The 72089-nt window shown below is 42.4% G+C and overlaps 2 protein-coding genes across 2 annotated transcripts in view; both read left to right on the top strand.

Moving 5' to 3' along the window:
• Positions 1–18825: 18825 nt before the first annotated feature.
• LOC115006071 (carnitine O-acetyltransferase-like) lies at positions 18826–43766 on the top strand. The gene is made up of 14 exons (XM_029428106.1): positions 18826–18852; positions 19122–19394; positions 22776–22894; positions 25669–25722; positions 26577–26727; positions 31474–31648; positions 31816–31994; positions 35568–35668; positions 36914–37033; positions 37816–37938; positions 38169–38304; positions 38700–38762; positions 40248–40385; positions 43542–43766. Exons 1-14 carry the CDS (start codon positions 18826–18828, stop codon positions 43764–43766), a joined length of 1884 nt encoding a protein of 627 aa, XP_029283966.1.
• A 24212-nt stretch (positions 43767–67978) lies between these two features.
• Positions 67979–72089, top strand: part of LOC115006070 (carnitine O-acetyltransferase-like) — a 24252-nt gene continuing 20141 nt past the window's right edge. The window contains exons 1-3 of the mRNA XM_029428105.1: positions 67979–68005; positions 68275–68547; positions 71924–72042. Coding sequence (XP_029283965.1) covers positions 67979–68005; positions 68275–68547; positions 71924–72042 — 419 coding nt within the window. The remainder of the gene's footprint in view (positions 68006–68274; positions 68548–71923; positions 72043–72089) is intronic.

Raw genomic sequence — 72089 nt, 5'->3', positions numbered from 1 at the left:
GCTGGAGGATGTGGCCCGGAGAAGGGAAGATTGGGGTTCACTACTGAAGCTGCTGCCCCCGCGACCCGATCCCGGATAAGCGGTAGACGATGGATGGATGGAACAAAATGAGGAAATAATAAAGAAAGAAATGACTTAAATAATACAAGATAGAAAAGAAAAAAAACAAAAACAAATGAAAAAGAAAACATCAGATTTGTGTTAATTTACAAGAAAAGGCACAAAAATATTCAGAGATTTCTCAAAGGAATAATTCTCGTCTTCCACAGAGAATAAATAACTCTGAGGAAGCTAAGAGCCAAAATAAACATCTTGAAAGTTCAGCGAGAGTTGAAATCAAAAGTCAAACCTCTTCACTGCCGAGAGGAAATCCAGCGACACACTCGGATTTAATAAAGTGGGAAATGTGCAAAAGTTTGTCGACGTAAACGTTAATGTGACGGTGCTAAATAAAGAGGACAAAAGTTGTCATGGAGACTCTATTCAGTCTGCGGCTGCTGCAATGGCTGCTGGGAAATTCAGGCTAATGGGCTCTGTAATTAAAAGAGAATCAAAACAATACGTCACACACACATACACACACACATACACACACACACACACACACACACACACACACACACACACACACACACACACATACAGAAACACACACACACACAGTTCTTTTTACTTTCATTTTAATTATATTTTAATATCATATAATAAAATATCACATGTGACAGTAAAGAAGACGAAGGAGCCGTTTGTCCAGCAAACATTTGGCATCTGTTTTAAAGCTTTATAAAGTAAACATGTCATATTGATGAAGACATACTTTCACTCTGCAGAAGATGAAATATGAGAGCTGCACTCAGCGGTCTTTGTCCCGGCCCTGCTCCTCCGGCTGGATAAATGGTGACAGTGATGATCGCAGCGGTTACCTATCGGCGAGCAGAAAGACTCCTCGTCACGCAAGCCTCGGGATAAGCTACTGATTCCCACATGAGGCGAACACCAGGGTGAAGGTCCGGCACTTGTTGGACCCATCGCGACCTCCTCGCTGCTTTCATTACAATCATATTTGTGATACGTCGAAAATAAAGAAGAACGCGTCAGGGGAGAGGGAGGAACACATCAGGAGAGAGGGAGGAACACATCAGGGGAGAGGGAGGAACACATCAGGAGAGAGAGAGAGGAACACATCAGGAGAGAGAGAGGAACATATCAGGAGAGAGAGAGGAACGCAACAGGAGAGAGAGAGGAACACATCAGGAAAGAGAGAGGAACACATCAGGAGAGAGAGAGAGGAACACATCAGCAGAGAGGAAGGAACACATCAGGAGAGAGAGAGGAACACATCAGCAGAGAGGAAGGAACACATCAGGAGAGAGAGAGGAACACATCAGGAGAGAGAGAGGAACACATCAGGAGAGAGAGAGGAACACATCAGCAGAGAGGAAGGAACACATCAGGAGAGAGGGAGGAACACATCAGGAGAGAGAGAGGAACACATCAGGAGAGAGAGAGGAACACATCAGGAAAGAGAGAGGAACACATCAGGAGAGAGAGAGGAACACATCAGGAGAGAGAGAGGAACACATCAGCAGAGAGGAAGGAACACATCAGGAGAGAGAGAGGAACACATCAGGAGAGAGAGAGGAACACATCAGCAGAGAGGAAGGAACACATCAGGAGAGAGAGAGGAACACATCGGGAGAGAGAGAGGAACACATCAGGAGAGAGAGAGGAACACATCAGGAGAGAGAGAGGAACACATCAGGAAAGAGAGAGGAACACATCAGGAGAAAGAGAGGAACACATCAGGAGAGAGAGAGGAACGCATCAGGAGAGAGAGAGGAACGCATCAGGAAAGAGAGAGGAACACATCAGGAGAGAGAGAGAGGAACACATCAGCAGAGAGGAAGGAACACATCAGGAGAGAGAGAAGAACACATCAGGAGAGAGAGAGGAACACATCAGCAGAGAGGGAGGAACACATCAGGAGAGAGAGAGGAACACATCAGGAGAGAGAGAGGAACACATCAGCAGAGAGGAAGGAACACATCAGGAGAGAGAGAGAGAGGAACACATCAGCAGAGAGGGAGGAACACATCAGGAGAGAGAGAGGAACACATCAGGAGAGAGAGAGGAACACATCAGGAGAGAGAGAGGAACACATCAGGAGAGAGAGAGAGGAACACATCAGGAGAGAGAGAGGAACACATCAGGAGAGAGAGAGGAACACATCAGGAGAGAGAGAGAAACACATCAGGAGAGAGAGAGAGAGGAACACATCAGGAGAGAGAGAGAGAGAGGAACACATCAGGAGAGAGAGAGGAACACATCAGGAGAGAGAGAGAGAGGAACACATCAGGAGAGAGAGAGGAACACATCAGGAGAGAGGGAGGAACACATCAGGAGAGAGGGAGGAACACATCAGGAGAGAGAGAGAGAGAGGAACACATCAGGAGAGAGAGAGGAACACATCAGGAGAGAGAGAGGAACACATCAGGAGAGAGGGAGGAACACATCAGGAGAGAGAGAGAGAGGAACACATCAGGAGAGAGAGAGGAACACATCAGGAGAGAGAGAGGAACACATCAGAAGAGAGGGAGGAACACATCAGGAGAGAGGGAGGAACACATCAGGAGAGAGAGAGGAACACATCAGGAGAGAGAGAGAGGAACACATCAGGAGAGAGAGAGGAACACATCAGGAGAGAGAGAGGAACACATCAGGAGAGAGAGAGAAACACATCAGGAGAGAGAGAGAGAGGAACACATCAGGAGAGAGAGAGGAACACATCAGCAGAGAGAGAGGAACACATTTGGAGAGAGAGAGAGAGGAACACATCAGGAGAGAGGGAGGAACACATCAGGAGAGAGAGAGGAACACATCAGGAGAGAGAGAGGAACACATCAGGAGAGAGAGAGGAACACATCAGGAGAGAGAGAGAGAGAGGAACACATCAGGAGAGAGAGAGGAACACATCAGGAGAGAGAGAGAGGAACACATCAGGAGAGAGAGAGGAACACATCAGGAGAGAGAGAGAGAAACACATCAGGAGAGAGAGAGAGAGGAACACATCAGGAGAGAGAGAGGAACACATCAGCAGAGAGAGAGGAACACATTTGGAGAGAGAGAGAGAGGAACACATCAGGAGAGAGGGAGGAACACATCAGGAGAGAGAGGAACACATCAGGAGAGAGAGAGGAACACATCAGGAGAGAGAGAGGAACAGATCAGGAGAGAGAGAGGAACACATCAGGAGAGAGAGAGAGAGGAACACATCAGGAGAGAGAGAGGAACACATCAGGTGAGAGAGAGAAACACATCAGGAGAGAGAGAGAGAGGAACACATCAGGAGAGAGAGAGGAACACATCAGCAGAGAGAGAGGAACACATTTGGAGAGAGAGAGAGAGAGGAACACATCAGGAGAGAGGGAGGAACACATCAGGAGAGAGAGAGAGAGGAACACATCAGGAGAGAGAGAGAGAGGAACACATCAGGAGAGAGAGAGGAACACATCAGGAGAGAGAGAGGAACACATCAGGAGAGAGAGAGAGAGGAACACATCAGGAGAGAGAGAGGAACACATCAGGAGAGAGAGAGGAACACATCAGGAGAGAGGGAGGAACACATCAGGAGAGAGAGAGGAACACATCAGGAGAGAGAGAGGAACACATCAGGAGAGAGAGAGGAACACATCAGGAGAGAGGGAGGAACACATCAGGAGAGAGAGGAACACATCAGGAGAGAGAGAGGAACACATCAGGAGAGAGGGAGGAACACATCAGCAGAGAGAGAGAGGAACACATCAGGAGAGAGAGAGGAACACATCAGGAGAGAGAGAGGAACACATCAGCAGAGAGAGAGAGAGAGAGAGGAACACATCAGCAGAGAGAGAGAGAGGAACACATCAGGAGAGAGAGAGAGGAACACATCAGGAGAGAGAGAGGAACACATCAGGAGAGAGAGAGGAACACATCAGGAGAGAGGGAGCACTGCATGTTGTATGAACTGATGCATATTAAACTGTGTCGTTCCTCTAAAACCAAAACTCGTTGGCAAAAGCAGAAATCAATCCTTTGTGCGGCGTGTCGGTGTTCAGAATCATTTCCTCCTCCCTGCTCACTGTTACTGACGACTAATCAGTGTGTGCTGCTGCACAAACAAAGCGTGTCAGAACCAAGACGCATCCTTGTGATGATACAAGATTACAAATCTCACCATATGGATAAATAGCGATCTACTATGGCACTTTGGGATCTTGTAATCTGCTGTAAAGGTTATAATAAGACTCAACCTGTGTGTTCGTGAGAGCCCCGCGCTGCTGCACCGCGCTCAGCATCACCCCCTGTGGGCAGAGAGCAGAAGCACTCCCTGCGCGTTGGCTCAGCGAGAGTCGTGCTGAAGGTGTGTTTCATGTCTTACTGTATATTCTGTGTTTCCTGTAATTACTGTCAGACAGGTGACACAGCACAGGCTCTGCTGGAGAGCTCATTTCCTTTTGTTGTCCACCGTATATGACGTGCTGATGAGGCAGCAGCACAGAGCCGTCAGCTGCTGCATATTGAATGTGCTGCACACAGAGAAAAGAGACAACAGGAGTCAATCTCTCCCTCGTTTCAGTGTTTTCTCTGCACACCACGTGTCCACTCCCAGCTGCTGTTTGTGTCTCTGCTGGTGTAGCTGTATTACTGTCTGTTAGTTTCACCTGCAGCCGCCCGCTCTCTGTGTTCTGCTTCCTCCGCCTGTGTTCTGACAAATGTACCTCAAACTAGAACGGGACTCCAGGAGCTCAGAGCTCCACGAGGACCAACGGTGCATTCAGGTGCTCCTCAGATAATCCCCTTTCCCGAGTTGGGAAGTCGTTCTTCTGACTTCAGTGTGTTCATGAGCTTTAAGTCGTAGTGTGGAAACAACATGGACGCCACAAAGAAGACGTGTTTGTTCCGAGACATCCACCCAACATTTAATATCTTCCGCAGTGTTTCTTTCACAATTTGTGTACCAAAGTTTACAGCAACTTTTGGAGTTTTTGTTCCAAGATGTATCAGTAAATATATATCAGTGTGTATCTGGTGAAAGAGGTGAACTGACAGCTTGGCTAAAACAAAAAGAATAATGAAGCCAAAGAACAAAGCTGTTTTTCTTGGCTTTTGCATCGAGAAAAGCAAGAAACTTTCAGCGGCCAAATCCTCCTCAGACAGTGTGCTGCAGAATGAGCAGCGTGATATAAATCAGGCTTGGCTTTCTTTTCGGGACACGTCTGTAAAGTTACACAAGAATTAACAATCTGAGGAGAGAGATAAAATACGATGCCTTCGCGGGGAAATGTAGCTTTTCGGCAAAAGAAGATTAAGATCCAGATAAAACTACAGCAGAAGAGAAGAAGTACAACATGTGGGATGTTTTAAAAAGAGATTAAATCAAAGCCAGCGGAGCAAGTGGAGGACATCAGGAGATAAAACAGGATGAAGATACACGTGATTATGAATGTATAATAGATTTGCTTATAAATGTGTAATACACGTGCACATATAAATGTGTAATACACGTGCGCTTATAAATGTGTAATACATGTGCACATATAAATGTGTAATACACGTGCTTATAAATGTGTAATACATGTGCGCTTATAAATGTGTAATACACGTGCGCTTATAAATGTGTAATACACGTGTGCTTATAAATGTGTAATACATGTGCGCATATAAATGTGTAATACACGTGCTTATAAATGTGTAATACACGTGCGCATATAAATGTGTAATACACGTGCACATATAAATGTGTAATACACGTGCTTATAAATGTGTAATACACGTGCGCATATAAATGTGTAATACACGTGCTTATAAATGTGTAATACACGTGCGCATATAAATGTGTAATACACGTGCGCATATAAATGTGTAATACACGTGCATATATAAATGTGTAATACACGTGCTTATAAATGTGTAATACACGTGCGCATATAAATGTGTAATACACGTGCACATATAAATGTGTAATACACGTGCTTACTTTCAGAGTAATGGTAAACCCTTCAAACTGTTGCAGTCTCTGAATAATCCGCCGTTGTAATAAATGGCTACATGCCTCGCATACCAAGCCACAATAATATCTTCACTAAAATGTTGGTGATGGTCAAGATTAGACCCTGAATCCATCTCACTTTGTCGAGCGTAGGTCAGAGAGGATCTGAACCAGATGACAATTAACAACCCCGAACTACCAAGCAGCTCATTTACAATCAGGCTGCACAATAACATTTCTTTTTACAATTAACACTTGAAATGATGAAGGCACTTGCAAATAACAAGGTAGTACAAAATGTAAACCATACTTTGGTGTTTTAAATGTGTAGTTTAAGAAATAAAGTAATGATGAAAGTTTAAATCAGGCTCTGTTTAAAATAAATAGGAGTCAATTCTTAATCAACATAAACTAATTTAATATGTAGTTAATATCAAGAGTACTCAATTATAATGGTGTATGACAACAGCATGTGTAAGGAGGGACATGGCATTTAAGAAACTGTAATTTAAGGAAATATTTGTAGTTTTTGAGATGTAATGTCTGTATGATCACTGGTAGTTATTTTCCAAACACACAACATAATCGCTGCATCTGTTTCAAAAAAGCAATATTATATTGTTGCGTTTTTAGTTTGATTGAAAACTTCTCTCCAACCAAAGGCTCATTACAAGGCACAAACACATATGAAGGGTAACAATAACTACAGATGGCTTTGTCCTTAGATCGAATAATAATAATAATAATAATAATAATAATAATAATACATTTTATTTATAAGTGCACTTTTCATTTGCGTAAACAAAACTCAAAGTGCTACAGAGTAAAAACAATGAGCAAAATATACATTTAAAAAATAAAATAAAAACATTTGATAGACAAGACAACACTTTAAATGGTTAAAGTCGAGCAACATGCTGTTAAAAAGATGCGTTTTAGGCCCGTTTTAAAAGCATCCACAGTCTGTGGCGTCCTCAGATGTTCAGGGAGAGCATTCCACAGTCTGGGAGCGGCAGAGCAGAAGGTGCGATCTCCCATGGTTTTGAGCTTGGTCCTGGGGGAAGGAGGAGGTTAGCCTTTACAGAACGGAGGTTTCTTGTGGAGGTTTGTGGGGTGAGCAGTTCTCTGAGGTAGGATGGAGCATTTCCCTGAATACACTGATGGGTGTAAAGGGAGATTTTATAATCAATCCTGAGTGAGACCAGGAGCCAGTGCAGTGTTTTGAGGATGGGTGTGATGTGTTCGTACTTTCGCACTCTCATCAGGATCCTAGCAGCGCTGTTCTGGATGTATTGCAGCTTCTGGATGTTTTTGCTAGAAATCCCGATGAGCAGTGAGTTGCAGTAGTCAAGTCTGGAGGAGACAAAGGCATGGACAAGCTTTTCAGCGTCTGACAGAGAGAGTGTGGGGCGGAGTTTAGCAATATTTCTGAGGTGGTAGAAGGAGTTCTTGCATGTTTGTTTGATGTGGGTCTCAAAGGTCAGATGAGGGTCCATTTTTACACCCAGATTGGTGACTGTTGATGAGAGTGGAATGTTCTGACCAGAGAAGGTGATGCAGGTTATGGAGGAGGACTGGACCTGATGTGGGGTGCCAACTAGAAGGGCTTCGGTTTTAGTGTTGTTTAATTGGAGGAAATTGTGCTTCATCCACGCCTCTATCTCCTCCAGGCAGGTGGTTCATGTGGATGATGGCAGAGGTGCAGAGGGGGTTGGGTTAGTTATGATGTAGAGTTGTGTGTCATCAGCATAGCAATGGAACGATGTTCCATGCCGGTTGATGACACGACCAAGGGGGGACATGTAAATGGTGAAAAGAGTAGCATTTATTTGGACAAAAACAGAACAAACAGACCAAGGGACATCAGAGGTAAGGTGAAATATTTGACATTGTGTAAAATAGGAAATGTTAAAAGAAAAACAAAAGGCAGGGTTACATTGCAATATTAAAACAAAATAAATGTATACTGAATTTATTGAAAAATTGACCTTACATAAAGACTGTGTAATATATGTTTTAACTCTCCTGTAATGGGAACAGCGTTGCACTCAGTGGGAACAGTGATGCTGCGCTTTGGACTGAAGGACGCTAAAGGTCATGAGTAAGTTTGGTGTTTGAGATACCAAGACATCGCAGAGATGCTGTCGCTCATTTTGGTTCTCAATCTGCTTTTGTTCAGAGAAAATGTTTGCTCACATATATGAGCCGAACAGACTCATCATTCTATGTGTGGCGTCTCATCAGAGGAAACTTTTCCAAGCTCCGGTAGAAGTTGGGGAGCTGATGTTGATTCTTCAGGGAATTATCGTATATAATTATTATTATGATATAAGTTCTAGTTGCAGACTAGAGCACTGCCAAAATCTTGGCAGTGCTGACTGAATTCTGTGATGAGAGACGTGATCACAGACACATGTTTCCCCTCGTTATCAGAAAGCTTGGACTTTGGAAAAGCACATTTGATTTCGGACAGCGTGGGGAAGTGCGCAACATTGAACGTCTCAAAGAGTCGGAGCTTCACACAGAATGCTTTCATGTGCGCAGTCGGCTCTTGTTCAGTGTTGCGATGACCAGTAAGATCAACTAACCAGGTCTGCCAAACATGGAGGGTCTCTCAGCTCATGAAGAGGTCGCTCCTTCTCTTTCAAAAACAGATCAATTTCTGATCTCAGGGAATAAAACCGCTGCAGCACGGAGCCGCGACTCAGCCAGCGCACATCAGAACGGTGGAGTGCGTCCACATTCAGCATCGACATCAGACAGGAAAGCTTTAAATTCTCTGTGGTAAAGTCCTCGTGCTCGAATTATGTTGTGCCCTTTAGACTCCTAAGACCAAGCAGCTCTTCCGTAACGCAAAAGTTATCGTCAACTCCCCGCAAAAACAACTATCAGCTGTGCGGTGTCTGTCGCATCTGTGCTCTCATCACATGCAATCAGTAAACATCTAAAGCACAAGCTTTATCTGACACGTGATGTTTTAAGTTAGCTGACAAGTCAAAACTGTGACTTGTTAAGTTACAGTCACGCTTGTCTAGTGTCGTCTTGCACTTTCTGTTTTGTTTTGAAACTCACCTTTCCCTCTCGTTCCAGGTCACTTAACTTCCTGCCTTGTGTGTTTTCCCGCTTCTGTGATCGTCTGCTCCGCCCCTGATTGTTGTCACCTGTGTCCCCTTACCTCATGTATAAATAGTCCTGTCTCCCCTTGTCTTGAGCCAGTTCGTCTGGTCAGGTCTTGCAAAGTTAATCAAGTGTATGTTCCTTGTTAATGGGATTTTGGATTAAAAGATATTTTTGTTTGAATCGCTTGTTTGAGTCGTGTATTTTGTATCCTATGTTTTTTTCATTCCGTTGTTCGTGAAAGACAGCCTAATAATGACAGCTTTATGTGATTGCGCGTTCACACATTAAATCAACAATACAAATACAACTACAGATTCTACAAGCATTTTGTTCATATGCGATTTAACTCCAGATAAGAAGACCATCGGTCTCTCCAGCAAACCACCATGTTGTGTAAACAAAAAAGAGGGACTGACCTGAACTACTTCCTGACTTTTGAATTTAGTGTAAATACCGCAGCAGAGGATACACTCCTCTGAGCAGCACACGGCAATCTTACAAGCTTACGTGTGAGAGTTTGTACATCTTTTTTTATGTATAACTCTGCTCCTTCTTGCAAGAATATTGATTAAAACTCTTATTTGATTTTGATCCTGACTTTGTGGGTTTATTTAAGTATATTTTGCAAACAACGGTAACTGCTGATAGATTGAGCACATCAAATGAAACGTAGACTACATTTATTACTTAGTTTATTGCTGAGTGTCAGAGTGAACTTACCCTCAGCAAGATACACAAGATGCATCACATTTAGTACGACACAAACTTCTGCTGTGGATTTTCAAAAATAAAATAAACACTTTTGGTGGCAGGTCCAAGTTTAACATGAATTTAACAATAAACACAAGTTAATTATTAAATGAAGCATAAATGTACCGTACAAAACACAGCAGATTTGCCTCATTCCCGATATCAGTCGACTCGTCCAGTTGCAGTGTGAAAAACTGGCTTTGGCGTAAACGTGTGATCAGCTGATCTTTCACATGTTCAGCCATGGCTGTCATTCGCCGTGGACAGTGTCATTGGAGAGGGGGACCCTGTTAATTTCGCCTCTTTCTTTCTCCCCAAACAATAAATTAGTCATGATCTTGGCAGCTGGTTTGACTAAATTCTCACCGAATGAGGTTTACCTGTTTTTGCAATGAGAAGGGATACCCTGTATGATGCCTCTGTAGCCTTCGCATTTTCCCCCGGTGAAAAAAACTGTGATGGCGATTTCGTCATTTGTTTCTTGAGTTCATCACATTTTCTCTCAAAAACACTTAAAGGTTTCCAAATGTAATCTTTGTGTTTGCTCTCAAAATGTCGCTTGAGATTGACTGGTTTCATGGCCTCGTTCACCAACGACACAAAACACAAAACACAGTGTGGATTGGGATCCTCTTCATCTCCAGTCCAAAAAAATCCAAATCTTATGTAGTCGCTGTGATCTTTTCTTTTCACTTTAGCGCTGGACTTTCCACGTTCAAGCCGAATTTCACAGCGTTGTGGTTACACGGCGAACCGCTCTCCTGGGACTCAGTAACGCACACAAAATGACTTGTTGCTGCGGCTGAAGCACTTGAAGCTGCTGAATCACCTGCATCAGGACAATGCACCTTGCCTGTCGCGTCAGATTGTTAATTTAATTTTCTTTTAACTGACCCTGTCTTTAGCCATCGATCCATCTTGTCAGTTAACAAAATTAACCTACGCAGCTGCGTAGGTTAATTTTACGATCTAAGATCTACACATAGCTGCGTAACTAGGCTACATCTATGCTACACTCTATACTAGTCATTTTTAAACAGTTTGAGAAACACTTTGAACTTATAATAAATTAATTTCAAACGTGACATTTTACCAATATACTCAGGACCACTCTTTGAGGAAGACTGGTGTAGAGGAGGATCTAGTGGTTCACTGTGTCAAACGCAGCAGAAAGGTCAAGAAGGATGACGACTCAAGTGTTTATGAGGAGAGGCTGCTCTAGCAGCATTAAGTTCCTCAGTGACAGCGAGGAGGGCAGTCTCAGTTGAGTGGCCTGCCTTGAAACCAGATTGGTGCGGATCGAGAAGGTAGTTTGGGTGAAGGTAAGACCAGAGGTGATTAAAGACTGCATGCTCAAGTGTTTTGGAAAGAAATGAAAGAAGAGTCAGGTCTGTAGTTAATAATAATAATAATAAATTGTATTTATAAAGCGCCTTTCAAAGCTGAAAGCAATCTCAAGGTGCTAAAAGTTCACTTTAGAGGGGTCAAGTGAGGGTTTCTTTAAAGAGTCTACGAAATGATATTTCGTCAGTGTTATTGGGCTTGGTATATGATAGAGGTTGCATTTCTATTGTGAAATGTGTATATATTTTTTTATTATTGATGTATTCTTAAAACCTCTTAGAGTGTGCGGGCCCAGCAGGTGTTTTATTGCGCCTGTACATGGACATTTTTTTATTCTGATTTTTTTTTTTTTTTTGGAAAGCTTAGAATCTCGTCTATTTTAATATAGAGATGAAAATCACAACAGCGGTACAATCAGCTCCTCAAACTAGCAAGTACACTCAAAATCAAAATCATAACTTTGAGCCAACTTACCTATAAAGCCTCATAGATATCCTCTTTTCAGCAATATTTTGATCCTAAGGCTTTGCCAGAGGTCCACACGTTCATTTCTGTGAACATGTCACATCGATAAAAGTCCATGAACAGCTGTTGCAATCTGTGAAATCAGCTGATGTGGTTGATTCCTGGCCTGTCACCTCACTATGGCTTCTTTGTTCATTTTCTCTTGTATACTAATGGCATGGCTATATAATTACATTTCAGATGGTGTATTATAGAATACTATGCAATATATATTCAACTTTAGAGGGACTTTATTGCCGTAACTAATTTCGGTTCACATTGTATGTTGTTGACACCTGTGATCATGTTGATTAATGCAATGCATTTTCTCGTCTTCCAGGTGCAGACAACTTTCCATTCAACAATCCTATAGTCATTACAAGATGTCCAAGAAAGTTAAGCTGCCTTGTGCTTCCACGGCAGACACACAAATCACAAATTGGTCACTATGGTTCTTTGTCAACAGTCATCAACGGCCCATCTGACAGACCCATGCAATTCCACCACCAAAGATCGACAAACCCCAAAGGGCTATAAATCTTTAGCAGACAACTTAGAGGAACTTCACTGCCTCAATACCCTTCCACTCCAAATAAAGCTGTCAAGGTTGAACGATGGATCTGGAATTGAACAAACTTTCGTGAAGAATAGTGCCAAGTGGCACAAACCATGTTGGCTTCTTTGCAACAAGACTCAGGTAGATCGAGCCCGGAAACGAAAAGAGACACTAAATCCAACTGCTACCCCCAGTACAGTCAAATCTCGGCTGAGGTCCAGCTTCTCCCATCCAAAGGTAGAGGACAAGAACGAGCAAGTCTGTTTCTTTTGTGAAGAAGCAGTAGACGATGAAGGTCATAGAGCTGCTAAACCAAACTTTAATAAACATGTACGAGAAATGGCAACAGAGCTCAGAGATACGAGACTTCTTGCCAAGATGTCCTGCGGGGATTTGACGGCACTGTATGCTGTGTACCACAAGAACTGTTTGACATCTCTGTACACACGTCACAGATTGCTCTCCAGGAAGATAGACATTGGTATATGCGATGACATGAAACCAGAGTCAATAGCTCTTGCAGAATTGATGTCATACATGGAAGAATGTCACAAAGCTGACCATCCTTTCGGCAGTATCTTCAAGCTATCAGACTTGGTGAAGCTCTACACTCAACGTCTGAAACAACTTGGTGTTGACGTATCACACAGAGTAAATCCAACCAGACTGAAAGAAAGAAATATGTCCCAAATGCCCCACCTAGAAGCCAACAAAAGCAACTACGAAGTAGTACTCACATTCAAGAAAGACATAGGCGATGCTTTATTACTAGCCACCAAACATGACCCAGATAGTGACGCAATAGTGCTAATGCGAGCAGCACAGATAGTACGTACTCAAATCTTTCAGATGAACTACACTTTCACTCAACGACGCTCAACGACACTCAACGACGACCCGTATGAAACACTACCTCAGTCACTAGTGGCATTGGTGCAAATGATACTTGGTGGTACCAACATCCATAATCAGCATGATAATTGGGTGATATCAAAGGGGCTGTCTCATTGTTGACCCAACTGCTTGTCTTCAATTCCATCAAACGAAGCAGAAAAGGAACGACAGGAATGCGTCACTATTCTGATCGCGAAACAGAATAGTTCTCTACTTGGGGCTTTTGCTTCACACTAAAACAAAAAAGCAATACCTTGTGGATGAACTCTCTATATCGTACGACCGTATCATGCAGCTCTCGACGGATCTTGGGAATGACGCCATACTGTCGTTTGAAAAAGAGGGCTTCATGTGTCCAACATCGTCAACATTCGTCGTGGTTTGTTCACAACCGGGAACCTTGATAACATTGACCACGATCCCTCTTCAACATCAGCCAGGACGTCATTCCATGGCACAGCAATGTCACTGACGCAGCATTGTTCAAGTCAAATGGCGGAATTCTTCGTACCAATGAACACGTGACTTATGATGCACCAAGAGCCAAAACAATCAAACCACTACCTGAGAGATACACAGTGGTAAATCCTGGCTGCATGTCATCATTTTGCGGGATTGTCAAGAAGACCGCATGGGAGGTTTGGAGGGCATCAGATGTCTTCAAGTCTCTTTTCAGCAGACTTTCCCGGTCACCAAGCCAACTAAGTGGGGATGATATAAAGGTACTGGAGAGGTTTGTAGTACTCTTATACAAATGCACGTCGTCATTGCAAAAAGTCAATGAAGAACAAAAACGGCTGTTTGCATTCGGAAATCATCAACTGGAAAACATTCCGCCAACTAGCGCTGCATTGCTACAACATGTCAAGCGTGCAGCATTCCAAGCCGGCCACATGTGGGGTCAGTCACTGGTCCCAAATGCAAGTACACCATCTCCAGAAGACTGTGGCTGGGAGAGAGATGGTGACACATGGTCCCCAACATGGAGCAGCTTGGCAGAAGCATCCAAGTCTTGCCGCAAACTTGTAAAATGTACCTGCAAAATTAATTGCACTGGTAGCTGCAAATGTTACAAAGCCAACTTACCTTGCACAGAGCTGTGTGCATGTGGTGGACAGTGTGTATACCAAATATACGGTTTCACCGATATTTTGTTTAACAATTAATGGTGATAATTATTTTAAGATTGTCCATTTAAAGGTGAATATCTATCACATGGTTATGGTGAACACCATCTGAAAGGTAATTATAAGCCCATTCCAAAAATATACAAGATGAAAAAAACAAAGAACATGGCCAAAACACCCCCTCCCCCAAAAACTTATTTTTTAGCAGGTTACATTGTGCGTATCCAATGTCTCCAGATCTATTTCGATTCAGCATACATTAAACCCCTTATGTACCAATTGCCATGCTTTCTGCCAGAGGTGAACATCTTTTTCACATATCTGCCCCACTATTACAGTGACAGCATGAAATTCAAAAGATGAGTGGGTGAAGGGGGGCAATGGATAAGAGAAAGACTGTATGTATGCATGCGGTATACCTGATATAAGCTCTGAGGGCTCACACCGGGCACAAGACGGGCACAAGACTTTCTTCCACGTCTCTTATGGGGGGTCAAACTGTGCAAACTGAATAGGCCAATTCAGATGTGAGCATGCCAACACCTTAGGAAGGAATGTTGTATTTGGCCACAGCGTGACACCGGAGCCATCAGAATTCCACCTTAAACATGAATTGTTCACAGACAAGGCTTGTAGCTACCCTACACAATTTGCTTTAATGATGGCAAGGAGAAAAGCAGTTTTGGCTGCCCATTCCAAGGGTTCAAAGGGAAGCAAGCATAGGGCGTCCAAAACCAGGGGCAGGTCCCATGTAGGAGCAACCTCAGAGCTCCCTTTTAGAAGAGGGATACCAGCCTGTGGCTCCCCACTGTGTTGTTGTCAACTTTAGTATGTTGGGAGGAAATAGCAGCCACAAACACCCTGATGGTAGCAGGAGACCGGCCACCGTCTAGGAGAGACTGCAGAAACTCAAGGATAGTAGGCACAGAGCAATGTACTGGGTCCCTTTTTCGATCTGTACACCAGCCGGAAAACAGCTTCCACCTATTCTTGTACTGCCGACGAGTAGACAGTGCTCTAGCATTCAGAATAGTCATTTTAACAGGCTCTATGCACTTATTCAGCAACGGTTTGGGCCCAGCGGCCAAACCCACAGCTGAAGGCGGCAGGGATCGGGATGCCAAATCCGACCCTCCAGCTGTGACAACAAGTCCTGGTGCCGGGGAGATGCCTGGAACCAGGCCAGGGAGCAGTATATGCAGTGAGAGGGGAGGAGAGCGCTTGATATCTTCACACATATACACACCCTAAATGCACTTTTAAAAAGTATAAACTATTTTGATATCAATATCTTTAATCAATATTTTGAACTATTTATTCCCCCGTATGATTGCTTATCTTGTCTGTCCTACTGCCGTGTTTTTAATGTTATGTATGTCTTTGTATTTTTTGCACACTGGGACAGAGTGGCACTCTCTCGTTGTACTTTTTGTATAATGACAATAAAAGGCTTTAACTTAACTTTACTGATGCTGTTGGTAGGTTAGCGTGAGCTAGAGTACACTGCTAATTACAGAAAACCAGCGTAGGAGATTCTGTATGCCCACAGTTTAAATGACGACAAGCTCCTGCTAGCGGTCCAGTTAGATTTGAGCGAGAGCACTCCAGAAACTGAAATGAAAAAACAGCGGCCACAGTAATGTACACCATATATATTAACAGCTAGGTCTACTAGCGTTAGCCAACACCGAGCTCGTTGCAAAACTTAACAATCTCACCACCGATGAACTTGACCGGAGTCCACCAGTACGAAGGTCCAAAATCAGTGACACACAGTTCCCTCTAACATCCCGTCGCAGCCTCTGGAGAGAGAGTAACCCACAGCTCCGACCAATGCGGTCGCGAGGCTACAGCGACAAACTTTAAGTAATAGTATAAAATATTTCCTGATTAGCTCAAGCTAATGCTCTGAGAGTACTCGCCTGCGTCTTAGCGAGAAATAATTAAGGGACTGATCTTGTCGATCACACAATCACATTTTTCCCCTTTATATTAATATTGTCTTCTCTATAACACTATGAAATGTTAACAAGGGGGTGGTGATGGCCTAGTGGTCTAGTGGTACGGCTTCCAAATACAACACTGGATGGTTGTGGGTTCAACACTATTGTGCCCCTGAGCAAGGCACTCAACCCCAAGTTGCTCCAGGGAGACTGTCCCTGTAGTTAGTTCACTGTAAGTCGCTCTGAATAAGAGTGTCTGCTAAATTACCTGTAATAAAATGTAACAATATTTCAGTTTCTTTTCTTTTTCTTTTTAATTCGATTTACTTCAAGAATATCGAGTTTATTTCGATGAAACACTACTGTTTTCCTCACTGTATTAAGTTAAACTGTCATTCTTCCAAGAGACTGTTAGACACCAATTTCTGTATGAGAAACATATACAACTGGATAATTATAAAGGACACATAGTTTGATTCGATTTCCTTTAAGAATTTGTCTCCAATTACATGAAACACTACTGTGTTCCTCAGTGTACTTAAACTCAAGTTAAGCTGTAATTTCTTCCTAGATGACAGAAGTATCTTCCAACTTTAAATAAGAACAACCCCAGGTTTCTGTTCAGCACTGAGGCTGACAGAGAGTCACAGCTCTACAGAGCCTTCTATTCCTACATCTCTCAGTAGTGACGCCTTCATGAGCTTCTTTAACCATAAAATTATAATTATTAGAGACAAAATTAATCTCCTCCTGACCTCAATCAGTAACAACTTAACTTCAACCTCCAGAACCTTAAAAACATCTGTAACTCCTGAAATATATCTAGAATGTTTTACTCAGTATAATCAGTTATTATACTTGGCCCTAAATGCCTCCGAAACGCATTTTCTAATGACATAGAAGCTCTGGATGGCATTAATTTGGCCTCCAGCACCACTGTAAGGAATCTTGGCGTCATCTTTGATCAAGATCTGTCGTTTAACTCCCACATAAAACAAATCTCAAGGACTGCCTTCTTTCATCTACGTAACATTGCAAACATAAGACACATCCTGTCTCAAAATGATGCAGAAAAACTAGTCCATGCATTTGTTACTTCAAGGCTGGATTACTGCAACTCATTGTTATCAGGTTGTCCCAAAAAGTCACTTAAGACTTTTCAGTTGATCCAAAATGCAGCGGCACGTGTATTGACAAGAACAAGGAAACGGGATCATATTACTCCTGTTTTAGCTGCTCTGCACTGGCTCCCGGTAAAATACAGAATAGAATTCAAAATCCTTCACCTGACTTACAAAGCAATTAATGGTCAGGCTCCAGCATATCTTAAAGATCTCATAGTACCTTATAAACCAACTAGAGCCTTGCGCTCCCAGACTGCAGGGTTACTTGTGGTTCCTAGAGTCTCTAAGAGTACAATGGGAGCCAGAGCCTTCAGCTATCAAGCTCCTCTCCAGTGGAACCAGATTCCAGTTTGTGTTCGGGAGGTGAACACCCTCTCCACATTTAAGAGTAGGCTAAAGACTTTTCTTTTTGATAAAGCTTATAGTTAGGGCTGGCTCAGGTTTGCCCTGGATCAGCCCCTAGTTATGCTGCTATAGTCTTAGACTGCCGGGGGACACCTCCCTGCTCTCTTCCTTCTCTCCCTCTCTCTTCTTCTCCCTCTCTATCTGTATGCATTTATGTAAATGTATGTTACTAACTCATCATCCGGGGCATCATCCCCGGAGTGTCTGTCTCTCATGTGGCAGGTTGCCACTGATAAAGTTTACGTCAGGATCATGAATCGTGGCTGCGCCTGCTGCCCTGGTCCTGCTGGACACCGGGAAGCCTTTTTGACATTTTCCTGGATTCATCCAAACGTTCTCTTTTTTTTTTCAACACAACATAATTTCTGTCAAATGTTGTATTTGTACTATGTTGTTTATCCTGTACACACGACATCTATTGCACGTCTGTCCGTCCTGGGAGAGGGATCCCTCCTCAGTTGCTCTCCCTGAGGTTTCTTCCATTTTTCCCCCTTTAATTATGGGGTTTCTTTTAGGAAGTTTCTAAGGACAGAGGGTGTCGTAACCTGTACAGTCTGTAAAGCATTACATAACATTAGTTTATGTTGATCAACAGAACATTTTGTGTTTGGTTAGCCCTAACTGCCACTGTCAGACAAACACTAAAGGCAAAGTGTGGAAAGACAAATTTACTTTAAGAAGGACACTCAGATTGACAGTTTGTTTATAATCCTCTGGCTGCAGAGCAGAGGTTACCAACTCCTCTCATCAAGCAGAAACAAAAACACTTACTAACTGTTAAATAGTCCAGCCTCTGGGTGCCCCGGTAGCTCACCTGGAAGCACGAGCGACCAATATACAAAGGTTGAGTCCTTCCCACAGGGGCCCGTGGCAATTTGCTGTATGTCCTTCCCCTTCTCTATTTTCTCCCCCCTTCACAATTCACACTTCTCTCTCTATCATTAAAGGCATAAAAAGCACAATAAATTCACTGAAAAAAATAAATAAGAATAGTCCAGCCTCAGTCTGTGGGAATTTATCCAAAAGTACAATGTTGAGAGTTTACAGCAGAGCTCTGGTAAGTAACACACCTTCAGTTAATTCTGCCTGTTTACAATGTCCATCAATGAACTCACATCATGTGGATAAATGTTAGTTTAAACATTTCTTACCCTGTATTCTTATATGTGTCCTTACCTCCTTAAATTGTTTAAATCCACTGTCTTATTTGTCTTATTCTTCTGCGCTCAGAATTTACTGTCATACATTTGATTATTGTAACTGAACAAATTCACAGTAACTAGTAATCTATATACATGTGTTTGACTTTATTGTTGTATCTCTCAGGTAAAGGTGGTGATGGGGAAGCCCTGGCACTTGGTGAAGCCTGTATCTGTGGTTGCTGGCAGAAACCTGAGCCAGCAGAAGGGACTTCCCCGTCTGCCTGTCCCCCCTCTGCAGCAGAGCTGTGAGCTCTACCTCCACTTCCTGGAGCCCATCCTGGAGCTGGACGAGCTGCAGAGAGCCACAGAGCTGGTGGAAGAGTTTCAGAAAGCAGGAGGGGTCGGAGAGAGACTGCAGAGAGACCTGGAGAGGGTAGCAAGTAATACTGACAACTGGGTGAGCTTTATACACATTCACTGACACTTTCTGCAGTTATTTAGCTCCTATTGGGGTTCTGTTATGAACGTATCTGGTTATTACCAAATTTTAATGACAATTAATATTGACAAAACTATTACAATTCATTCAATCATAAATAGGGGTTGAAAATAACTGGTTCTACAATGAAGTAGGTGCATTTGCTCAAATGTCCATCAGAAGGAATTAATAATCATTGAAATTAATTATCACATTTAATATAGTTATTAGTTACATTAATTAGTATGACTTATTTGTCAAATCTCGGGGCCCCAACTTTGTAACAAAGTAAAACAAAAGACAAGTAATGTAGTCTCATAAAATATAGCATACTATGAATTAGGAAATGTTCAATTTAATAACTATAAACAAAATGATCATATCAATAAAACGTTGAATGATTTAGGAATTCTTTGATCGTAGAAGTTGGCATTACTCACTCTTGTACAACATTAAACACCCAGCATGTATATTCTGAAAAGCATTTATTATTAAGATTTGATAAGATCTACTAAACCTGCAGCTGTAGACACAATTACTGAGACTTTCTGCAGTTATTTAGCTTCTGATTTATTATATCAGCAGCTCATGCGCTCAGCTCTGGGACTGACCTTGGGACACATTATGTTAAGTGAAGGAGAGCAGTTCAGGTAGAATTTCTATAAGATCTCCAGGTTTAGAAAATAAAGCATAGTTATCTTGACTGAATAATTACGTAATTATTTTTATTTCACAACATTTGTATTGAGTGCGGGCACTGCAGCAGGAAGCAGCGAACAGAGGAAATGGGCTGCAATTTAATCATATCGAGCAATTCTGCACCAGCATTGCACTTTCATTAAAAGTGTTTTTTTTGCCACTGACAGGCTCAGATTGTCGTTATAGTTGTTTGACAACATTATAGAAAGGACCCTACTGTGAGGAGGTTAGGCCTTATCCACTTTGTCCAAACCAGCTCAATATTTAGCCAAGACATTGAAAATCTTTTAGATACCACTTAGCTATGTTTTCTGTACTCCAACACACCAAACTCTTCCCGGTACTCCTCTCCCCACTCTCACTCACGTTTCCCTTGTTAACTTTGGCCAGCAAGTTGGCTTATGTGAGATTTCATCTGAATTGTTATCACATTCACATAGAACTGAGATGCATTTATGTTGCACTGAGCCCATAGTGCTGTGGTAAAGGCCCAACAAATAGGAGATACCCCTACTGGAGGTATAACAAGCTGAGAATGGTGTCATTTTAACCATCTGGATCTCTAGTTTTTGAAAAGTGATGTTGTAGTTGCAGCAACTTTGTACAAGATGGTCTATTAACCCTTTGCTTGCTGACACTTAAGAAAAAACAATTATTTCAATTATTGCCTAATTAGATGAATCAGCCCTGTTTATTTTTAGCACTGTTGGTTATAACTATGTATTTCATTGAAATAGACATGTAGCAAATATTGTATGGTGGTTTAAGCTGGTAGGGGGTTAAATGGGGGATATATACCGATTTATGTGATGAACCACCCATGCGTTGCTGCTGCACGTGCACGTTTCAGACTTCAAGTTTTGAAAACACGGAGTATATTCTATTTATGACTTATGTTTGGTAAAAATACTGCAAACCTGTATAAAATTATTTTGGATCACTATTCCTTTATTAACATATTCAAAGGCGTTAGCTTCTACGAAACAAACACACAAACAATGAAGCGATGTTTGTCGGGAAGCCTAATTAAAAGTTACATTATTGATATGGATGACTGATTTCCATTCAAATCGGTAAAAATGGTTTACAACATGCTTACACATAAACGCACGTATAAGTTTGTCTGAAATGCTCACCAAGGAAGGTCAGATATTCAGTACACTTTCAAACTCTAAAATATGAAGAAATGATGTTCCTTGTTTTTAAAGGAAAATCGGCTCTCCCGTCTTTTACTCCATTTTTTGGGGCCACACGGTAGGACTGTGCTCATAGCAGTGTCTATATGTCCACCTCTATTTCTTCATCTTCTTCGGGTTTGTTAATCTGATTTTCTGTACAAGAACAAGAATCTATGCACTCTAGTCCAGCAAGTAGGCAAGGACACTTCCTCCCATTTAAAGTCTTTATCAGTGCAGTACAGATGAGTCAGGTCTCGAACCTCAACTGGAGCAGGTGTATGAGTGAACAACGTCTGAGTGATGCCTCCATCATCACAAGCAGACCAGCCATGGCCTACTGGTTCAATCTCTACTTGGTTTGGGATGAGACTCTGACACCAAATCCGTGTTTGGTATTTGGCGCGAAGGACATGTTGTTTGAAGGAATTCTCCGTAGGGGGAAGCATTGATGCTGACTTGTCTGTCGTCGTTGCAATGATGTAGCACAACTCATCAAGGGTATCAGCGTTTTTTCCCTTCTTCCCGTACAATAGTAGGGCATAGGTGCGAGCTACAGTCACACTGTCGTCGACGTTATCCTCATGGAAGGTCTTTAACTGTGATAGAATGTCTGCATTGTTCACCAGTTTAGAATAGGCAGTCTTCTTGCCTATTCTGTTCAACGAACATGTTGTGTCGCATCCTGTCAGGGCATGGGCAGCAGGGAGACACTCACAAACTGTCGGCCCAAGTTCGTTTGCAATCAGATGTACTGGAATGTAGCGCTCCTTTCCGGAATGCCCAGCATACATATACACATGTTCAGCTAATTGTCCTCTGCTGAAGTAGTAGACTAGTAAGACTAAGACATCGGTATCATCACAACAAATTATGATCCTATTATGGTCCTCTGACAGGCTGCAAGCATGCAGGATCATCCTAGTGTGTGCTTCCTCCTGAGTACTATAAAGATTTTCTAGGGATGACACCTCCCTCACTAAATCCAAGATGATGGATTTCCCGTGTGGAATATCTTCAGCTGCATGATCCAAGATGTAACATGAGATATCATTTGCAAGACTTACCTTGTTGCCTGCTCATCTTAGAAACTTGAGTTCTTCAAACTTCAACTTCAATGAAATACATAGTTATAACCAACAGTGCTAAAAATAAACAGGGCTGATTCATCTAATTAGGAAATAATTGAAATAATCGTTTTTTCTTAAGTGTCAGCAAGCAAAGGGTAAATAGACCATCTTGTACAGAGTTGCTGCAACTACAACATCACTTTTCAAAAACTAGAGATCCAGACAGTAAAAATGACACCATTCCCAGCTTGTTATACCTCCAGTAGGGGTATCTCCTAAAATAGAGCCCCTTTTCAGGTTCAGCCACAGCACTACTAGATATGCATGCAACAGCGATGGGCTAAAGAGGATTTATTATTGAAATTTCTGTGTCTGTGTGTATCTGTGTGTCAATAATTATTTATAACTGTTTGTAGTTAACAGAGCATTGGATGAAGATACTGTATCTAGACTGCCGGAAACCTGTGGTGAATAATTCAAACAATGGGATACTCTTTCCCCGAATGGACTTCAGGGATACACAGGAGTATTTAAGGTAAACATACACACAAGCCTCGATTAGGTGGTAGCATCATGGATCTGGCTGGCATTTGAACATTTTGTGTGAAATGAATGATGTGACATAGACAGAAATGTTGAGTTGACAAATTTAACTCAAGAAGTTGTAATGAAACAGCAGGTCAACGTGAACTCTGAGATATGAAGTCATTATTTGGGCCACAACCTGCAATGTACCCAATCTTAATTTTTTGGCTATGAATATTTGAGCAATGCTAGAGAGTCAAATTTCTAATTATGGAAAATGAAGAGGATTAAATTAAGCATTGCTTTAGCTCCTACAGGACATGGAAGTCATACGCCCCAGCTGTAATCAGCTGGAAGCCTGCTGATTAAATTGTTTTGGTCATACACACCATTCACAGAAAATTCCATAAATTTGACTCCACAACCCCAGCCTTAACTTTACTAGCCCAGAGTCCTAACATGGCTCAAAGTTTAAAATGGCAGCCAATGGCTGCAGTTGAAATGTCTAAACATTTCCTAACCCCTTTTCTTAACATGGAACATGTCATGAGAATAAAAAAGATGTGAAGGAGAATTCATAAGGAATAGTAGAGAATCCCACTGAACTTACACTAGGAAATGTTTCCCGCCAAGATGATGGATTTCCCGTGTGGAATATCTTGAAATATTTCAAGGATGGTAACTCAACTCAACTCTGCCGGTCTTCCTATCTTTCAGCCTACCATTTTATATTCTAATTTTTTTTATTTGAATAAATCCCTCAAAACGACTTCATGAAAAAAAGAGAAAGGAAAGGAGAGACCCTGCCCGGAGGAAGCCCGGGGCCCCCATCTGGAGCCAGGCCCAGAGGGAGGGCCCGACAGCGCCTGGTGGCCTGGTTTGCCACGGAGCCCAGTCGGGCACAGCCCGAAGAAGCTACGTGGTGCCTCCCATACATCCATCCTGTGGGCCCACCTGACTCATGGGAAAAACCGCTAGGGTCGGCTGCGTTGTCACACGGGTGGCAGTGATGGTCAGGGACCTCGACGGACCAGACCCGGGCAGCCGGTCTACATGTGTTTTGTGGATCTGGAGAAGGCGCATGACCGGGTCCCCCGGGTGATACTGTGGGAGTTGCTGCGGGAGTATGGGGTGAGGGGGTCACTTCTGAGGGCCATCCAATCCCTGTACACCCAAAGCGAGAGTTGTGTCCGGATATTCTGTGGTAAATTTCCAGTGAATGTTGGCCTCCGCTAGGGCTGCGCTTTATCACCAATCCTGTTCGTGATGTTCATGGATAGGATATCGAGGCGTAGTCGTGGAGGAGAGGGGTTGCAGTTCGGTGACCAGAGGATCTCATTGCTGCTCTTTGCAGATGATGTGGTCCTTATGGCATCATCGGTCTGTGACCTTCAACAGTCACTGGATCGGTTCGCAGCCGAGTGTGAAGCGGTTGGAATGAGGATCAGCATCTCCAAATCTGAGGCCATGGCTCTCAGCAGGAAACCGGTGGATTGCCTACTCTGGGTAGGGAATGAGCCCTTACCCCAAGTGAAGGAGTTCAAGTACCTCGGGGTCTTGTCCGCGAGTAAGGGGACGATGGATTGAGAGATTGGCCGGAGAATCGGAGCAGCGGGGGCGGTACTGCAGTCGCTTTACCGTACAGTTGTGACGAAAAGAGAGCTGAGCAAGAAGGCAAAGCTCTCAATCTACCGGTCGATCTTCGTTCCTCCCCTCACCTATGGTCATGAAGGGTCATGACCGAAAGAACGAGATCACGGGTACAAGTGGCCGAAATGGGTTTTCTCAGACAGGCGGCTGGCGTCTCCCTTAGAGATAGGGTGAGAAGCTCAGCCATCAGGAGAGACTCGGAGTAGAGCCGCTGCTCCTTTAAGTTGAAAGGAGCCAGTTGAGATGGTTCATCATCTAGTAAGGATGCCACCTGGGCGCCTCCCTAGGGAGGTGTTCCAGGCATGTCCAGCTGGGAGGAGACCCCGGGGAAGACCCAGGACTTGGTGGAGAGATTATATCTCCTCACTGGAGGATGTGGCCCGGAGAAGGGAAGATTGGGGTTCCTTACTGGAGCTGCTGCCCCCGCGACCCGACCCCGGATAAGCGGTAGACGATGGATGGATGGATGGATGGATGGATGGAAATCCCATGGATATGATTGTTTTGAAGGTTGATTTGGGTCATTTGAGAAGTTATGTTGTGGCATAAGTGTATTTTCAAAAATCATATTAAGGAAGCTTTATTAATTAATTTATTTTTCAAGACAACTGTCATTGCACATTGTCACTGTGTCAATGCAGTGACTGCATCCTGAATTGAATAAGTTTGAGTCGACACCCCTTATGTGCTTCAGTTACCACCAGACGTTAATAATTTCACTGTAACTGTGTGCGACTATTAGCGCAGATCTTTGTAAATTGGAACGTTTTTGTAATTAGGCTACTTTTCATGGAAAGTTGCCCATTTTAGCTCCAAATTAATGCATATTAGCTTATTTAAATACAAGGAAATGGCACAGGAGCACCAAGACGCTGTTTGCTTGAAGCGCAGATAGACAGAAAAAAGACTGAAAAGAGGGAGATAGAGGGGACGAAATGCAGCAAAGGGCAACTGCATGGATTTGAAACTGCATCGCTGGTTAAAGACTCAGCCTTGGTACGTGGGGCTCGCTCTACTAGGTGAGGTACCTGAGTGCCCCAAGTAATACCTTTAACCTTTGTGGAAGCACAATACTAAATTATTGGAGTTCCTTTGTTTAAAACATTCAAATGAATAACCACACTCTCTGTTTAGGTGTGCTGCCAGATTAATAGCAGCTGCATTGGAATTCAATACAATGATTTGGAGGTGAGTATTGAACTTAAAACATTCTCCCCTCAGGTTTCATCTTTGTCTGTCATGATTTATTGTTTTACACACACACACACACACACACACACACACACACACACATACACACACACACACACACACACACACACACACACACACAGTTCTGAGGAAATGTAGAAATATGGCGGTGCAACATGCCCCTCTGTGGAGAGGAACTGCTCTCTATGTAGATATGAAGGGCTCATTCTAAGCTAACCACAACACAACGTTTCTTATTTTTAGGTGATTAAAGACCAATCAAAACATAGCTATTAATATTATATTCCATTTCTTCAAATACATCCCCCTAAATAGTACACACTGTCTCTTTAAGAAATACATATAAAATCAGTTCCCTGAAGAATTTTAATTTAGTTTTTTTTCAATGAAATTATAAACCAAGTTCAGATATTTGTTCTCCGTCTTTATAAGAACAATCATCTGTGTATCTTTGGTTTGGATCAGTTCTAGGATTTGTATTTTGAACCAACATCTATATGTAAAACTATTACAAAATTACAAAACCCTCATTAGTTTTAATTTAAAGATTTAAAAGAAATATTGTGTGTGCATCAAACGCTCTAACAAACTGTGAACTGACTGTATCAGTACTACCTTTTTAATATATCTTATTATGTAGGTGAATCAATAAAGGTGTATCTTATCTTTAAAAAGACAAAACTTCAAAGAACTAGGCAGAGCTACATTACTCAAAGTAGTGCTAAATATCCAGTGAATGTGGCAGCTTAAGTGATATCAATGGCCAACATTGTAAATGTTATTTATTGGCTAGTATAGTAGTAATTGTCTAATATTTGTATGTTTTGCAGTGAGATACTACCAGTTAAGTACATGAAGGGGAAGCCACTGTGCATGAAGCAGTACAAGCAGGTGATGTCATCCTGCCGAATCCCCGGACTGAAGACGGACTCATTATTGTTCTCCACCGGAAAACACATCACTGTAGTACACAACTTTCAGGTGAGTAACATTACTTTAATACACAACTGTCAGGTGAAGATCATCACTGTGGTACACAACTGTCAGGATGTGTATAAGTCTCCCAGTATCTGCCTGGGAGGGAAACAGTTGATCTTAAGCAATATTTCTAAGGTTGTAAAAGGCAGTTTTAGTCAAATTACTGAGCCAGCAGAAGGGACTTCCCCGTTTGCCTGTCCCCCCTCTGCAGCAGAGCTGTGAGCTCTACCTCCGCTTCCTGGAGCCCATCCTGGAGCTGGACGAGCTGCAGAGAGCCACAGAGCTGGTGAAAGAGTTTCAGAAAGCAGGAGGGGTCGGAGAGAGACTGCAGAGAGACCTGGAGAACAGTTGATCTTAAGCAATATTTCTAAGGTTGTAAAAGGCAGTTTTAGTTAAATTACTGATGTGAGATTCCAAATTCAAATCAGGTTCTAGAAGTAAATCAAGGTTTTTTTGCAAGGGGCTTGGCACTTGGCGCCATGGATTTTAAGTTAGTGCACCGCATCTCTCTCTGGACCTTTGCTCTGATAATAAAAAAAACCTCAGTCTTATCTTTGTTCGATTACAAAAAAAAAACATGACATCCACCAGTTGATATGATCAATGCATTGAACCAGTTTATCAATAGGGCTGAAGTCTCTGGGTGATAAGGAGATGTACAGTTGTATATAATCAGCATAGCTGTGTACAGATAAGATCTAAAACTGTGCCAGATATACCAACACACTTCTGTACTCTGTTAATAAGGATGCCTTGATGGATCAAAAGTGGCGCTTAAGTCTAAAAATACTAATATTGAGAATTTATTCATCCATGTTCATTTTCAGGTAATTTACAACTTTAACTTTACCGCACCGTTGTGACAAAAAGAGAGCTGAGCCAGAAGGTAAAGCTCTCAATATACCGGTCGATCTTCGTTCCTACCCTCACCTATGGTCATGAAGGCTGGGTCATGACTGAAAGAACGAGATCACGGGTACAAGCGGGCAAAATGGGTTTTCTCAGACAGGTGGCTGGCGTCTCCCTTAGAGATAGGGTGAGAAGCTCAGCCATCCGTGAGAGACTCGGAGTAGAGCCGCTGCTCCTTTACGTTGAAAGGAGCCAGTTGAGGTGGTTCGGAAATCTAGTAAGGATGCCACCTGGGCGCCTCCCTAGGGAGGTGTTCCAGGCACGTCCAGCTGGGAGGAGACCCCGGGGAAGACCCAGGACTCGGTGGAGAGATTATATCTCCTCACTGGCCTGGGAACGCCTCAGGATCCCCCAGTCGGAGCTGGAGGATGTGGCCCGGAGAAGGGAAGATTGGGGTTCCTTACTGGAGCTGCTGCCCCCGCGACCCGATCCCGGATAAGCGGTAGACGATGGATGGATGGATGGATGGGTGTCTCAGTGCTGTGGCGAGGACGAAAGCTGTATTGAAATTTCTGAAATATAAAGCTAAAATTAAGGTCATCAGTTAGCTGTTTGATTATAACAACATTTAAAAAACCTAAAAAACAAAGGTTTGAAATTGACCTGAAATATTTTAGCTCAAGAGGATACAGGATACCTTTCTTTAGGAGGGGTTTCACAATAGCAGTTTTCAGTGGCAGATGGAAAAGGCCAGTCAGCAAGGAGTGATTGACCTGGACTATCTTTTCTCCAACGTTGGTTGTTTTTTTAGGGCGGGGAGTTCCTTATCTGCTGCATCAGCTGGTCAAGTACTTTCCACAAGCCGTCTAAGCTTCTTTAGTCTAACAGATGAAACAAACAAAATAAATTCACAAAATGTCAGAAAAGGAAATATTTCTACACCTGTGCTCTTTATTAAAACAGAAATATATATCTGTAAGACACCTTCATTCAAACTGGAAAAAACTAACTCAAGACACCAAACTCATTCAAGTTTGAATGAAGTGCAAGGAAAGATCATTTCAGTGTGATCTCATTCTTTCAGTCATTATCCAAAAGTAGAGAGTCAGATTACATTATATTACAGGTAATTTAGCAGACACTCTTATCCAGAGCAACTTGAACATTGAACTGAGTACAGGGACAGTCTCCCTGGAGCAACTCAGGGTTAAGTACCTTGCTCAGGCAATGGTGGCCGCCTGGTATTGAACTCCCAACCATCTAGTGTTTTGTTTGGAAGGCGTACCACTAGATCACTAGGCCACCCACCCAGATTTGGAATGTATATCACCAGTAAGTGTAATGTTCTTAATTTGGAGTCAGAGCTTCTATCTTGAATCAATCCAGTAAACTTCTTGATTATCTCAAAGCATTTATTAAAGTGATATGTAAGCATAGAAAATACACACGGCCGTGAACAATTCTATTTCACTGATCCACAGACCACATTTAAGTAGTTACTCTGTCTCTCAGCTTAACGGAATCGCCTCGTTCAAAAGTTACACATTCTTCATATCTTCCTTCGCTGGGACGTTGTCCTCTCCCATTGGTTGGCTGGGGCCAGGTCCTATTGGCCCCTAAGCCTATTGGCCCCTAAGCCTATTGGCGTGTAAGCGTGTCCACGCCTCTTAGCGCAGATGTCCTCCTTGGGATTCTTCAGTCGCCCTCTTGTGGAGGAGCATACCTCTAGCATGTTTATTCTCTTAACAAGTGGACAGCCCGCCGTACATTTCCTAATAAAAGAATAAAATTGAGATGAAAATCAAAACAGCGGTACAATCAGCTCCTCAAACTAGCAAGCACACTCAAAATCAAAATCATAACGTTGAGCCCACTTAACTATAAAGCCTCATAAATATCCTCTTTTCAGCAATATTTAAAAATAAAAACGCTCCTAAGCCATTGCCAGATGTCCACACATTCGTCTCCGGTAAAAAATATATCCACCGTGAACAACGTCACATCGATAAAAGCCCATGAACAGCTGTTGCAATCTGTGAAATCAGCTGATCGATTTTTAACATTGTATGATCATAAACAGTCATAACTTAATATCTCATGCGCTCATCGCGGTTCAGACACTTCTTGGTTGTAGACTCTTAGCGTTAGATTTACGCTTCATTTGAGCCAATCGGGATTACATAGGATTTTTACAACCTTCATGAGCCAACGAGTGTCAACTTGATAAGGATGTCCCAGCCCTCTTTTTTTGTTACAAGCTGAGCCACCAGCAGCTCAGCCTCCCGGTGGCGCGCGCATCGTATTGACAATGAACGCCTCGTTTGTTTTTACAAAATAAGTTATTTTCAAAATTATATTTATTTATTGTTCAGAAGAAAATACAAAAGAAAGATAAAAATATTAGAAAGAAATGTCTTTATACTTCACTTACTGTGTGATTACTACTAACAGGGAATATGGGTATATAATAGTTATTTATAAATAAAAATAATATTTTATTAATAAATATTATAATATGTACACATGCACAATTTGAGTACGCCTGGTGTTACTCTTAGAAAAATATGTCTAATAAATTAAGTTTTTTTATCCCTTTTATCTGAAGTTTTACTTCATAACACTTGGTTCTATGTTTTTATTGTGTTTTCCAGTCCCTACCTACCAGCTATACCTATCTTCGGGCATCTTTTTCAACAACAAATTTCAGGCAGTGTATTTTCAGGCCACTATTACTCAGTGCCAGAAGCACTTGGAGTGATTGTTCAATGTTTAATTTTGCAAGAACAATACGAGAGTTATCTTTTAAATGAGACCAAAATCATGCAGCTGGTGCAAATGGTTGAAGAGCAGCTTTCAATTTACTTTGGGTATGTCGTTTGTAGGTATTTTCAGGTAAATTCCCCCACCCTGTTAGAGGTTAAATTACCATTTATTTACCTGAGCAGTGAATACACTCAGTACATAATACTTCTTGACAGTAGTAAACAAATATGTCACGGTAGCAAAAAGGTGAGGACTCAAATGCAAGACGGCAGACAAGGAGATTAACAAAAAGAGGGCTTTATTCCAAAAGCTTACAAAATAACAAAAATACAAAAGGTAAACAGTAAACTGAAAAGACAAACCAGGATGACACGGGGAAGCACAAGGAGACATCTGCAAGGGTGACACTTAGATGACGATCTGACAAGGAACACTGGGAAAGACAGGGATATATACACACAGACACTGACGAAGGGAACGAGACACAGCTGGGGAGAGAAGCTAAAACACAAGGGCAAGGTGAACGGACAAATAAGGAACAAATCAACAATCACAGGGGGCAAACACACAGACAGGAAGTACAACTAGACGTGACATAAGGGGGCGTGAACACTTCAAAACAAAACAGGATATACAAAAATCAAGACTGTGACAAAATACATATAGTAGTTAACTATTACAAATTGTAGTAAACTAATACATATTAGTTTTTCATCTGCAGGCTCAGCTCCCTCTTGACCGTGCTAGTTCGGTACAGTCATCGGCATCGCTGTTGATGGGGAAAAAATCCACCGGTTATCATACTCTTACCCTCACTCATGAACAAGACATATAGATTTCTGAACTACCACACCGGCCTAAATGCAAAATAGACCATTGTGTTTCTGCCACAGGTAAAGTTGGGTTATATGGCATGCACTGTACCAACGCAGCTACCAAGGCACTCCATTTTTTGTGAGTCTTAATGTCATTTATTGAAGAACACTTTGCTAACCCGGGATCCCAGTGAGATTTATTCGGTCTAGTAATTTAATTAATTACAAATGACAACAAAGTCATTTCAACACAGAAAACCTGAGGCTTTGTGGGCCCCACAATAGGGCTTTGTCATAATGTGTGTCCTCTCCTTGGATCCAGTTTTTTGTGCTGGAGGTGTACAACAGTGATGGGACTCTGCTGACGATAGATCAACTCTGTGTTCAGCTGGAGAGGATCTACAACTCCTCACTACAGACCGACATGGAGCCTTTCGGCATCCTTACTACCGAGAATCGGGACAACTGGAGCAAAAGCTACATGAACCTCATCAAGGGTGAGAAGTACCAAGTACCTAGTGTCAATCAAATACAGACATGCCCCTCCACCGTGTGAATAACACCTGAAGTGTTTCCTGGTAAATATTGTGAAAATTGACTGATTTGTTAAACTTTTGTAGTGAGATTTTATAATAACATGATGTGAATGTCCATTATGTGTTAGATGAGACCAACAAAGCGTCAGTGTCGGCTATCCAAAGCAGCATCTTCAACCTGTGTTTGGATGGAGCGATGCCCCCCTTGTCTGAGGAGATGTATCCCAGCAATGCTTTACACCAGATCCTACATGGAGGAGGCAGCCAGTGGAACAGTGGAAATCGATGGTTTGATAAAGGGATGCAGGTGATACAACAGAAATGCAAATTGTACATAAGTTCACTATACCACAAATCAGGGCTATTCAACTTCATTAGCAAGTGGGCCGAATAGGAAAATCACTGGGGGTTTGTGGGCCACACAATACTTGTGTTAATAGTTACTAATACATGAAATGAACTAGTCACGTGCATCCCCTTTTTTCACTTTAATTGTATCACCTTAATTCATTACAGAAAGCAACCAGTCCATTCAAAAGAGTAGGAAAGCTGTGGTTACAAGGCTTCACACAATAGTGCAAAAAATGTTGCATCTTTAAAACCAAGGAGTCATGAGTTGTTTTCCCAGCGTCCACTAATGTAGAAAAAAAGATGAATATAATAAAACAGTATTCACCACATTACCAGTAAATAGCCCTATTTATAATATCCTCAACCCTTACAAGCATACATAAGGTGCTTTGAAAACAAGTCCATATCCATACAATGAAATACTAAATGCAAATAGAACATAGTAAAATAGTAGCATCAGACTCACAATAACATACATATCCTATACATTTTTACAATTTAACAGTAAGTAGGCTTATTTGAATCGTAAAGCAGATCTGTCTTTGCATTTACATTAAGAATGCATTACATGCCTGAGTCAGGTGATGTACTCCTATAGAACTAACAAACATATCAGACTTCTGTCATTCTGAGCCTGAGTTTTCACATTGAACAGGTGCTCTTTTATTAAATGATATGCATCCTGTTTATGTGCACGTTTCCGTGTTTACTGCGTTACTTTGCGCGTTCACATTCTCTCCTCTGCTTCGCGGGGCTCAGTCAGTCAGACACAGCGGAGAAAAGGAAAAAAGAGAAATAAAAAAAAAGCAGGGCTGCTATCGAGGCTCTCTCTTGTTCCGGGTAAAAGCGACTAAAAGCCACTTGACTCCGTTAAATTATGCTAACGGTCCCTGTTCTTTCCTTCTCCGTTCCTCTGAGCCCACGGGAGCCGTGACTTGACTTGTAGTGTCGCTTCCCGGTGTATTCTTTCATCACAGAAATACATTTGTAGCACGATAAACACACCAGTTTTTTACTTGTTGCGGCTGGCAAAGTAAATAAATATATGTCCGTCCATTTGCTCTGGAAGTGAATATTTTCAGAATCAACTCCAGGTTTCTTTGGCTTGGAGAGAGACATCTTTAAGTGTGTTGTTAGCTTGCCGAGCTAAAGTAAGGGAGTGACTTTCTCTATGGCCCGCCAACCTAATGTGCAGCGTGAGCTTGACTGAGCCGATGGCAGGTGTGGACAGAATGCGTTTTTTTCCGGACGCCGCTGCAGCTCGGAGTGGAATGGAAACATCTGCGTTTTCATCACATTTGGTGTGAATCAGGCTTTAGTTTTATTTATGCTATATATGCCAGACCGATTTGCAGGCAACCTCTTGCGGGCCAGTTCAGAAGTTCAAAAGTTCAGAAGGGCCGTATTCGACCCGCGGGCCACTAATTGAATGGGCCTGCCATAAATCAATGATGTTTTCTTGCGCGAGTACTGGGGAAGATATCACTAATCGCTAAGTGTCAATAAGCAAGAAACCAACGACAACCTGAAGACATATTTTTCTCTCTTTTTTAAACTGTCTCTCACTCACCGCAACATCAGACACAGAAACACATACATTAGTTAAGATTATCGTTTGAAACTGCACACTAAAAATGTTCCCTATGAACCTAAGAGCTGTGTTGTCTGTGTTGTCTGGAGCATCTTAAGGTCTCCCAAGGCAAATTGGTCTCAGGTGAGGGGCCAGACTAAGAATGGTTCAAACGACCTCATGAAACAGAGGGAAAGAGAAGGAGAGACCCTGCCCCGAGGAAGCCCGGGCCCTCCCTCTGGGCCTGGCTCCAGATGGGGTGGGGAGTCACTTCTGAGAGCCATCCAATCCATGTATGCCCAAAGCAAAAGTTGTGTCCAGATACTGCACTTCATCACCAATCCTGTTTGTGATATTCATGGACAGGATATCGTGGCGTAGTCGTGGAGGAGAGGGGTTACAGTTCGGTGGCCTGAGGATCTCATCGCTGCTCTTTGCAGATGATATGGTCCTGATGGCACCATCGGTCTGTGACCTTCAGCAGTCACTGGATCAGTTCGCAGCCGAGTGGGAAGCAGTTGGGATGAGGATCAGCACCTCGAAACCGGTGGATTGCCTACTCCGGGTAGGGAATGAGTCCTTAACCCAAGTGAAGGTGTTCAAGTACCTCAGGGTCTTGTTCGCGAGTGAGGGGACAATTGAGCAGGAGATTGGCTGGAGGATCAGAGCAGCGGGGGCGGTATTGCATTCGCTTTACCGCACTGTTTTGACAAAAAGAGAGCTGAGCCAAAAGACAAGACTCTCAATCTACCGGGCGATCTTCCTTCCTAACTTTACCGATGGTCATGAAGGTTGGCATAAAAGAACGAGATCGCGTGTACATGTGGCCAAAATGTATTTTCTCAGACGGGTGGATGGCATCTCCCTTAGAGATAGGGGGAGAAGCTCAGCCATCCGTGAGACTTGGAGTAGAGCCGCTGCTCCTTTGCGTTGAAAGGAGCCAGTTGAGGTGCTTCGGGCATGTTGTAAGGATGCCACCTGGGCGCCTCCCTAGGGAGGTGTTCCAGGCATGTCCAGCTGTTAGGAGACCCCAGGGAAGACCCAGGACTCGGTGGAGAGATTATATCTCCACACTGGCCTAGGAACACCTCAGGATCCCCCAGTTGGAGCTTGCGGATGTGGCCCGGTAAAGGGAAGTTTGGAGTTCCCTACTGGAGCTGCTGCCCCCCGCAACCTGATAAGCGGTAGACAATGGATGGATGGGCACTAAAAGTGCTGCTGGACAAATTCAAACTTCTCAGAAGTATTTTACAATAGAAATGTCATCAAAACACTGTGGTGACATGCAGCCTGACAGTGTTTAAGACTCTTCGCTCAAAGAAAATCTAAAAAAATGAACAGGCTATAGTCTCAAAATCATCACTAAACAGCTGAAATATCAAAATGACCAAGTGACCAAAATAATACACTGTCAAAAAACCATTACATTCGGTCATTCAGGCTACAGTGGTGTATGTAGGGTCGATGTTACATCACATGTAGTACTGGTAAGATAATTTGTTGTTAGGTCTAGATATATTTACTGCTTAGTCTGACTCACCAAGTCTATCTCCACTGACTATTTTGCAAGGGTACCGTCGCGGCATCCTGTGCCTAGCGCCGTCCAAGACAATTGTGATTGGATTAAGGAAAATTCTGAGAAACGAGAACAACAGGGGAACTCCATGCACTATCATTAGGTTCAATAGATCCAGTTGGAGCATGTGCTCTACCTCCTTCTGGATTACTGGCTCTTATGAGGTGGAAACAGATATGGATATTGTTCTATTGACGCCTAAGTAACGAATCTTCTAAGTGTCCCTACTTGTCAAAGGACACTTAACACTTGCTAGCAAAAAATCCTAACCCACCTAACCCATGACAATAACTTGAGTAACACACTCAGAAATAGAGGAACAAACAGACTCATGAGGAGTTTGGATGTAATGCTAATGCTTGTTTTGCGTTTCTTTTTTTCAGTTGATCATAAGAGAAGACGGGATAAGTGGTTCAAACTTCAGTCATGTTGTAGCTGATGGTATAGTCGCAATGGAAGTCGGTGATTATGTCGCAGCATACTTGTAAGTAGACCAAAACTAAATGAGCTTCTGTAGGTAGAGGTGCTTTAATGTTGTTATCACATGATAGAGAGTTCAGCAATGAGGCAAAATGGACACAAACACTTTAAAATCAATCACTCTAAAACAAGTGACGGAGGGAGGCAGTGCTGAGTTCCTCTTTGACAGCAAGTAGGGAAGCCTCAGTTGAATGACCTGCTTTGAAATCAGACTCACACACAGCCCATTGTTTGTGTATTTTCTCCATCCTGCCCTGGTTGCTTACCAATTGAGACATCCTCTACCAGCCTGACAACGTCCGGGGTTGTTTAGCATTTCCTTATTGCTCATCATTTCTTTGGTCATCTTTGACTCAATAAACCAACACATCCTTGTCCATTTGTTCTGAACAAGCTGTATGTTGTTGATCCAAAGGTGATGATGCATTCAAGCACTGCATCTATTATTGTATGATTAAAATACAAACAACCCAGAGCATCTTTTTCCTGTAGTCGGAATTACGATGGATTCATACAGAACTTTCTTCATCGCTAGTGTGGATATAGGTCTGGCTATGCAAGACTATTTATGATTAGACCTACAGTGAAGGGAACATGTACAGGATAAATAATAGCCTCCCAAGACCAATCCTTGGGAGACTCCACGTCATGTTAATAACCCTCTCAGAGGACTGTGCTAGATAATCTGTCAAGAACTATGGAGGACAGCATAAAGTAAACACTCTTTACTGCACCTCTCCTCCCACTGCGGCACACAGCAAGTCACCAAAATACCAAATCAGCACAAACATAAGAAAGAACGTCACTGTTCATCTGGAAAATGCCACTTCACTAGTGCAGAGCTTTGCTTTTCGCTGTTTTCCTGCACGTAAAATCATATTTAAATGACATATATGCATATGTTGAAATTGTTGCAGTCAAAGAAGTTGCTTTAAAGTAGCTTTAATGTTTTGGATAAGGCAGACAGGGTCTGGTTAAGCACCAGTGTTAAATAACCAACTATTTCTGGTCCCTCCTAATCAGACATTTAATTCAACATTGTCCTAAATCAATCTGCAGGATCTTGGATCCAGGTATTGTTTTATGATCATTTCAGATCTTTCATTTTCTTCAGGCATGTCAGCAGTCAGATGTGCTGGTATTTCTATGTATTTGTATGAACCACAGTTAATAATGACTTTGGTTTTTCATTTAATTCCATTATGTGTCATCCCTAGAACAATTTATGTCCTCTTGTCTGTGGAAACAGGAAAAAGCCACAGGTGATGCAGTCCTCAATGGAGCCTTTACCCGTGCCTCGGAAACTACACTTCAACATAACACCTGAGATCAAGAAGGATATTGAGGAGGCCAAGCAGAACATGGACATGTGAGATCAGCTTTCAATGATAGTTACATAGACACCCAGTGACCAGAAAAATAGAAACTCTTAGGGAAAATCCAGAGGAAGATAAAGTTATTTCCAATTCCCTGCATTGCTATGTGAAAAACTAAATGCAGAAGCAACTAAATTTTCACACTTAAAATACACAGACTGCAGATAATGGGCTTAAAATGTTACCTAAGAGACTGAAAATGCGATCACTATCACCAACAAAAACATTGATATTGGATCTGTCAATATTGTTGTAGTTTTTTTTACATCTTTTCTTTTTTAATACAGAGATCTCAAAGATAATCAATACATTCAAGGATCATTTATTGTTATTCTTCAACACAGGCTTGTAAAACAAAATGTAGTTGCAGCCTAGTCCCATTTACACGTCACCACAAAAACAAGACAAAACTAAAACAGCGGTGCTTTATAAGAAATCTGGCAATTCCACATAGCTCTGTTCTCTTCCTAAGGAGTGTGTTGCTCTCCAGCGTCAGGCAGCAAAGTGAAAAGCTGTCATTTCAGAAATTCCTGAGTCAAGCGACACAATATGACAAACTAATATACTAGAAGTAACCCGAAGTGAGTTTTTTTAAAGTGACCAATATCTGACATCTGTGTAAGCACCAGGCAGTCTGGCTCTATTGGTTGGCATCTTAAAAAAATGATATTATATATAATACATTTATACTTAGCACGTGCTTCTGTAAACCTCTGTGAAATTACCCAAGAAAAGTCTAACTATCCAGGAATGTCTCCAATGTCCACTACCACAGACTGACCCAAGACCTGGATCTGAAGACTTCAGTATTTGACCACTTTGGGAGAAATTTTCTAAAGGCCCAAAAGATGAGCTCTGATGTTTTCTTACAGCTAGCGATACAGCTGGCCTACTACAGGTGAGAGGCTGAAAAGGCATGTGGAGATGGACTGTGTGTGCAGGCTCCAGAAACTGGAGTAATGGATAAAAAATGCTCCCAGCAAAATCAGACTGGATAAGTATTGAAACATTATACTCACCATGTTTGCAGAGCTACAGTATTTGTTTGACTAGGCAAAACAATTCATGGCTCTGTTTGTTGGAACAGTTTGTTGAAAACATTTCTCTCCTTTCTTTTTCTTTTGTCAGGACGTACCAGCGGCTCTGTCCAACGATGGAACCTGCCACCCTGCGTATGTTCAGACTAGGCCGTCTATGTTCAATCAATTCAAACTCACCTGCCTCAGCTGCCTTTGTCAAGGCCTTTGATGACAACAAAATACAGGTCTGATAAGACAGAATTACAAATGCAACTCTTATATAATGTCGCTCTATTAAATGAGTTTGCTACTCAAAGTTTATCTCTTTTATGAATAATCATAATAATTATAAAGGGAATGGAATTCTAAATAAAATTTCTCATAACACTGAAACTGTTTTAGTATATTGAGTAACAATCTTTAATTAGAGCGGATGCTTGGGATGTTTCTATTTGAATTCAATGTGATCTCAGCTCAATATTTGGCACAGTTGATCATGATCTTAAAAAATGTGTTGACATCAGCTACAATGCCTAGGGTTGCTTTAAATCATACTGTTGCTGCGAAGCAGTAACGCTAATAAACACTTACTGACTAGTGCTGAGTTGTAACATTCCTGTCTTTTTCCTGTTTTGCACAGAACTCAGAGAAGGTTAATTTATTGAAGAAAGCTATGGAGGCACAGAGATGGCACACTAACATGGTGAGTATCATTTACACTACCACTCAATACTTAAAGTCAGGGCTTGTTATACACATTATGTCCCTTTACACTATCCCACCTAATTACTTATTATTGTCATTTAGATGACACTCTTATCCAGAGCGACTTACAGTGAACTAACTACAGGGACAGACCCTTCAAGCAACTTGGTTACTTGGTTAAGTACCTTGCTCAGGGCCACCTCACATACACTATATGGACAAAAGTATTGGGCCACCTACACATTACACCTACAGGAGTAGAGGAGTGTGTCTGTGGGAATTTTTGCCCATTCATCCAGAAGAGCATTAGTGAGGTCAGACACTGATGTTGGACAAGAGAGCCTTGCTCACAATCTCCGTTCTAGTTCATCGCAAAGGTGTTCAATGGGGTTGAGGTCAGGGCTCTGGTGCCTCGGCGACCCTGCTGTGTAACTTTACGTGGTTTGCCACTTCGTGGCTGAGTTGCTGTGGTTCCTAAACGTTTTCACTTTGCAATAATACCACTTAGATCGTGGAATATCTGGGAGAGAAGAAATTTCACAAACTCACTTGTTGCAACGGTGGCATCCTATTACAGAACCACGTTCGAATTCAGTGAGTTCTTTAGAACGATCCATTATTTCACACAATGTTTGTAAAGGCAGACTGCATGGCTAGGTGCTTGATGTTATACACCTATGGCCATGGGACTGAACGAAACACCTGAATTCAATGATTAAGACAAGTGGACCAATACCTTTGTCCATATAGAGTATATTCTTGACTATTTTCAAACTCCTGATCAATTTCCCCGTAAGAGCTTGTTTAAACTGTTCAGAAAATACATTTGATTGTTACTGTGTAGGTTACATTGTGACCTTGGTTCACCATTACATATTCCATATGTGCGGGGTAACTCTTTAAGATACCCAGTGAGGAGATACTGCTACCCTCAAGCCCAATCTGTGACATCAACTAGGTCAAGGCCCCGCAAGATAAAAAGGCCAAGCCTAAGAGGCATAAGGGCTTTCTGAGTTCTGTCCGCAGAAGCAAGATTGACCCAGGGAAAGCAAAGAAAAGACTCTGCATGACACAAAGGCCAAACTTACGAACAGTGGTCAGTGGTCAGCCCGCAAGTCGCTAAACTCACCAAGGTAAACAACAAATCGCTCGAAAATGAGCATGTAGCTCATAAGGCCTAGTAATTTGCTGATGAGTCACAACCGGTACTCACGGAAAGAGCAACTGTCAGGAACATCTTAAAAAGCATACACCCGCTGAATCATGTCCATAACCCTGTGGGACAGCCTTCGACTGGGGCCTTCCCACATGACTAATTAATAATTTAATGATGAAGCAAATGCATTTAACACACTTGTTATACCTCTAGGCCACACAATGAGTTTTGGTGAAACTGTGTTTGCAAGAAAACTCCACAGGGTACTTTAATACTACTTCTGGTGATTGACATTGCAAACAAAATGAATTGTCTCCATCCTAACAGGCAATCAATGGCCAGTCCATCGAAACACATTGGCATGGTCTTATTATGATGGCTATTCAGGAGAACATCTCAATGCCTGACATCTTCACAGATACGTCCTATACAAAAGCCTTTGACTACGGAATCTCAACAAGTCAGGTAAGGACCAGGGTTGAAACTGTGACGTAAAGTAAAAATTATACTTTATTGCAACTAAACATAGCCAAGCCCATTACTTTAAACTAAAAATGGTTAACTGGTTAAACATTCTCATATTTATCTTAGTACAGGGGTCTTCAACCTTTTTCAGTCCAAGGTCCCCCAAACTGTTGTAGGTTGGAGCAGGGACCCCCTGCTTCAAACGAAGGGGAAGGGGGGGGCGCTGTCAGAGTTCTGTGCGACGGGGGGTGGGGAGGATGTGGATGTACAAAAAACCCTGGGGTCGCGGACCCCCTGTTTAAGACCTATGTCTTAGTATGTATACATTATATATATGTTATATATATTAGGGCTTTCAAATTAGTGTGTTAATTTCGATAAATTAATCACAGAAAAAATAACGCGACAAAAACATTTCCGCAGATTAATCACGCTCTTAGATGCCCCTTGACCCTTTACGTCAGGCCTATTCAATTAGCGGCCCGCTGAACTTTTTTCTGGCCCGCAAGAGGTTGCCAGCAAATCGGTCTGGCATATATATCATAAATAAAACTAAAGCCTGATTCACACCAAATGCGATGAAAACGCAGATGTTTCCATTCCACTCCGAGCTGCAGCGGCGTCCGGGAAAAATCGCACTCTGTACGCACCTGCCATCGGCTCAGTCAAGCTCACGCTGCACACTGGGTTGGCGGGCCATAGAGAAAGTCACTCCCTTACTTTAGCTTGGCACGCTAACAACACGCTTAAAGATGTCTCTCTCCAAGCCTGGAGTTGATTCTGAAAATCATCACTTCCAGAGCAAATGACCTGACAAATATTTATTTACTTTGTCAGCCGCAACAAGTAATAAACATGGTGTGTTTATCGTGCTACGAATGAATTTCCGTGATGAAAGATTACACCAGGAATCAACACTACAAGTCAAGTCACGACTCGTTTTCTGTCAGATTTCCCGTGGGCTCAGAGGAACGGAGAAGGAAAGTACACAGTTAGCATCATTTAATGGACCGTTAGCATCATTTAATGGAGTCAAGTGAATTTTGGTCGCTTTTGCCTGGAACAAGAGAGAGCCACGATAGCAGCCCTGCTTTTTTTAGTTCTCTCCTCTCCTTTTCTCCGCTGTGTCTGACTGACTGAGCCCCGCGAAGCAGAGGAGAGAATGTGAACGCGCAAAGTAGCGCAGTAAACACGGAAACGTGCACATAAACAAGATACATATCATTTAATAAAAGAGCACCTGTTCAATGTGAAAACTGAGTTCGGAATATAAAAGAAAAGTGTAATTTCTCTCACTGCCTCTAACAGGCTCAACATGACAGAAGTCTGATATGTTTGTTAGTTCTATAGGAGTACTTCACCTGACTTATTTATTTGTAGTGATTCATTGACAAAGTATTGTGTGGCCCACAAACCCCGAGTGATTTTCCTATTCGGTCCACTTGCTAATGAAGTTGAATAGCCCTGCTTTACGTCAACCGACGCGGAGCGGCCACAGTAGCCTTGTCAACATGATGGAAGTGGATGAGTAAACGTTACTTGGCCCAGTGAATGGACAGTTTACATTTAATAAACTTCTGGATGTAACTGTTGATGCACCGCTCTGTGCATTTCCTGAAGCAAAGAACGTTCGAACCATCGGAGAACTTCAAGCCTGAAATATCACCTCAACGCAAAGCACTTAGCAGCTAGCTCGGAGCTAGCTAGAACCGCCGCTTATGCTAAAGTGAGCGACCCGCCTCGTCATACACTCTCGATCAGGCATTCAAACGCAGAATGAGTCGGTATACCTGTGACACATTAACAACTCCATCGCGAAATGGATTGCAATGACAGGCCAATTTCAGTGGTAGAGGACAGGGGTTAAAGGGGGCTTTACAGATGGCGTCAAATGACACAACTTTTAAAGATATTGTTTATTGTGCAATGAAAGGTGTTATGCCCAATTTGAGATTGCTCTTATGGTCTGTGTTGTCTAAGATAACTGTGGCATACAAGATATTGGAGAAATAGTATTGAAATAAGACATGTTGACCTTTAAGTTTAAAATGCCTACTCATTGATTCACTTATCTTCCAAAAAAACATTTGAATATTTTGAAATGCTTTTCACAGCAAATTGATATATGCGATTCATTTAGATTAATTAATCAGAAAGCATGTCATTAATTAGATTCATTTTTTTTATCGCTTGACAGCCCTCCCTAATATATATATATATATATATATATATATATATATATATATATATATATATACACAGTATACAGAGAATTATATATATTAGGACTGGGCGATTTTTCACAATCAATTACAAAAATACATTGATATTCAGAATTGTATTACCCCGGAGAACAAGTGGCAGCTAAAAAAAACTTGCCTACAATCCTCGCGTAGAGTGTAGTAAATGAGTATACATATATAGTGTAGTAAGTGTTGAGTATTTTGGACAAAGACCCAACAGTGGGCTGTTACGTTAATATCTGAAATTTGTTAATGGCACAGCAGCTGAGACAACTGCTATGCGCAAACACAAGCATTTCATAGCGCGGCTTCAAGACGGCAGCAGCAGCAATACAGCTGTTTACTTTTTGTCCCCAAATGCTTCTGGTCAGATAAAAAAAGAGCAAACACAAAGGAAGCTTCTCTATTTATTGACCTGGGCCCATCCATACCTTAGTGTGAAAATGTCTGCCTCCATTTGGGGTGGTGGGTGTAACCAGCCGATCTAAAAACAAACATGCACAAAAACGTGAAATTTGTAGTTATAAGGAGGTGCGTTAATTCTGTGTAATATAAGAAGGTAGATTACGTGATATCTTGTTATAATAAGAAAGGTTCCTTGTTAAAACTGAATTATTTGGTACTTAGTTATAAGGGAAATGCCATTATAAAATGTGTTGTTAAAACATGATTAGGATCTTGTTAAACTTTTGTATATATTGTCTCTCTCTCTCTCTCTCTATATATATATATATATATATATATATATATATATATATATATATATATATATAATTAATAACAAGAATGTTCTATTGGTGACAGACATATGTGGCCCCAAAAGAAGATTCACTTTGCAAAAACAAATAGCAGAGTTCTCAGTGCTGCAACAATAACTAACCTTTGCTTTCTAACTTCTGTCCCTGTTCACAAGGTAACATCCAAGAATGGATGTCTACCATGCTGTGGCCCTGATGAACCCGGTCTAATCGATATATTATACAGCGTTATGGACAATCACGTTGATTTGGAAGTGTCCTCTTTTAAATCGTCTAACACCTGTAAAGAAAGTAATTCAGATGCAATGATCCGAGGTATGGAAGATGCATTGTACGACATGAGGACCATGCTGGTACAAAGTTCAGGAGCCAAATTGTGAAGCTAATAAGACTTAAAGGTTCAATGTGTAATTCCGTGCCTCCTACTCCATAGAAATAGGGAGCAGTATTTCACCTCTACCTTTTATACGGGCAGAACGCATTTATATTATTTATGCATTATTTGCGTCAATATTCATTGACAATCTGATTGTGAACTCATTATTTAATAACCCAGAATGTGATTATGGTGTCTTTTGAATACATTTTTATTAGGCTTAATGTTTCAGGGAAAATACGTAATTCATATGAAACCCAACACCCAGGGATGATCAGCCTCACATGTGACTGAATAGAAATGACGATAAATAAAAATGTAAATGTAAAAGGTTTTTCTTGCTGACAGACATACTCTTTGACTCTCTGAATTTAATTGTATCTATAATAAAATATAATGGGAGAAATAACATCATGAAAAGAAAAATCTTTCTTATAAATGGAGAAAGTTGTTTGTGATCCGTTTTGTTGTTTAGATCTACAATTAACAGATTTTTATCTAGATGGTAAATCCGAAAACAAATACAATATAAAACTTTAGAGTGATGCACTTGAGTTTGATCTGATATCTGTCGTCATGCCGGTATGAAACTCCAGTGATGTTGAATCAGATCAGTCTGATCAGCTGCAGCGTCCAATCAGTAACTGATATCCACTGAGGGGGGTCGTGTCGGCAGGTAAAAGACTTCTGTGAAGGCTACTCAGGTGTATCCTCGCTCATCGCTCCTCAGTGATCGCTCCTTGCTGCTCAGAACAGAAATAAGGTCTTTGGGACGGTCTTCAAGATGGCGCACAGAACCACTTCCGGTTCAAGCGAGGAGTTAGGAAATGTCAAATAAGAGATTTGGAATGTACCCCTTGTGTATTTAGTCAGTGTGCTTTCCCTCTTTCAGTGTCTGTTTGTTTGCTTTGGTTGCTTGTCATTTCAAGTGACCCTAAGCCTCAGCAGCACAACGCCCCAGAGTTTTAGCTAGACCCTGGGGCGCTAGCATCCAGCCTGTCAGCCTCGTGCCCAGCAACCCCAATCCTCAGCTTCCCAGCAACCCTAAGTCTATGCTGTCCAGCTCCTCGCGACGTGGGCCCAACACCTGCTCCTGGTTTTAATGTTATTATTCTTCCAAATATTTCCTGCGTCTCTGATCTGTTTCCCATTTTTAAGTGTTGCCAGGACTTTAAGGTATTTTCCCTCAGTTATGAGCAATGCATGTAGTTCATGGAAGGCCAATGAAGCATGCAGAGCCAAATCTCTCAATATTCAATATTTTCTCTCTCAAAGAGTGGTCCGCGGACCACTGGTGGTCCGTGAGCGACCGCTAGTGGTCCGTGAGTATATTGGTAGGATGTCACATTTGAAATGAATATATTATAAGTTTAAAGTGATTCTCAAACAGTTAAAAAATGAATAGTATATACTAGAGTGTAGCATAGATGTATGGACATAAACTCAGTAATAAATGTAATTTACGTTTCATATGATGTGTAAAATCTATCAGCATTCACCGCTTAAATCGCATATGAACGAAATGCTTGTTGTATTTGTATTGTTGATTTAATGTGTGAACGAGCGACATAGAGAAGGTCACATGAAGCTCATTATTAGGCTGTCATTTGTAATATACTGTTGGAGTGGTGAGCAGGCCTATTGTGTTTGGATATTTGGGGAGTTAGGTGGTCTGTGAGTGTTTTTTTATTGGTTAAGTGGTCCTTGGTCTGAAAAGGTTTGAGAAACACTGCTCTAAGGCATGCTCTGAAAAATGAGGATGTCAAAGCTGCATCCACGTGTTTCACTGTGTTTGTGTGTGTGTAAGCTCCAACTTATACCACCATATTCTCCATACTTAGTTGATGACCCGTTTCTGGACAACGTTCTTGAATGAACATATACATAATGAATGTAGGAATGTTTGAATGAATAAATGATTGAATGATTTGGGTGTGTTTCAAATAATTCCTGCTGAACAAGCATTCGATATTCATTCACGCATCACACAATTCAAACTAGATAAAGACACTGTGCGTTCATTGGCATTGTGTTAAACTAAACATGCAAAAATACTTCTACACTAGCGACATCTGCAGGCTGTATCATACCCAACAATACCAAACTGTTAAACACTGCCAACATTTTGATGTTGAACACAGACAAAACTAGTTATTATACTTGGCCCCAAACACCTCTGAAACGCATTTTCTAATGACAGAAGCTCTGGATGGCATTAACTTGGCCTCCAGCACCACTGTAAGGAATCTTGGCGTCATCTTTGATCAGGATCTGTCGTTTAACTCCCACATAAAACAAATCTCAAGGACTGCCTTCTTTCATCTACGTAACATTGCAAACATAACATCCTGTCTCAAAATGATGCAGAAAAACTAGTCCATGCATTTGTTACTTCAAAGCTGGATTACTGCAACTCATTGTTATCAGGTTGTCCCAAAAAGTTGCTTAAGACTCTTCAGTTGATCCAAAATGCAGCGGCACGTGTATTGACAAGAACAAGGAAACAGTGGAACCAGCTTCCAGTTTGTGTTTGGGAGGCAGACACCCTCTCCACATTTAAGAGTAGGCTAAAGACTTTCCTTTTTGATAAAGCTTATAGTTAGGGCTGGCTCAGGTTTGCCCTGGATCAGCCCCTAGTTATGCTGCTATAGGCTTAGACTGCCGGGGGACACCTCCCTGCTCTCCCCTCCTCTCCCTCTCTATCTATGCATTTATGTAAATGTGTGTTACTAACTCAGCATCCGGGGCATCCTCTTCGGAGTTTCTATGTCTCTCATGGGGCAGGTTGCCACTGATAAAGTTTACGTCAGGATCATAAATCGTGACTACGGCTATTGCCAAAATTTTCATGAAAATGAAGGTTTTTCCTGGTTGGGTTAAAGGGGCAGCAGCTCAAATAAGGAACCCGAAACTTCCCTTCTCCGGGCCACATCCTCCAGCTCCGACTGGGGGATCCTAAGGCGTTCCCAGGCCAAGGAGGAGATATAATCTCTCCACTGAGTCCTGGGTTAGTCCTGGGGTCTCCTCCCATCTGGACTTCCCTGGAACACCACCCTAGGGAGGCGTCCAGGTGGCATCCTTACTAGATGCCCGAACCACCTCAACTGGCTCCTTTCAACGTAAAGGAGCAGCGGCTCTACTCCAAGTCTCTCACGGATGGCTGAGCTTCTCACCCTATCTCTAAGGGAGACGCCAGCCAACCGTCTGAGAAAACCCATTTCAGCCGCTTGTACCCGTGATGTCGTTCTTTCGGTCATGACCCAGCCTTCATGACACTCACACAGAGACACTCAGACAGAGACACTCACACAGAGACACTCACTTAGAGACACTCACACAGAGACACTCAGACAGAGACACTCACACAGAGACACTCAGACAAAGACACTCACACAGAGACACTCACTTAGAGACACTCACACAGAGACACTCACATAGAGACACTCACACAGAGACACTCACTTAGAGACACTCACACAGAGACAGTCACATAGAGACACTCACACAGAGACACTCACACAGAGACACTCACACAGAGACACTCACATAGAGACACTCACACAGAGACACTCACTTAGAGACACTCACACAGAGACACTCACATAGAGACACTCAGACAGAGACACTCAGACAGAGACACTCACACAGAGACACTCAGACAGAGACACTCACTTAGAGACACTCACACAGAGACACTCACTTAGAGACACTCACATGGAGACACTCACACAGAGACACTCACATGGAGACACTCAGACAGAGACACTCACATGGAGACACTCAGACAGAGACACTCACATGGAGACACTCACACGGAGACACTCACACAGAGACACTCAGACAGAGACACTCACATAGAGACACTCACACAGAGACACTCACATAGAGACACTCACACAGAGACACTCAGACAGAGACACTCACATAGAGACACTCACACAGAGACACTCACATAGAGACACTCACACAGAGACACTCAGACAGAGACACTCACATAGAGACACTCACACAGAGACACTCACATAGAGACACTCACACAGAGACACTCAGACAGAGACACTCACATAGAGACACTCACACAGAGACACTCACACAGAGACACTCACATAGAGACACTCACACAGAGACACTCACACAGAGACACTCAGACAGAGACACTCAGACAGAGACACTCAGACAGAGATACTCACACAGAGACACTCACACAGAGATACTCACACAGAGACACACACAGAGACACTCACACAGAGATACTCACACAGAGACACTCACACAGAGACACTCACACAGAGACACACACAGAGACACTCACACAGAGACACACACAGAGACACTCACACAGAGATACTCACACAGAGACACTCACATAGAGACACTCACACTGAGATACTCACACAGAGACACTCACACAGAGACACTCACACGGAGACACTCACACAGAGATACTCACACAGAGACACTCACATAGAGACACTCACACAGAGACACTCACATAGAGACACTCACACAGAGACAATCATACAGAGACACCCACACAGAGACACACACAGAGACACACACAAAGAGACACTCAGACAGAGACACTCACACAGAGACAATCATACAGAGACACTCACACAGAGACACTCACATAGAGACACTCACACAGAGACACTCACTTAGAGACACTCACACAGAGACACTCACATAGAGACACTCAGACAGAGACACTCAGACAGAGACACTCACACAGAGACACTCAGACAGAGACACTCACTTAGAGACACTCACACAGAGACACTCACTTAGAGACACTCACATGGAGACACTCACACAGAGACACTCACATGGAGACACTCAGACAGAGACACTCACATGGAGACACTCAGACAGAGACACTCACATGGAGACACTCACACAGAGACACTCACACGGAGACACTCACACAGAGACACTCAGACAGAGACACTCACATAGAGACACTCACACAGAGACACTCACATAGAGACACTCACACAGAGACACTCAGACAGAGACACTCACATAGAGACACTCACACAGAGACACTCACATAGAGACACTCACACAGAGACACTCAGACAGAGACACTCACATAGAGACACTCACACAGAGACACTCAGACAGAGACACTCACATAGAGACACTCACACAGAGACACTCACATAGAGACACTCACACAGAGACACTCACACAGAGACACTCACACAGAGACACTCACATAGAGACACTCACACAGAGACACTCACATAGAGACACTCACACAGAGACACTCACTTAGAGACACTCACATAGAGACACTCAGACAGAGACACTCAGACAGAGACACTCACACAGAGACACTCAGACAGAGACACTCACTTAGAGACACTCACACAGAGACACTCACTTAGAGACACTCACATGGAGACACTCACACAGAGACACTCACATGGAGACACTCAGACAGAGACACTCACATGGAGACACTCAGACAGAGACACTCACATGGAGACACTCACACAGAGACACTCACACGGAGACACTCACACAGAGACACTCAGACAGAGACACTCACATAGAGACACTCACACAGAGACACTCACACAGAGACACTCACACAGAGACACTCAGACAGAGACACTCACATAGAGACACACACAGAGACACTCACATAGAGACACTCACACAGAGACACTCAGACAGAGACACTCACATAGAGACACTCACACAGAGACACTCAGACAGAGACACTCACATAGAGACACTCACACAGAGACACTCACATAGAGACACTCACACAGAAACACTCAGACAGAGACACTCACATAGAGACACTCACACAGAGATACTCACACAGAGACACACACAGAGACACTCACACAGAGATACTCACACAGAGACACTCACACAGAGACACTCACACAGAGACACACACAGACACTCACACAGAGACACACACAGAGACACTCACACAGAGATACTCACACAGAGACACTCACATAGAGACACTCACACTGAGATACTCACACAGAGACACTCACACAGAGACACTCACACGGAGACACTCACAACAGAGATACTCACACAGAGACACTCACATAGAGACACTCACACAGAGACACTCACATAGAGACACTCACACAGAGACAATCATACAGAGACACTCACACAGAGACACACACAAAGAGACACTCAGACAGAGACACTCACACAGAGACAATCATACAGAGACACCCACACAGAGACAATCAGACAGAGACACTCACACAGAGACACACACACAGAGACACTCACACGGAGACACTCACACAGAGACACTCACATGGAGACACTCACACAGAGACACTCAGACAGAGACACTCACACAGAGACACTCACACAGAGACACTCACACAGAGACACACACACAGAGACACTCACACGGAGACACTCACACAGAGACACTCACATGGAGACACTCACACAGAGACACTCAGACAGAGACACTCACACAGAGACACTCACACAGAGACACTCACACAGAGACACACACACAGAGACACTCACACGGAGACACTCACACAGAGACACTCACATGGAGACACTCACACAGAGACAATCATACAGAGACACCCACACAGAGACACTCACACAGAGACACACACAAAGAGACACTCAGACAGAGACACTCACACAGAGACAATCATACAGAGACACCCACACAGAGACAATCAGACAGAGACACTCACACAGAGACACACACACAGAGACACTCACACGGAGACACTCACACAGAGACACTCACACAGAGACACTCACACGGAGACACTCACACAGAGACACTCACACAGAGACACTCACACAGAGATACTCACACAGAGACACTCACATAGAGACACTCACACAGAGACACTCACATAGAGACACTCACACAGAGACAATCATACAGAGACACCCACACAGAGACACTCACACAGAGACACACACAAAGAGACACTCAGACAGAGACACTCACACAGAGACAATCATACAGAGACACTCACACAGAGACACTCACATAGAGACACTCACACAGAGACACTCACTTAGAGACACTCACACAGAGACACTCACATAGAGACACTCAGACAGAGACACTCAGACAGAGACACTCACACAGAGACACTCAGACAGAGACACTCACTTAGAGACACTCACACAGAGACACTCACTTAGAGACACTCACATGGAGACACTCACACAGAGACACTCACATGGAGACACTCAGACAGAGACACTCACATGGAGACACTCAGACAGAGACACTCACATGGAGACACTCACACAGAGACACTCACACGGAGACACTCACACAGAGACACTCAGACAGAGACACTCACATAGAGACACTCACACAGAGACACTCACATAGAGACACTCACACAGAGACACTCAGACAGAGACACTCACATAGAGACACTCACACAGAGACACTCACACAGAGACACTCACATAGAGACACTCACACAGAGACACTCAGACAGAGACACTCACATAGAGACACTCACACAGAGACACTCACATAGAGACACTCACACAGAGACACTCACACAGAGACACTCACATAGAGACACTCACACAGAGACACTCACACAGAGACACTCACACAGAGACACTCAGACAGAGACACTCACACAGAGACACTCACACAGAGACACTCAGACAGAGATACTCACACAGAGACACTCACACAGAGATACTCACACAGAGACACACACAGAGACACTCACACAGAGATACTCACACAGAGACACTCACACAGAGACACTCACACAGAGACACTCACACAGAGACACACACAGAGACACTCACACAGAGATACTCACACAGAGACACTCACATAGAGACACTCACACTGAGATACTCACACAGAGACACTCACACAGAGACACTCACACGGAGACACTCACACAGAGACACTCACATAGAGACACTCACACAGAGACACTCACATAGAGACACTCACATAGAGACACTCACACAGAGACAATCATACAGAGACACCCACACAGAGACAATCAGACAGAGACACTCACACAGAGACACACACACAGAGACACTCACATGGAGACACTCAGACAGAGACACTCACATGGAGACACTCAGACAGAGACACTCACATGGAGACACTCAGACAGAGACACTCACATGGAGACACTCACACGGAGACACTCACACAGAGACACTCAGACAGAGACACTCACATAGAGACACTCACACAGAGACACTCACATAGAGACACTCACACAGAGACACTCAGACAGAGACACTCACATAGAGACACTCACACAGAGACACTCACATAGAGACACTCACACAGAGACACTCAGACAGAGACACTCACATAGAGACACTCACACAGAGACACTCAGACAGAGACACTCACATAGAGACACTCACACAGAGACACTCACATAGAGACACTCACACAGAGACACTCAGACAGAGACACTCACATAGAGACACTCACACAGAGACACTCACACAGAGACACTCACACAGAGACACTCAGACAGAGATACTCACACAGAGACACTCACACAGAGATACTCACACAGAGACACACACAGAGACACTCACACAGAGATACTCACACAGAGACACTCACACAGAGACACTCACACAGAGACACACACAGAGACACTCACACAGAGACACACACAGAGACACTCACACAGAGATACTCACACAGAGACACTCACATAGAGACACTCACACTGAGATACTCACACAGAGACACTCACACAGAGACACTCACACGGAGACACTCACACAGAGATACTCACACAGAGACACTCACATAGAGACACTCACACAGAGACACTCACATAGAGACACTCACACAGAGACAATCATACAGAGACACCCACACAGAGACACTCACACAGAGACACACACAAAGAGACACTCAGACAGAGACACTCACACAGAGACAATCATACAGAGACACTCACATAGAGACAATCATACAGAGACACCCACACAGAGACACTCACACAGAGACACACACAAAGAGACACTCACACAGAGACAATCATACAGAGACACTCACATAGAGACAATCATACAGAGACACTCACACAGAGACAATCATACAGAGACACCCACACAGAGACACTCACACAGAGACACACACAAAGAGACACTCAGACAGAGACACTCACACAGAGACACTCACACAGAGACACACACAAAGAGACAATCAGACAGAGACACTCACACAGAGACACACACACAGAGACACTCACACGGAGACACTCACACAGAGACACTCACATGGAGACACTCACACAGAGACACTCAGACAGAGACACTCACACAGAGACACTCACACAGAGACACTCACACAGAGACACTCACACAGAGACACTCACATGGAGACACTCACACAGAGACAATCATACAGAGACACCCACACAGAGACACTCACACAGAGACACACACAAAGAGACACTCAGACAGAGACACTCACACAGAGACAATCATACAGAGACACCCACACAGAGACAATCAGACAGAGACACTCACACAGAGACACACACAGAGACACTCACACGGAGACACTCACACAGAGACACTCACAACAGAGACACTCACACAGAGACACTCACACAGAGACACTCACACAGAGACACTCACACAGAGACACTCAGACAGAGACACTCAGACAGAGACACTCAAGAGACACTCAGAAGACATTCAGACACTCACACAGAGACACTCACACAGAGACACTCAGACAGAGACACTCACACAGAGACACTCACACAGAGACACTCAGACAGAGACACTCAGACAGACACTCACACGGAGACACTCACACAGAGACAACTCACACAGAGACACTCACATAGAGACACTCACACAGAGACACTCAGACAGAGACACTCAGACAGAGACACTCAGACAGAGACATAGAGACACTCACACAGAGACACTCACACAGAGACACTCAGACAGAGACACTCAGACAGAGACACTCAGACAGAGACATTCAGACAGAGACACTCAGACAGAGACACTCACACAGAGACACTCAGACAGAGACACTCAGACAGAGACACTCACACAGAGACACTCACACAGAGACACTCACACAGAGACACTCAGACAGAGACACTCACACAGAGACACTCACACAGAGACACTCAGACAGAGACACTCACACAGAGACACTCACACAGAGACACTCAGACAGAGACACTCAGACAGAGACACTCAGACAGAGACATTCAGACACTCACACAGAGACACTCAGACAGAGACACTCACACGGAGACACTCACACAGAGACACTCAGACAGAGACACTCACACACATAAATATGTAAAACACGTGCTTATGAATGTATAATACATGTGGTTATAAATGTGTAATACACATGCGCTTATGAATCTGTAATATACGTGATCAAATAAATGTGTAATACACGTGCTTATATAAATGTGTAATACACGTGCGCATATAAATGTGTAATACATGTGCACATATAAATGTGTAATACACGTGCTTATAAATGTGTAATACATGTGCACATATAAATGTGTAATACACGTGCACATATAAATGTGTAATACACGTGCTTACTTTCAGAGTAATGGTAAACCCTTCAAACTGTTGCAGTCTCTGAATAATCCGCCGTTGTAATAAATGGCTACATGCCTCGCATACCAAGCCACAATAATATCTTCACTAAAATGTTGGTGATGGTCAAGATTAGACCCTGAATCCATCTCACTTTGTCGAGCGTAGGTCAGAGAGGATCTGAACCAGATGACAATTAACAACCCCGAACTACCAAGCAGCTCATTTACAATCAGGCTGCACAATAACATTTCTTTTTACAATTAACACTTGAAATGATGAAGGCACTTGCAAATAACAAGGTAGTACAAAATGTAAACCATACTTTGGTGTTTTAAATGTGTAGTTTAAGAAATAAAGTAATGATGAAAGTTTAAATCAGGCTCTGTTTAAAATAAATAGGAGTCAATTCTTAATCAACATAAACTAATTTAATATGTAGTTAATATCAAGAGTACTCAATTATAATGGTGTATGACAACAGCATGTGTAAGGAGGGACATGGCATTTAAGAAACTGTAATTTAAGGAAATATTTGTAGTTTTTGAGATGTAATGTCTGTATGATCACTGGTAGTTATTTTCCAAACACACAACATAATCGCTGCATCTGTTTCAAAAAAGCAATATTATATTGTTGCGTTTTTAGTTTGATTGAAAACTTCTCTCCAACCAAAGGCTCATTACAAGGCACAAACACATATGAAGGGTAACAATAACTACAGATGGCTTTGTCCTTAGATCGAATAATAATAATAATAATAATAATAATAATAATAATAATAATACATTTTATTTATAAGTGCACTTTTCATTTGCGTAAACAAAACTCAAAGTGCTACAGAGTAAAAACAATGAGCAAAATATACATTTAAAAAATAAAATAAAAACATTTGATAGACAAGACAACACTTTAAATGGTTAAAGTCGAGCAACATGCTGTTAAAAAGATGCGTTTTAGGCCCGTTTTAAAAGCATCCACAGTCTGTGGCGTCCTCAGATGTTCAGGGAGAGCATTCCACAGTCTGGGAGCGGCAGAGCAGAAGGTGCGATCTCCCATGGTTTTGAGCTTGGTCCTGGGGGAAGGAGGAGGTTAGCCTTTACAGAACGGAGGTTTCTTGTGGAGGTTTGTGGGGTGAGCAGTTCTCTGAGGTAGGATGGAGCATTTCCCTGAATACACTGATGGGTGTAAAGGGAGATTTTATAATCAATCCTGAGTGAGACCAGGAGCCAGTGCAGTGTTTTGAGGATGGGTGTGATGTGTTCGTACTTTCGCACTCTCATCAGGATCCTAGCAGCGCTGTTCTGGATGTATTGCAGCTTCTGGATGTTTTTGCTAGAAATCCCGATGAGCAGTGAGTTGCAGTAGTCAAGTCTGGAGGAGACAAAGGCATGGACAAGCTTTTCAGCGTCTGACAGAGAGAGTGTGGGGCGGAGTTTAGCAATATTTCTGAGGTGGTAGAAGGAGTTCTTGCATGTTTGTTTGATGTGGGTCTCAAAGGTCAGATGAGGGTCCATTTTTACACCCAGATTGGTGACTGTTGATGAGAGTGGAATGTTCTGACCAGAGAAGGTGATGCAGGTTATGGAGGAGGACTGGACCTGATGTGGGGTGCCAACTAGAAGGGCTTCGGTTTTAGTGTTGTTTAATTGGAGGAAATTGTGCTTCATCCACGCCTCTATCTCCTCCAGGCAGGTGGTTCATGTGGATGATGGCAGAGGTGCAGAGGGGGTTGGGTTAGTTATGATGTAGAGTTGTGTGTCATCAGCATAGCAATGGAACGATGTTCCATGCCGGTTGATGACACGACCAAGGGGGGACATGTAAATGGTGAAAAGAGTAGCATTTATTTGGACAAAAACAGAACAAACAGACCAAGGGACATCAGAGGTAAGGTGAAATATTTGACATTGTGTAAAATAGGAAATGTTAAAAGAAAAACAAAAGGCAGGGTTACATTGCAATATTAAAACAAAATAAATGTATACTGAATTTATTGAAAAATTGACCTTACATAAAGACTGTGTAATATATGTTTTAACTCTCCTGTAATGGGAACAGCGTTGCACTCAGTGGGAACAGTGATGCTGCGCTTTGGACTGAAGGACGCTAAAGGTCATGAGTAAGTTTGGTGTTTGAGATACCAAGACATCGCAGAGATGCTGTCGCTCATTTTGGTTCTCAATCTGCTTTTGTTCAGAGAAAATGTTTGCTCACATATATGAGCCGAACAGACTCATCATTCTATGTGTGGCGTCTCATCAGAGGAAACTTTTCCAAGCTCCGGTAGAAGTTGGGGAGCTGATGTTGATTCTTCAGGGAATTATCGTATATAATTATTATTATGATATAAGTTCTAGTTGCAGACTAGAGCACTGCCAAAATCTTGGCAGTGCTGACTGAATTCTGTGATGAGAGACGTGATCACAGACACATGTTTCCCCTCGTTATCAGAAAGCTTGGACTTTGGAAAAGCACATTTGATTTCGGACAGCGTGGGGAAGTGCGCAACATTGAACGTCTCAAAGAGTCGGAGCTTCACACAGAATGCTTTCATGTGCGCAGTCGGCTCTTGTTCAGTGTTGCGATGACCAGTAAGATCAACTAACCAGGTCTGCCAAACATGGAGGGTCTCTCAGCTCATGAAGAGGTCGCTCCTTCTCTTTCAAAAACAGATCAATTTCTGATCTCAGGGAATAAAACCGCTGCAGCACGGAGCCGCGACTCAGCCAGCGCACATCAGAACGGTGGAGTGCGTCCACATTCAGCATCGACATCAGACAGGAAAGCTTTAAATTCTCTGTGGTAAAGTCCTCGTGCTCGAATTATGTTGTGCCCTTTAGACTCCTAAGACCAAGCAGCTCTTCCGTAACGCAAAAGTTATCGTCAACTCCCCGCAAAAACAACTATCAGCTGTGCGGTGTCTGTCGCATCTGTGCTCTCATCACATGCAATCAGTAAACATCTAAAGCACAAGCTTTATCTGACACGTGATGTTTTAAGTTAGCTGACAAGTCAAAACTGTGACTTGTTAAGTTACAGTCACGCTTGTCTAGTGTCGTCTTGCACTTTCTGTTTTGTTTTGAAACTCACCTTTCCCTCTCGTTCCAGGTCACTTAACTTCCTGCCTTGTGTGTTTTCCCGCTTCTGTGATCGTCTGCTCCGCCCCTGATTGTTGTCACCTGTGTCCCCTTACCTCATGTATAAATAGTCCTGTCTCCCCTTGTCTTGAGCCAGTTCGTCTGGTCAGGTCTTGCAAAGTTAATCAAGTGTATGTTCCTTGTTAATGGGATTTTGGATTAAAAGATATTTTTGTTTGAATCGCTTGTTTGAGTCGTGTATTTTGTATCCTATGTTTTTTTCATTCCGTTGTTCGTGAAAGACAGCCTAATAATGACAGCTTTATGTGATTGCGCGTTCACACATTAAATCAACAATACAAATACAACTACAGATTCTACAAGCATTTTGTTCATATGCGATTTAACTCCAGATAAGAAGACCATCGGTCTCTCCAGCAAACCACCATGTTGTGTAAACAAAAAAGAGGGACTGACCTGAACTACTTCCTGACTTTTGAATTTAGTGTAAATACCGCAGCAGAGGATACACTCCTCTGAGCAGCACACGGCAATCTTACAAGCTTACGTGTGAGAGTTTGTACATCTTTTTTTATGTATAACTCTGCTCCTTCTTGCAAGAATATTGATTAAAACTCTTATTTGATTTTGATCCTGACTTTGTGGGTTTATTTAAGTATATTTTGCAAACAACGGTAACTGCTGATAGATTGAGCACATCAAATGAAACGTAGACTACATTTATTACTTAGTTTATTGCTGAGTGTCAGAGTGAACTTACCCTCAGCAAGATACACAAGATGCATCACATTTAGTACGACACAAACTTCTGCTGTGGATTTTCAAAAATAAAATAAACACTTTTGGTGGCAGGTCCAAGTTTAACATGAATTTAACAATAAACACAAGTTAATTATTAAATGAAGCATAAATGTACCGTACAAAACACAGCAGATTTGCCTCATTCCCGATATCAGTCGACTCGTCCAGTTGCAGTGTGAAAAACTGGCTTTGGCGTAAACGTGTGATCAGCTGATCTTTCACATGTTCAGCCATGGCTGTCATTCGCCGTGGACAGTGTCATTGGAGAGGGGGACCCTGTTAATTTCGCCTCTTTCTTTCTCCCCAAACAATAAATTAGTCATGATCTTGGCAGCTGGTTTGACTAAATTCTCACCGAATGAGGTTTACCTGTTTTTGCAATGAGAAGGGATACCCTGTATGATGCCTCTGTAGCCTTCGCATTTTCCCCCGGTGAAAAAAACTGTGATGGCGATTTCGTCATTTGTTTCTTGAGTTCATCACATTTTCTCTCAAAAACACTTAAAGGTTTCCAAATGTAATCTTTGTGTTTGCTCTCAAAATGTCGCTTGAGATTGACTGGTTTCATGGCCTCGTTCGCCAACGACACAAAACACAAAACACAGTGTGGATTGGGATCCTCTTCATCTCCAGTCCAAAAAAATCCAAATCTTATGTAGTCGCTGTGATCTTTTCTTTTCACTTTAGCGCTGGACTTTCCATGTTCAAGCCGAATTTCACAGCGTTGTGGTTACACGGCGAACCGCTCTCCTGGGACTCAGTAACGCACACAAAATGACTTGTTGCTGCGGCTGAAGCACTTGAAGCTGCTGAATCACCTGCATCAGGACAATGCACCTTGCCTGTCGCGTCAGATTGTTAATTTAATTTTCTTTTAACTGACCCTGTCTTTAGCCATCGATCCATCTTGTCAGTTAACAAAATTAACCTACGCAGCTGTGTAGGTTAATTTTACGATCTAAGATCTACACATAGCTGCGTAACTAGGCTACATCTATGCTACACTCTATACTAGTCATTTTTAAACAGTTTGAGAAACACTTTGAACTTATAATAAATTAATTTCAAACGTGACATTTTACCAATATACTCAGGACCACTCTTTGAGGAAGACTGGTGTAGAGGAGGATCTAGTGGTTCATTGTGTCAAACGCAGCAGAAAGGTCAAGAAGGATGACGACTCAAGTGTTTATGAGGAGAGGCTGCTCTAGCAGCATTAAGTTCCTCAGTGACAGCGAGGAGGGCAGTCTCAGTTGAGTGGCCTGCCTTGAAACCAGATTGGTGCGGATCGAGAAGGTAGTTTGGGTGAAGGTAAGACCAGAGGTGATTAAAGACTGCATGCTCAAGTGTTTTGGAAAGAAATGAAAGAAGAGTCAGGTCTGTAGTTAATAATAATAATAATAAATTGTATTTATAAAGCGCCTTTCAAAGCTAAAAGCAATCTCAAGGTGCTAAAAGTTGTTCACTTCAGAGGGGTCAAGTGAGGGTTTCTTTAAAGAGTCTACGAAATGATATTTCGTCAGTGTTATTGGGCTTGGTATATGATAGAGGTTGCATTTCTATTGTGAAATGTGTATATATTTTTTATTATTGATGTATTCTTAAAACCTCTTAGAGTGTGCGGGCCCAGCAGGTGTTTTATTGCGCCTGTACATGGACATTTTTTAATTCTGATTTTTTTTTTTTGGAAAGCTTAGAATCTCGTCTATTTTAATATAGAGATGAAAATCACAACAGCGGTACAATCAGCTCCTCAAACTAGCAAGTACACTCAAAATCAAAATCATAACTTTGAGCCAACTTACCTATAAAGCCTCATAGATATCCTCTTTTCAGCAATATTTTGATCCTAAGGCTTTGCCAGAGGTCCACACGTTCATTTCTGTGAACATGTCACATCGATAAAAGTCCATGAACAGCTGTTGCAATCTGTGAAATCAGCTGATGTGGTTGATTCCTGGCCTGTCACCTCACTATGGCTTCTTTGTTCATTTTCTCTTGTATACTAATGGCATGGCTATATAATTACATTTCAGATGGTGTATTATAGAATACTATGCAATATATATTCAACTTTAGAGGGACTTTATTGCCGTAACTAATTTCGGTTCACATTGTATGTTGTTGACACCTGTGATCATGTTGATTAATGCAATGCATTTTCTTGTCTTCCAGGTGCAGACAACTTTCCATTCAACAATCCTATAGTCATTACAAGATGTCCAAGAAAGTTAAGCTGCCTTGTGCTTCCACGGCAGACACACAAATCACAAATTGGTCACTATGGTTCTTTGTCAACAGTCATCAACGGCCCATCTGACAGACCCATGCAATTCCACCACCAAAGATCGACAAACCCCAAAGGGCTATAAATCTTTAGCAGACAACTTAGAGGAACTTCACTGCCTCAATACCCTTCCACTCCAAATAAAGCTGTCAAGGTTGAACGATGGATCTGGAATTGAACAAACTTTCGTGAAGAATAGTGCCAAGTGGCACAAACCATGTTGGCTTCTTTGCAACAAGACTCAGGTAGATCGAGCCCGGAAACGAAAAGAGACACTAAATCCAACTGCTACCCCCAGTACAGTCAAATCTCGGCTGAGGTCCAGCTTCTCCCATCCAAAGGTAGAGGACAAGAACGAGCAAGTCTGTTTCTTTTGTGAAGAAGCAGTAGACGATGAAGGTCATAGAGCTGCTAAACCAAACTTTAATAAACATGTACGAGAAATGGCAACAGAGCTCAGAGATACGAGACTTCTTGCCAAGATGTCCTGCGGGGATTTGACGGCACTGTATGCTGTGTACCACAAGAACTGTTTGACATCTCTGTACACACGTCACAGATTGCTCTCCAGGAAGATAGACATTGGTATATGCGATGACATGAAACCAGAGTCAATAGCTCTTGCAGAATTGATGTCATACATGGAAGAATGTCACAAAGCTGACCATCCTTTCGGCAGTATCTTCAAGCTATCAGACTTGGTGAAGCTCTACACTCAACGTCTGAAACAACTTGGTGTTGACGTATCACACAGAGTAAATCCAACCAGACTGAAAGAAAGAAATATGTCCCAAATGCCCCACCTAGAAGCCAACAAAAGCAACTACGAAGTAGTACTCACATTCAAGAAAGACATAGGCGATGCTTTATTACTAGCCACCAAACATGACCCAGATAGTGACGCAATAGTGCTAATGCGAGCAGCACAGATAGTACGTACTCAAATCTTTCAGATGAACTACACTTTCACTCAACGACGCTCAACGACACTCAACGACGACCCGTATGAAACACTACCTCAGTCACTAGTGGCATTGGTGCAAATGATACTTGGTGGTACCAACATCCATAATCAGCATGATAATTGGGTGATATCAAAGGGGCTGTCTCATTGTTGACCCAACTGCTTGTCTTCAATTCCATCAAACGAAGCAGAAAAGGAACGACAGGAATGCATCACTATTCTGATCGCGAAACAGAATAGTTCTCTACTTGGGGCTTTTGCTTCACACTAAAACAAAAAAGCAATACCTTGTGGATGAACTCTCTATATCGTACGACCGTATCATGCAGCTCTCGACGGATCTTGGGAATGACGCCATACTGTCGTTTGAAAAAGAGGGCTTCGTGTGTCCAACATCGTCAACATTCGTCGTGGTTTGTTCACAACCGGGAACCTTGATAACATTGACCACGATCCCTCTTCAACATCAGCCAGGACGTCATTCCATGGCACAGCAATGTCACTGACGCAGCATTGTTCAAGTCAAATGGCGGAATTCTTCGTACCAATGAACACGTGACTTATGATGCACCAAGAGCCAAAACAATCAAACCACTACCTGAGAGATACACAGTGGTAAATCCTGGCTGCATGTCATCATTTTGCGGGATTGTCAAGAAGACCGCATGGGAGGTTTGGAGGGCATCAGATGTCTTCAAGTCTCTTTTCAGCAGACTTTCCCGGTCACCAAGCCAACTAAGTGGGGATGATATAAAGGTACTGGAGAGGTTTGTAGTACTCTTATACAAATGCACGTCGTCATTGCAAAAAGTCAATGAAGAACAAAAACGGCTGTTTGCATTCGGAAATCATCAACTGGAAAACATTCCGCCAACTAGCGCTGCATTGCTACAACATGTCAAGCGTGCAGCATTCCAAGCCGGCCACATGTGGGGTCAGTCACTGGTCCCAAACGCAAGTACACCATCTCCAGAAGACTGTGGCTGGGAGAGAGATGGTGACACATGGTCCCCAACATGGAGCAGCTTGGCAGAAGCATCCAAGTCTTGCCGCAAACTTGTAAAATGTACCTGCAAAATTAATTGCACTGGTAGCTGCAAATGTTACAAAGCCAACTTACCTTGCACAGAGCTGTGTGCATGTGGTGGACAGTGTGTATACCAAATATACGGTTTCACCGATATTTTGTTTAACAATTAATGGTGATAATTATTTTAAGATTGTCCATTTAAAGGTGAATATCTATCACATGGTTATGGTGAACACCATCTGAAAGGTAATTATAAGCCCATTCCAAAAATATACAAGATGAAAAAAACAAAGAACATGGCCAAAACACCCCCTCCCCCAAAAACTTATTTTTTAGCAGGTTACATTGTGCGTATCCAATGTCTCCAGATCTATTTCGATTCAGCATACATTAAACCCCTTATGTACCAATTGCCATGCTTTCTGCCAGAGGTGAACATCTTTTTCACATATCTGCCCCACTATTACAGTGACAGCATGAAATTCAAAAGATGAGTGGGTGAAGGGGGGCAATGGATAAGAGAAAGACTGTATGTATGCATGCGGTATACCTGATATAAGCTCTGAGGGCTCACACCGGGCACAAGACGGGCACAAGACTTTCTTCCACGTCTCTTATGGGGGGTCAAACTGTGCAAACTGAATAGGCCAATTCAGATGTGAGCATGCCAACACCTTAGGAAGGAATGTTGTATTTGGCCACAGCGTGACACCGGAGCCATCAGAATTCCACCTTAAACATGAATTGTTCACAGACAAGGCTTGTAGCTACCCTACACAATTTGCTTTAATGATGGCAAGGAGAAAAGCAGTTTTGGCTGCCCATTCCAAGGGTTCAAAGGGAAGCAAGCATAGGGCGTCCAAAACCAGGGGCAGGTCCCATGTAGGAGCAACCTCAGAGCTCCCTTTTAGAAGAGGGATACCAGCCTGTGGCTCCCCACTGTGTTGTTGTCAACTTTAGTATGTTGGGAGGAAATAGCAGCCACAAACACCCTGATGGTAGCAGGAGACCGGCCACCGTCTAGGAGAGACTGCAGAAACTCAAGGATAGTAGGCACAGAGCAATGTACTGGGTCCCTTTTTCGATCTGTACACCAGCCGGAAAACAGCTTCCACCTATTCTTGTACTGCCGACGAGTAGACAGTGCTCTAGCATTCAGAATAGTCATTTTAACAGGCTCTATGCACTTATTCAGCAACGGTTTGGGCCCAGCGGCCAAACCCACAGCTGAAGGCGGCAGGGATCGGGATGCCAAATCCGACCCTCCAGCTGTGACAACAAGTCCTGGTGCCGGGGAGATGCCTGGAACCAGGCCAGGGAGCAGTATATGCAGTGAGAGGGGAGGAGAGCGCTTGATATCTTCACACATATACACACCCTAAATGCACTTTTAAAAAGTATAAACTATTTTGATATCAATATCTTTAATCAATATTTTGAACTATTTATTCCCCCGTATGATTGCTTATCTTGTCTGTCCTACTGCCGTGTTTTTAATGTTATGTATGTCTTTGTATTTTTTGCACACTGGGACAGAGTGGCACTCTCTCGTTGTACTTTTTGTATAATGACAATAAAAGGCTTTAACTTAACTTTACTGATGCTGTTGGTAGGTTAGCGTGAGCTAGAGTACACTGCTAATTACAGAAAACCAGCGTAGGAGATTCTGTATGCCCACAGTTTAAATGACGACAAGCTCCTGCTAGCGGTCCAGTTAGATTTGAGCGAGAGCACTCCAGAAACTGAAATGAAAAAACAGCGGCCACAGTAATGTACACCATATATATTAACAGCTAGGTCTACTAGCGTTAGCCAACACCGAGCTCGTTGCAAAACTTAACAATCTCACCACCGATGAACTTGACCGGAGTCCACCAGTACGAAGGTCCAAAATCAGTGACACACAGTTCCCTCTAACATCCCGTCGCAGCCTCTGGAGAGAGAGTAACCCACAGCTCCGACCAATGCGGTCGCGAGGCTACAGCGACAAACTTTAAGTAATAGTATAAAATATTTCCTGATTAGCTCAAGCTAATGCTCTGAGAGTACTCGCCTGCGTCTTAGCGAGAAATAATTAAGGGACTGATCTTGTCGATCACACAATCACATTTTTCCCCTTTATATTAATATTGTCTTCTCTATAACACTATGAAATGTTAACAAGGGGGTGGTGATGGCCTAGTGGTCTAGTGGTACGGCTTCCAAATACAACACTGGATGGTTGTGGGTTCAACACTATTGTGCCCCTGAGCAAGGCACTCAACCCCAAGTTGCTCCAGGGAGACTGTCCCTGTAGTTAGTTCACTGTAAGTCGCTCTGAATAAGAGTGTCTGCTAAATTACCTGTAATAAAATGTAACAATATTTCAGTTTCTTTTCTTTTTCTTTTTAATTCGATTTACTTCAAGAATATCGAGTTTATTTCGATGAAACACTACTGTTTTCCTCACTGTATTAAGTTAAACTGTCATTCTTCCAAGAGACTGTTAGACACCAATTTCTGTATGAGAAACATATACAACTGGATAATTATAAAGGACACATAGTTTGATTCGATTTCCTTTAAGAATTTGTTTCCAATTACATGAAACACTACTGTGTTCCTCAGTGTACTTAAACTCAAGTTAAGCTGTAATTTCTTCCTAGATGACAGAAGTATCTTCCAACTTTAAATAAGAACAACCCCAGGTTTCTGTTCAGCACTGAGGCTGACAGAGAGCCACAGCTCTACAGAGCCTTCTATTCCTATATCTCTCAGTAGTGACGACTTCATGAGCTTCTTTAACGATAACATTATAATTATTAGAGACAAAATTAATCTCCTCCTGACCTCAATCAGTAACAACTTAACTTCAACCTCCAGAACCTTAAAAACATCTGTAACTCCTGAAATATATCTAGACTGTTTTACTCCAATCAACCTTAACCAACTAACTTCAACAATCTCATCGTCTAAGCATCAACCTGTCTTTTAGACCCGATTCCAACTAAAGTGTTTAAAGAAGTTTTACCCTTAATTAACACTTCGTTATTAAATATGATCAACCTGTCTCTATTATCTGGCTACGTACCACAATCCTTTAAAGTAGCTGTAATAAAACCACTTCTTAAAAAGCCCAGTCTTGATCCAGAGGTTTTAGCCAACTATAGGCCGATATCTAACCTTCCCTTTCTCGCTAAGATCCTCGAGAAAGCAGTTGCAAAACAGTTGTGTGATTTTTTACAAAATAATAGTTTATTTGAGGTTTTTCAATCTGGATTTAGAGTTCATCATAGCGCAGAGACGGCACTGGTGAAAGTTACCAATGACCTTCTATTGGCATCAGACAAAGGACTTGTCTTGTTAGACCTCAGTGCTGCTTTCCACACTGTTGATCAGGACATTCTACTACAGAGACTGGAACATTGTGTTGGCATAAAAGGAACCGAACTAAGCTGGTTCAAGTCCTATTTATCTGAGCCATCTCAATTTGTACGTGTTAACGATAAATCCTCCATGACAGCCAAAGTCAGTCTTGGAGTTCCGCAGGGTTCTGTACTTGGACCGATTCTATTCCCCTTATATATGCTTCCTTTGGGCAATATTATAAGGAACCACTCTATAAACTTTCATTGTTATGCAGATGATACCCAATTATATCTATCAATTAAACCAGATGAAACCAATCAATTGGCTAAACTTCAGGACATAAAAACTTGGATGTTCTGCAACTTTTTGATGTTAAACACAGACAAAACTGAAGTTATTATACTTGGCCCTAAACGCCTCCGAAACGCATTTTCTAATGACATAGAAGCTCTGGATGGCATTAATTTGGCCTCCAGCACCACTGTAAGGAATCTTGGCGTCATCTTTGATCAAGATCTGTCGTTTAACTCCCACATAAAACAAATCTCAAGGACTGCCTTCTTTCATCTACGTAACATTGCAAACATAAGACACATCCTGTCTCAAAATGATGCAGAAAAACTAGTCCATGCATTTGTTACTTCAAGGCTGGATTACTGCAACTCATTGTTATCAGGTTGTCCCAAAAAGTCACTTAAGACTCTTCAGTTGATCCAAAATGCAGCGGCACGTGTATTGACAAGAACAAGGAAACGGGATCATATTACTCCTGTTTTAGCTGCTCTGCACTGGCTCCCGGTAAAATACAGAATAGAATTCAAAATCCTTCACCTGACTTACAAAGCAATTAATGGTCAGGCTCCAGCATATCTTAAAGATCTCATAGTACCTTATAAACCAACTAGAGCATTACGCTCCCAGACTGCAGGGTTACTTGTGGTTCCTAGAGTCTCTAAGAGTACAATGGGAGCCAGAGCCTTCAGCTATCAAGCTCCTCTCCAGTGGAACCAGATTCCAGTTTGTGTTCGGGAGGTGAACACCCTCTCCACATTTAAGAGTAGGCTAAAGACTTTTCTTTTTGATAAAGCTTATAGTTAGGGCTGGCTCAGGTTTGCCCTGGATCAGCCCCTAGTTATGCTGCTATAGTCTTAGACTGCCGGGGGACACCTCCCTGCTCTCTTCCTTCTCTCCCTCTCTCTTCTTCTCCCTCTCTATCTGTATGCATTTATGTAAATGTATGTTACTAACTCATCATCCGGGGCATCATCCCCGGAGTGTCTGTCTCTCATGTGGCAGGTTGCCACTGATAAAGTTTACGTCAGGATCATGAATCGTGGCTGCGCCTGCTGCCCTGGTCCTGCTGGACACCGGGAAGCCTTTTTGACATTTTCCTGGATTCATCCAAACGTTCTCTTTTTTTTTTCAACACAACATAATTTCTGTCAAATGTTGTATTTGTACTATGTTGTTTATCCTGTACACACGACATCTATTGCACGTCTGTCCGTCCTGGGAGAGGGATCCCTCCTCAGTTGCTCTCCCTGAGGTTTCTTCCATTTTTCCCCCTTTAATTATGGGGTTTCTTTTAGGAAGTTTCTAAGGACAGAGGGTGTCGTAACCTGTACAGTCTGTAAAGCATTACATAACATTAGTTTATGTTGATCAACAGAACATTTTGTGTTTGGTTAGCCCTAACTGCCACTGTCAGACAAACACTAAAGGCAAAGTGTGGAAAGACAAATTTACTTTAAGAAGGACACTCAGATTGACAGTTTGTTTATAATCCTCTGGCTGCAGAGCAGAGGTTACCAACTCCTCTCATCAAGCAGAAACAAAAACACTTACTAACTGTTAAATAGTCCAGCCTCTGGGTGCCCCGGTAGCTCACCTGGAAGCACGAGCGACCAATATACAAAGGTTGAGTCCTTCCCACAGGGGCCCGTGGCAATTTGCTGTATGTCCTTCCCCTTCTCTATTTTCTCCCCCCTTCACAATTCACACTTCTCTCTCTATCATTAAAGGCATAAAAAGCACAATAAATTCACTGAAAAAAATAAATAAGAATAGTCCAGCCTCAGTCTGTGGGAATTTATCCAAAAGTACAATGTTGAGAGTTTACAGCAGAGCTCTGGTAAGTAACACACCTTCAGTTAATTCTGCCTGTTTACAATGTCCATCAATGAACTCACATCATGTGGATAAATGTTAGTTTAAACATTTCTTACCCTGTATTCTTATATGTGTCCTTACCTCCTTAAATTGTTTAAATCCACTGTCTTATTTGTCTTATTCTTCTGCGCTCAGAATTTACTGTCATACATTTGATTATTGTAACTGAACAAATTCACAGTAACTAGTAATCTATATACATGTGTTTGACTTTATTGTTGTATCTCTCAGGTAAAGGTGGTGATGGGGAAGCCCTGGCACTTGGTGAAGCCTGTATCTGTGGTTGCTGGCAGAAACCTGAGCCAGCAGAAGGGACTTCCCCGTCTGCCTGTCCCCCCTCTGCAGCAGAGCTGTGAGCTCTACCTCCACTTCCTGGAGCCCATCCTGGAGCTGGACGAGCTGCAGAGAGCCACAGAGCTGGTGGAAGAGTTTCAGAAAGCAGGAGGGGTCGGAGAGAGACTGCAGAGAGACCTGGAGAGGGTAGCAAGTAATACTGACAACTGGGTGAGCTTTATACACATTCACTGACACTTTCTGCAGTTATTTAGCTCCTATTGGGGTTCTGTTATGAACGTATCTGGTTATTACCAAATTTTAATGACAATTAATATTGACAAAACTATTACAATTCATTCAATCATAAATAGGGGTTGAAAATAACTGGTTCTACAATGAAGTAGGTGCATTTGCTCAAATGTCCATCAGAAGGAATTAATAATCATTGAAATTAATTATCACATTTAATATAGTTATTAGTTACATTAATTAGTATGACTTATTTGTCAAATCTCGGGGCCCCAACTTTGTAACAAAGTAAAACAAAAGACAAGTAATGTAGTCTCATAAAATATAGCATACTATGAATTAGGAAATGTTCAATTTAATAACTATAAACAAAATGATCATATCAATAAAACGTTGAATGATTTAGGAATTCTTTGATCGTAGAAGTTGGCATTACTCACTCTTGTACAACATTAAACAACCCAGCATGTATATTCTGAAAAGCATTTATTATTAAGATTTGATAAGATCTACTAAACCTGCAGCTGTAGACACAATTACTGAGACTTTCTGCAGTTATTTAGCTTCTGATTTATTATATCAGCAGCTCATGCGCTCAGCTCTGGGACTGACCTTGGGACACATTATGTTAAGTGAAGGAGAGCAGTTCAGGTAGAATTTCTATAAGATCTCCAGGTTTAGAAAATAAAGCATAGTTATCTTGACTGAATAATTACGTAATTATTTTTATTTCACAACATTTGTATTGAGTGCGGGCACTGCAGCAGGAAGCAGCGAACAGAGGAAATGGGCTGCAATTTAATCATATCGAGCAATTCTGCACCAGCATTGCACTTTCATTAAAAGTGTTTTTTTTGCCACTGACAGGCTCAGATTGTCGTTATAGTTGTTTGACAACATTATAGAAAGGACCCTACTGTGAGGAGGTTAGGCCTTATCCACTTTGTCCAAACCAGCTCAATATTTAGCCAAGACATTGAAAATCTTTTAGATACCACTTAGCTATGTTTTCTGTACTCCAACACACCAAACTCTTCCCGGTACTCCTCTCCCCACTCTCACTCACGTTTCCCTTGTTAACTTTGGCCAGCAAGTTGGCTTATGTGAGATTTCATCTGAATTGTTATCACATTCACATAGAACTGAGATGCATTTATGTTGCACTGAGCCCATAGTGCTGTGGTAAAGGCCCAACAAATAGGAGATACCCCTACTGGAGGTATAACAAGCTGAGAATGGTGTCATTTTAACCATCTGGATCTCTAGTTTTTGAAAAGTGATGTTGTAGTTGCAGCAACTTTGTACAAGATGGTCTATTAACCCTTTGCTTGCTGACACTTAAGAAAAAACAATTATTTCAATTATTGCCTAATTAGATGAATCAGCCCTGTTTATTTTTAGCACTGTTGGTTATAACTATGTATTTCATTGAAATAGACATGTAGCAAATATTGTATGGTGGTTTAAGCTGGTAGGGGGTTAAATGGGGGATATATACCGATTTATGTGATGAACCACCCATGCGTTGCTGCTGCACGTGCACGTTTCAGACTTCAAGTTTTGAAAACACGGAGTATATTCTATTTATGACTTATGTTTGGTAAAAATACTGCAAACCTGTATAAAATTATTTTGGATCACTATTCCTTTATTAACATATTCAAAGGCGTTAGCTTCTACGAAACAAACACACAAACAATGAAGCGATGTTTGTCGGGAAGCCTAATTAAAAGTTACATTATTGATATGGATGACTGATTTCCATTCAAATCGGTAAAAATGGTTTACAACATGCTTACACATAAACGCACGTATAAGTTTGTCTGAAATGCTCACCAAGGAAGGTCAGATATTCAGTACACTTTCAAACTCTAAAATATGAAGAAATGATGTTCCTTGTTTTTAAAGGAAAATCGGCTCTCCCGTCTTTTACTCCATTTTTTGGGGCCACACGGTAGGACTGTGCTCATAGCAGTGTCTATATGTCCACCTCTATTTCTTCATCTTCTTCGGGTTTGTTAATCTGATTTTCTGTACAAGAATCTATGCACTCTAGTCCAGCAAGTAGGCAAGGACACTTCCTCCCATTTAAAGTCTTTATCAGTGCAGTACAGATGAGTCAGGTCTCGAACCTCAACTGGAGCAGGTGTATGAGTGAACAACGTCTGAGTGATGCCTCCATCATCACAAGCAGACCAGCCATGGCCTACTGGTTCAATCTCTACTTGGTTTGGGATGAGACTCTGACACCAAATCCGTGTTTGGTATTTGGCGCGAAGGACATGTTGTTTGAAGGAATTCTCCGTAGGGGGAAGCATTGATGCTGACTTGTCTGTCGTCGTTGCAATGATGTAGCACAACTCATCAAGGGTATCAGCGTTTTTTCCCTTCTTCCCGTACAATAGTAGGGCATAGGTGCGAGCTACAGTCACACTGTCGTCGACGTTATCCTCATGGAAGGTCTTTAACTGTGATAGAATGTCTGCATTGTTCACCAGTTTAGAATAGGCAGTCTTCTTGCCTATTCTGTTCAACGAACATGTTGTGTCGCATCCTGTCAGGGCATGGGCAGCAGGGAGACACTCACAAACTGTCGGCCCAAGTTCGTTTGCAATCAGATGTACTGGAATGTAGCGCTCCTTTCCGGAATGCCCAGCATACATATACACATGTTCAGCTAATTGTCCTCTGCTGAAGTAGTAGACTAGTAAGACTAAGACATCGGTATCATCACAACAAATTATGATCCTATTATGGTCCTCTGACAGGCTGCAAGCATGCAGGATCATCCTAGTGTGTGCTTCCTCCTGAGTACTATAAAGATTTTCAAGGGATGACACCTCCCTCACTAAATCCAAGATGATGGATTTCCCGTGTGGAATATCTTCAGCTGCATGATCCAAGATGTAACATGAGATATCATTTGCAAGACTTACCTTGTTGCCTGCTCCTCTTAGAAACTTGAGTTCTTCAAACTTCAACTTCAATGAAATACATAGTTATAACCAACAGTGCTAAAAATAAACAGGGCTGATTCATCTAATTAGGAAATAATTGAAATAATCGTTTTTTCTTAAGTGTCAGCAAGCAAAGGGTAAATAGACCATCTTGTACAGAGTTGCTGCAACTACAACATCACTTTTCAAAAACTAGAGATCCAGACAGTAAAAATGACACCATTCCCAGCTTGTTATACCTCCAGTAGGGGTATCTCCTAAAATAGAGCCCCTTTTCAGGTTCAGCCACAGCACTACTAGATATGCATGCAACAGCGATGGGCTAAAGAGGATTTATTATTGAAATTTCTGTGTCTGTGTGTATCTGTGTGTCAATAATTATTTATAACTGTTTGTAGTTAACAGAGCATTGGATGAAGATAATGTATCTAGACTGCCGGTTACCTGTGGTGAATAATTCAAACAATGGGATACTCTTTCCCCGAATGGACTTCAGGGATACACAGGAGTATTTAAGGTAAACATACACACAAGCCTCGATTAGGTGGTAGCATCATGGATCTG

This window comes from Cottoperca gobio, unplaced genomic scaffold (genome assembly GCF_900634415.1).
Source record: "Cottoperca gobio unplaced genomic scaffold, fCotGob3.1 fCotGob3_459arrow_ctg1, whole genome shotgun sequence".
NCBI classification, from domain to species: Eukaryota; Metazoa; Chordata; class Actinopteri; order Perciformes; family Bovichtidae; genus Cottoperca; species Cottoperca gobio.
This window is presented reverse-complemented; position numbering and strand designations above follow the sequence as displayed.

Coding starts and splice junctions, on each gene's coding strand:
- LOC115006071 (XM_029428106.1), top strand. CDS start 18,826: ATGTTGAGAGTTTACAGCAGAGCTCTG. Junction 37,939..38,168: donor ATACAGCTGGCCTACTACAG/GTGAGAGGCTGA, acceptor TTCTTTTGTCAG/GACGTACCAGCGGCTCTGTC. Junction 38,763..40,247: donor AGAGATGGCACACTAACATG/GTGAGTATCATT, acceptor CCATCCTAACAG/GCAATCAATGGCCAGTCCAT.